The sequence below is a fragment of the Mytilus californianus genome, unplaced genomic scaffold (genome assembly GCF_021869535.1).
Source record: "Mytilus californianus isolate M0D057914Y unplaced genomic scaffold, xbMytCali1.0.p SCAF_6, whole genome shotgun sequence".
Taxonomy (NCBI): Eukaryota; Metazoa; Mollusca; class Bivalvia; order Mytilida; family Mytilidae; genus Mytilus; species Mytilus californianus.
The window spans coordinates 115,744,430-115,816,518 of record NW_026262712.1 but is presented as its reverse complement, the minus strand read 5'-3'; positions in this window follow the sequence as shown (position 1 = coordinate 115,816,518).

Below are 72,089 nucleotides of genomic sequence, written 5' to 3'. Positions count from 1 at the left end.
AAACTGACAATGCCATGTGAAAAAAGTATACCTACCAAAAGACAAACAACAGTCTACAAAACACAACAATGAAAACGACTGAGAAACAACAACCCGACTTAACACCGATGACCTCAGATGCTTTGAAAAGGTAAGCTCATTATTTATACGTGGTACCTGTCGTGTTGCTCATGTAAGTACACATTAAGTGATTAGTCTTATTGATGATGTCACAAATCAGCAGTTCCAACTCCATTAGTTAGTTTCATATTCACCATGACTTTTAAATTTAGACGTTTGATATTCTCTAGAAGGGTCAGATGTTTAAGCTCCAAGCGTAAGTGTCATGTACACTATCAGCTTGTTTTTTTTAACACACACAGGTAAACTTAATAAAAACGACTTTCTAATATCAGTAAACTGCATTTGGCCTTTCAACTTTTTTGAATCGAGGGTCACTGATGAGTCTTTTTGTCTGGATCAATGCCACTGCTGATTGAGGTCCCCTTCCACTCCATCCCCCCCCCCCTCCTCCCCCCGGGTATCGTCAGCCCAGTAGGAAAAACCTCTGTAGAGACATGAATTATCATTGATATGAAGAGCATTGAGGACCTAAAATTCCGAAACATTTTCCCAAATACATCTAAGGTACTATAAAAAGGTAATTCATAATCATGAACATATCTATGCTTCAAAGACAACTTCTGACATTGAAGATTAGTACTACAACGCAATAGTAGCCTTTCATATGTAAAATAAAACCGTTAAGTCCATGCCATAGAAAATTTATCTAGTGGTGCATGCACGCTTTTTTCAAGCTATTATAATATTGAACAATTGACAGGTAATTCATGATAAACCTATGTCTTGAACTAGTAATAAGAAAGTATTTTTGTGTTATTATAAGACACCTTCAGGGTACATTTTTTACGAAAGTAGTAACAACAAGGTACCAGTTTTAGATTGATAATTCAATATTTATAATAAAAAATTGTATTATCGATTACAAGTTTTACAAGTGAGAGGTTTAGCTAGCTACAAAACCAGGTTTAATCCACCATTTTCTACCTAAAGAAATGCCTGTACCAAATCAGGAATATGACAGTTGTTTTCCATTCGTTTGATGTGTTTCAGCTTTTGATTTTGCCATTTGATAAGGTACTTTCCGATTTGAATTTTCCTTGGAGTTCGGTATTTGTGTCATTTAATATTGAATAACTCATATCATTACATTTGGAATAAAAACTTGCAATGATTTTTTTAAACAAAATAAAAGTAACCACAAAAATCAGCGAAACAAAACATACTCTCAATTTTCAAATTAATATATTAGATAATATGTAAATCAGAAAGTAAAGTATAATTCGCCTTGAAGCCTTTATAATACATTTTCCTACTAGGTAATTGAAGGTAAATTGTCATACTGGTAGGTAAGCACGATGAACATAGCATCTAAAAATTATTTTGTCTATACTTCATTGCTCAAGGAATTAATAAGATAAATCCCTGTTTCTGTTGTCAAAATGCATTTCAGCAAAGTTTCTACATTTATAGACAAAAGTAACATTATTAAACTCATCATCAATACCAAGATTATTATTTTTTACGCAAGACGCCCAATTCGTCTACAAAAGACTCATCAGTGACGCTTGAATCAAAAAATTTTTAAAAGGCTTAAAAAAATACAAAATCGAATCACGAAAGATCTCTAAGTCAAAATCACAGATTGTATTGCCGCAGCTTGTTTTCTTCTTTTCCAGTGAACAGGTGAAATTGTCTTGTGGTAACTTGTTCTCTCCTTTTAACACTTAAAGTCCAGATTGTTTTGTGGAAGCTTGTTTTCTTCTTTTATCATGACAAGACTAGGTTGTCTTATAATAATTTGGTCCATCCTTTTCACATGAAAAGTATAGATTGTTTTGTGACAGCATTGTTTTTTTTTTTTTTTTGCTTTTCTTTTTTTGAACAGTTGAAAATGTCTTTTGGTAACTTGTGGTCTCCTGTTCAAATGCAAAGTATAAACTGTCGTGCTGTAGCTTGTTTCCTCTATATCAAGGGAACAGTATCTTGTTACAGCTTTTGTCCTCCTTTTCACATGAAAAGTCTAGATTGTCTTGTAGCAGCTTCTGTCTTCTTTTTCAGATGAAAAGTCTAGATTGTCTTGTGGTAGATTGTGTTCTTCTTTTTCACATACAAAGTCTACATTGTCTTGTGGCAGCTTGTTTCCACTATTTTAAGTTAACAATATTGATTATCTTGTCGCATCTTGCGTGAAGACTACTCATCAAAATGATGGATTACTTATAACCCGCATGTATTACCGGTCTGGTATACTACCTTAATTCATACTAGTAAAGTATTAACTAATGAGAACCTTTTTATTTTTAATAGAGTAGACCTCTTTTTTGGAATTATTTTATCAACCTTTATTTCTATGTTTACTATTGCTGCTGATAATATCATTATTGTTTGACGCAAATTTTACATTGAGGTTCTGAAAAGGAAATCACGAATTCACCAACATTTCAACTGACTCCATTTTCGGAAAATGACATCTGTAACAAACATAAACTTTTAGCTACCTCTTTACAAGCAGAACCAAATACAATGAAAGTTCCAACTATGTACTGGCTTCCAAATCTGCACTTAACACCTTACAAATTTAGATTTATTTCATCTTCAAGCCATTGTTCCACAACTTAACTGTCTATTGTACTTACTAGTGCACTTGGTACAATCAAAAACCTGGTAATACATTGTTCAAATACGGCCTTTGAAAATAGTGGAATTAATTACTTTTGGAGTGTCAAAAATTCTTTGGAAGTACTTGATAAATTGCATGCCTGTATTGGTGATTTTCTACCCTATATACCACTTTGCCTCATAATCTTATTAAGAAAAAATTCACACATTTAATTAAAAAGTAAAATCACAAAAATACCGAACTCCGAGGAAAATTCAAAAAGGAAAGTCCCTAATCAAATGGCAAAATCAAAAGTTCAAACACATCAAACGAATGGATAACAACTGTCACATTTCTAACTTGGTACAGGCATTTTCTTATGTAGAAAATGGTGGATTAAACCTGGTTTTAAAGCTAGCTAAACCTCTCACTTTTATGACAGTCGCGTCAAATTTCATTATATTGACAACGATGTGTGAACAAAACAAACAGACATAATAGGTCAACATGTCAAAAATAGGGGTACAGCAGTCAACATTGTGTTATAATCATAATCACTATTAAAACAAACAAATATGTAACAAGGAAGCACAAAATGGTATATAGACCAAGCATATTAGCAAAAATTAAAAACAAGAATACACAAATTTACCATAGTACAATAACACAATGACGAGATGTATAAGTACAGAGCCACGTCATATGTATCATTAGAAACACCAATAGGCATATAGACAAAGCACATTAGCAAAAATGAAAGACAAGAAGACGAGAGTTATGGGTATTTAAAAAGTCAGAATGCGAATATATATGTTCAAACTCTTTTAGGTCTTTTTTTAGTAACAACAAACAAAAGAACTATGTCACTTGGACCTGCTTTGATACGATAAATGCCCTTGATTTTTTATTAGATAAAATTTTGTTCGCTATGGAGATTCCGTATATCGTCAAGTTATCGGAATTCCGATGGGGACTTACTGTGCACCACTTATTGAAGACCTGTTTCTGTATTGTTATGAGTCACTATTTATGATTAAAATCAGCAAAGACCCATCGAAACAACATCTGATACATAAATTTAATATCACTTTTAGATATTTAGATGATATTTTGGCTCTCAATAATGACAACTTCAGTATGCACAGTAAAGAGATTTATCCTGCTGAACCGACTTTAAATACAGCTAATACAAACAATGAACACAGTCCTTTCCTGGATCTTGATATCTATATCATTAACGGCAAGCTTAATACAAAAATTTATGATAAAAGAGATGATTTTTCATTTGCTATTGTTAATTATCCATTTTTAGATGGTGACGTTCCCTTGTCACCATCTTATGGTGTTTATATATCTCAACTTGTTCGATTCGCTCGTGTTTGTAACAACGTATTTGATTTTAACGGAAGAAATCTCTGTTTTACTGAAAAATTATTACACCAGGGTTTTCGATATAACAAACTAGTCAAAACATTTACTAAATTTTATTATCGGTACAAGGACATCATTCGTAAACATAAATCAACATGCAGACATCTTAAACGTTCAGGTATTTCACAGCCAGTCTTATATGGTAATATTCTATACAAAGCACAAAAATGTCGACATTCACCTCAAAAGCTAACCAAATCTTTAAACAGACTCATATGGTCGTTGCATCGGAAATAACACATTTATTCTAAAACCAGTTGTTGGCATGATAAGGGTTATGTTCTGCTCATATATTGTATGATGGTATGATACTAAACCCCTAAGGGGAGGGATTGTGCTTCATTTTCATATGATGAAGACATAAGCTTTCGATCAGTTTAATTGAGGCCTGGAGCTGGCATGTCAGTAACTGCTAGTTATCCTTTGTTAATTTATGTATCATTGTAATTTTGCTTAGTTTCTTTTGTGACCTATTCTGACATCGGACTCGGACTTCTTTTGAACTGAGTTTTACTGTGCGTTTTGCTTTGTATTTGTTTATTCTACATTGGCAAGAGGTATAGGGGGTTGAGATCTCACGAAACATGTTGAACCCCGCCGCATTTTTGCGCCTGTCCCAAGTCAGGAGCCTCTGGCCTTTGTTAGTCTTGTATGTTTTTTTAAATTTTAGTTCATTTATATGTTTTGGAGTTTAGTGTGACGTCCATTTTCATTGAACTAGTACATATTTTTGTTTAGGGGCCAGCTGAAACCCGCCACCGGGTGCGGGATTTTCTCGCTGTGTTGAAGACACATTGATGGCCTTCGGCTGTTTTCTGTTCTTTGATCGGGTTGTTGTCTCTTTGATACATTCTCCATTTCCATTTTCGATTTTATTGACCGCGATATTTTTTCACTTAGGATTGTATAATTGTCTCTGGCATTTAATTACTTTTTTTCATGGACTTATTTGAAAGAAGGAATTACAGGAATGGCCGAAATAGAATAGACAAACATGGATTGTCTCTGAAAAAGATATTGATTGTCAGTGTCAGACGTCAATGTTTCCTGCGAAGTTTACAGACAGAATTTCATAAATAATGCATTTCATGTGTTGACAATTTGCTACATACCATGGCACTTTTCACAGTTAATACTCGAGGTTTTTCTTCAAAGGTGGTTCTAAATGTAATAGTTGAGTTGTGTATGTATTAGAGAATTTATAAGAAGTTGTTGGTTGGGAAACGATAATCAACGAGCGACGTTAGTCGCAAGTTGATTATCGTTTCCGAATCCACTTCTTCTCATAAATTCTCTAGCTATAGTTTGCACTTTGTGAAAACCACTCTCCTGTTGGGAGATATATAATATTCATAGATATTTTGTTTTGTCTCCTACTAGTTCCCATATATGATATCTATGTGTCATTTTATAGAGCTACAACTTAGGAATTTTACCAGTAAAAATACCCATGATAGCGACCACGTTAAATTCTGGGGGAGACCCAAGTGAATGGAAGGTTAGTTCAGAATTTTAGTATAGTTTAAACTTTAAAACGTTCGAGGCAAATAAATGTTAAAAATATGCCGTACAAGCCCCATGTTTTTACCTTTGAAAAAATAGAGGTGCATATGAACTTTCCATCCTAGGATATATTTTTTTACGAAACTTCATAATAAAAGTGTCACAGTTTTAGCCGTAAACGGAGTTCCTATTGGAAATTGATTTGTCTATATTTGCAGAAATGAACATGTAGAGTTTCATCAAATCTGGTTTATCTTCAGAGATTTTAATGAAATTAACTCAAACATAAAGATTTATAAATATTTCATGAAGATTGAGAAAATTCTGGGCCTTAAATATGATGACTCAGTATGAATTCACAGTTTACAGTATGCATAGTTTACATAAAGCCCTGTATGAAAGAAAATTCATAATTTATGCATATATGTAATTCAAATTGTTAAGAACTCTTCGCAGTTATTGAAACTAATAGATCCTTGATGAACATTGTTGTTGGGTCGTTTTTGTCTTGTCGAAAACCCATAGGTAAGCAGTAACACCTGGCTGTTCTTTCTTGTGACCTCGGCATAAAACAATACAAGCGAGAGATGCAAAAATACTTCTATAAAACCAACAATAGTGTATTCTATCAATTAAATATACTAAATATTCTATATTCACAGAAACACCAGAATAATTTAGCAAATTTAAGGCCCAAGGGGCAAAAATTGAGAAACATATCTAACCCTTTGGTCAATAAACAGATAATTTAATCTGTAAAGGCTATGATTTTATTATCATAAAGGTCTTTTGTATAGAAAACAATAACCTTGCTTTGAAGTCATGCAATAACAGATTTAAGCAGTCAGTTCATTAAAAATTTTATTGAATTTATATTTCAAGCTGGTAACTTCATACATACAATTTTACAAATATGGCTTTGGATACTTTATATAATCTTGAAGGTTTGAATGATTAACTTGGCATTTCATGTCAGAAAACATGCACATATGGTATGCTGACAATAATTAAACTCTTGTTTTCAAATTCTTTAAAAATTGAAACAATGATTGAGGGTATTGAATGTACTGTAAAAGAACAGTTCGAGTACATGCAGCGATGTCTTTTAGGCTATGATTCTGATAAATAAGTATTGTTGTTTTTTTCAGGATTTTCTATTTAAATAAATGTTAGTTTAGGTTGCAATTTGTAAATACAGGTGTTTCACAAACCACGCCTCTTTTGGGGAAATACATAATATTCATATATATGTTGTTTTGTTTGCCTACTGGTTCCAAGATATGATCTCTATATTTCATCTCATAGAGGTACAACTTTGAAATTTTACCAGTATAAATACGCATGGATAGCGGCCAAATCGAATTCTAAGAAAGACCCAAAGTGACGGTAGTGGTAATACTGAATAGTATAAGTTTAAAGTCTAAAATATACCTCCCAGTCCTATGTTTTGACCTGAGAAAAAAAGAAAGGTGCATATCAACTTTCCATTCTATGATTACGAAACTTCATAGTAAAAATGGACTGTTTTAGCCGTAAAAGAATTTCCTATGAGAAATTAGTGTTATTATTAACAGAGGTTCGACCTTAACGCATTTCTGGTAAAAACGACTGTCTGTTTTACGATTTGACAATAAATCAACTGAATTTCGTCAAGACAATTTATATTTTGTCTTTTTTATTCTTTAATAGTTGGAAATGATTATTTCCACACGGTTCACATCTATATTTAGGCATTCGACAAATTAACAAAAGTTAAATACATCTTAAAATGTTTGTCTTGTTACAGGTTGATTCTGCAATTGTTAAGAAGGTAAATTCAATCATAGCTGTTTCACATTTCGTGTTACTAAGATTAAGGCAATTATCAAAATTGAAAATGGAAACGGGGAATGTTTCAAAGAGACAACAACTAGCTATTATACATCTAAAATTAGTTATTTGAACGTGAAGGAAAAATATGCTTTAGTTTTAGTATAACTATGTTAATTTCAAATTTTTAAAAGCTACTTATGGCTGTGAACGTTAAGTCGTTGGTAACGATTGTCATAACGATGAAATTAACAGTACGAAGTTCGAACCTTGTAACCGGTATGAAATTTGTTTACCGTAATTTTTTTCTCGAGTAAAATACTGTTTTAATCTCAGAGTTATTATACATTTAATTTTTATATAATTGTGATAATTTTGTTTTTGTTTTCTACTGTCAAAGAAGGTCGTGGCTTTTATATTACACTTTATTTTGAAATAGGGTCCGTTCAATAATGAAGTGATGTTTATTTGGACCATTTATAATTGAACAAAGAAAAATTGATTGATGGCATAATACTAGTATTATCAAACCAAAACCATCAGTAGGCATTTGTATTGATGAAAAAGAAAATTGAAAGTACTTGTACGTTAAAAGTGACATGTGTAATGGATATATTGATGTTTATTTTATAGTTGATACAACTATTGTGTAGAAGCCACAGTCGTATAAGGCTCACTTCATGACAACGATGCTGAAAATCGACCAATGTTCAAACCTGACATCTTGAATAAACTCTTTCTTTTTTTTTTGTGATTAGAAAACTTTTTATTCATTTTTTTACTCTTATATCGTTGTCATTCTATATTTTGATATTGCATTATAACAGTACTATAATCTTCCTTAATTAAAAAAAAATTCTCACAAAACAAGAGGGTGTCAGATTGACAACACACCGAATTTTCCTGTATGAAAAATGATATTTGAAAATCTGGACCCCCAAAGAGCCTGTGTCGCTCACTTTGGTCTATGTGCATATTCAACAAAGGACACTCTCCAATATTATAGACGAGAATAGAATTCATGACAAAAATCTGTTTGTTGATCTTGTATTGCCGATCATTTATTCTGTTTAGGTTCTTTCTATCTTCTTTAGTTTTTGTTCAAAACACAAAAGAGGGTAAAAAAATCCTCATTTAAAGGTAATTACTCCTATATATCGGCAAAATTTTACTTGTTAGTAGATCTTGCCTTGCTGGTCATTTTAGTGATTTAAAGTGTCTATTTACCTATTATAATTTTTAATATATAAGGCAAAACGCACAAAAAATTGTAAAATTCATCATTAAAGAGTAATAACTCCAATAACGAATCGTCGTACGATTTCCTCCATCTCGTCTTAATTGTAGATCTTGTCTTGTTAATCATATTTGCTTATTTAAGTTTCTATCTATCTACTATAATTTTTATGGTAAAAATCGTCATCAAAGGGCAATAACTCTAATAAGGAGTCAACTGACGATTTCGACCGTTTGACTTATTTGTAGAACCTGTCTTGCTGATCATTTATGCAATTTAAAGTTTCTCTCTATCTATTATAGTTTTCAAGATAATAGGCAAAAATGAAAAAAAGGTAAAATTCATCATTTAAGGGCAATAACTCCTATCAGAAGTCGCCTTACAGTTTTTACGTAACGGATAATTGGTAGAGCTCAACGTTCTGAACATTTGTGCTGATGTCAGATTTTCTCTTTTTATAGCGGTTTTCAAAATAATAGACAAAACTTGCAGTACCCCTATGTTCTATTTTTAGCCATGTCGGCTATCTTGGTTTGCAGGCGGGGTCATCGGACACATTTTTTTAAACTAGATACCCCATGATGATTGTGGTTAAGTTTGGTAAAATTTGGCTTAGTAGTTTCAGAGGAGATGATTTTTGTAAAAGTAAACAGACGACGACGGACGACGACGACGGACGACGGACGACGGACGCCAAGTGATGAGAAAAGCTCACTTTGGGCCAGGTAAAATAAAAGTTACATGAATTTTTGTAGTGTTCAGAAATGGGAAGTCAATCTTGACTTTCCTATTTATCATGAGTGACATTATATTGGAATTTAAGAGAGTATATAAGTACACACACATTTGTTCAGCAGGGGTGGGTAGGCAGAAATCATGAATTCAATAGTGAGAACTATGTTTATATGATTATAACCTTATCAAATATGAAACCATAGAATATTGTGGTCACTTTAATAACTTTCCAGAAACCCACTTTCTTTAATATATGCAAGGTCGATGGAGGAATGATCGTGAAAATCAAACTTGACCTTCATTTAGTCACAGGAAATAACAAATCTTAATTTGGAATTATTTCGTCAAAGCGTTTAAAAGTTATTGCTCGGACAACGCTCTAAGTATCAATTTTTGCTACTGAAAGGTCTACAACTCAACAACGATATACGCGATGAAAGCTAAAATTGTGAAAATCAAACTTGACCTTCAATTTGTCACTGCAAACAACATATCTAAATTTAAAAAGATGTCGTCAGACCGTTTTCAAGTTATCGCACGGAAAACACTCTAAGTATCACTTTTCGCTACTTTTAAAAAGGTCTACAACTCAACAACGATAAAAGCTAAATTCGTGAAAATCGAACTTGACCTCCATTTAGTCTCGGAAAACAGCATATCTAAATTTGAAAATATTTCGTCAAAGCGTTTTCAAATTACTGCATGGACACGGTTTGGCAGACGCACGCCAGGCCGCCTGCCTGACCGCCCGACCACCGTACAACATCAAATAATAACCGATATTTTCCTTTGAAAATCCGATTAATATAACAAATCAAGTAACAATTGAAAAAAAAAGTAGGAACAAACCAAGACATAGTATATATTTCATAAATTACCGAAGCTAATTGAATGAATAAATGAATGAATGAATGAATATTTTATTTGCAAAAGCATAAATAACATGCTATGGCAATAAATAGACAAGTATATACAATTTGACAAAACGACATATAGCAGAGAACAATACATAATGTAATAAAGGTACAATTAATTCACAATACATGATCTAATTTTCCATGCATATTTCAGATAGTTACACAGTTTAATTGTAATTGATTTAGATTTTGCTTGAAGCAAATGAAAAAGTTTAAAAGTATTTGGCCAAGAACACTAATATTTCGGCAAATATTCTAGTCTCACAGTTCTGTAGGCTGGACATACAAGTACGAAGTGGTACTCATTTTCAACACAACCCATATTGCAGAATTCACATAGACGCATATGTCTAGGGATGTTTTTATATCTACCTAATTCCAAGTTCAATTTCAAAGTACCACTTCTCAATTTTGTAAGTAAATTACTATTAATAAAAAAATCTAAATAATTCTCAATTACAAAGTCTGTTTTGAGGTGTTTATAAATACACAGTTTTTCACAATCATTTAATGATGCATACCAAGTTTGTATATACTGGTCCTTTATACGAGTTTTTATAACATCTAGCTGTATATTTATACAATTCTGTGCAGTCCAAACATAGTTTATACCAAGATTAAACAATAAATCACGAACACTAGACGCCCAGTTCTTTTTACCATTGTTTGCATCTTCTAATAAAAGTTGATAAACATCATAAACAATAGGTGGCTTATTTACAATAATATGAAGCCAATATTTCAAAATAATTTGTTTTCTTGAGATATACATAGGCAAATGACCTAGTTCACCACATAAAAAACTTAAAGGAACATTTTTACCTAGTTTTAAAACAAATCTACAGAAACGGTTGTGTATTTGCTCTACATCATTTGCACGGTGAAAACCCCATATTTCAGATGCATAGTTTAATAAGGAACCAACCATACTATCAAAAAGTAGACATTGTTGACTTGCGGATAAGAACACATGTTTTAAAGAGTTCAGAAGTGATGAAAGCGCTCTCGATCCCTGTTGAGATAATCTTTATTGGGTATGTAAGAATTTTCCATTATAATGAAGTAGCATACCCAAATACACGTAAGAGTCCACTATTTGTAGTTCTTTACCGTCATACATGAAACTGAAGTTAGCTGGCTGCCATCCATTTCTAAAAACAACAATTTTGGTTTTGTCTGTATTTACCTCGATGTTCCATTTTTTACAATAGATTGATAGATTATCTAATAACTTTTGTAACAATTCGGGAGACTTACTAAACAAAACAGCGTCATCCACAAAAAGAATTAGGTATATTAGAAAACCATTTAGTTTTACAACGTCATCACTAGCATTTACGGACATATCTTCGATTATATCATTGATGAAGAACAAAAATAATAAAGGAGACAATGTGTCCCCTTGTTTAACACCAAGTAAATTGTTAATTGCGTCCGAAAGTAAACCACCAGATCTTACTCGTAGACGGACAGACGAATAAATAGATTTTATCATATTAACAAATTTGCTACTGACACCATTTTGTAGAAGTTTGTATATCAAGATCCTTCTGCTGAGTTTATCAAATGCTTTACGGAAATCTACAAAGGTACAAAATAGTTTCATTTTATGTTGTAGAATATGTGTAATAATCCCATGAATAACAAAAACTGCATCTATAGTTGAACGACCTGGTCGGAATCCAAATTGGTTATCAATTAATTTTTCCTCGTCCTCAGACCACGCCAGTAAGCGGCTTGTTAATATAGACGTAAATAGTTTAGATAAGACACTTACTAATATAATAGGTCTATAGTTGTTTGGGTCCGTTAAATCACCACTTTTCGGAACAGCAATAACTAGTCCTTCTGTCCAGAGTTCAGGAAAAATCCCATTTTCAAATACATTATTAAACAGTGTTTTAAGATCGGTGCAAAAAATAATGGACCTGCTGAGAACATTTCACCAATAATTTTGTCATTACCCGCACCTTTTCCGGATTTCAATTTTTGTATTGCTTTGATTACTTCGTCATCAGTAATTTTAGAATCTAAAAAGTCAACATGGAATTCATTCATTTGTATATTATTTAGTAAATCTAATACTTCGTTACATATATCTGGCGGGTTGTCCCCAAGAATGGTTTCAAAATGATTAAACAGTACATCATTGTCTACACTACAGTGCGATTTATTCTTAGGTTTTATAGTTGACAAAAATTTTCTGGGGTCTGTTTTGGCAGTAATACATAGTTCAATTCCTTTACGACGCTTAAACCTTGCTCTGGCTTGTCGTTTCGCTTTGTTAAATGAATTTCTGGCAGAAATATAGAATTGTCTGTTAATATCTGTCGCATGACGTAGAAAAGTGTTCCGAAACTTATGAAAGTTCTCTCGTTCTTTAGCGCACTTTTCATCAAACCATTCATTATTTTTACGAATCTTATTCTCATTTTCATTTATCAAAACAGACCTTCCGAAAACTTCAAAAGCACTGTTATAAAGTATTTGAGTTATCTCCCTTACCGAATCATTGACATCGTCTAAGGTAGAAATATTATTCACTGTCTTGTTGATTACGTAGTAATTGGATATAATCAATGTTTTTATTGTTATCCCATTTAATGTACGTGTGAAATTTTGGTATATTGTGTGACGGACGATTGTTTGTAAAATCTAGTTCAAAATAAAGTGGCGAGTGGTCTGAAAACTCGTTCAACTGTAACACTTCGAAATTACTAATTAACTCGTAATCACAAGGAGAAACAAGTAAATAATCATTAACACTTCTTCCGTTAGCTGTACAGAAAGTGAAATTATCGTGTTTGTCGTTTCCGAGTCTTCCATTGGCTGCCGTAAGACCAGTGTCATAACACATCTGTAAAAGTCTACGACCAAAAGAATTGACGAATTTGTCCATAGAACACCTATTTGAAATAAGTTAAAAAAAAATAATTGTCAATGAGACAGAAATCCAGTTTATTGGCATGTATTGATGATTAAGCGATTTGAGAGTCTACTTCAAATAATGATTAATGTCGCTCGTTGTCTAGTGTTATCATGCATAAATGTAGTTTGATCATTAAAAATTTGCGATGAAAATACGCAAGTTCGAACCCTTCATATGAAACTCGTTTTTGAGAGGATAAAAGATCAGAAGTTAAGAGTTAAAAATTATAAGTTATCATAAGTTTACACAGTGGTTTGTGGATTCTTAAAAAAAATAATCTTCAATTAGAACAACAGACTGACGTCAGTGAATTGGATTAACTAGTTTTAATATTCTCAGTGGTGAAAAGTACTTTTGCTATGCGATGTTTCAACGCTTGGTTCATTATCGAAGCGTCGGATGAACACATATATGAAAACTGTCTGCCGTTCAAAATATGTATAATAGATTTGGATTATACGTCATTAATACAACAATTTGTTAATCCATCATACACCAAGAGATCAGTATTTAGTCACCAACATTATACAGGTGTTTACTATTGCATCATAGGGTATTCTAATGAACAAATAATCAAAGTTCTTTTCTTATTTTTTTGGTAGGATTTTTTTCAGATCTTTCATAGTCGGCGTTAAATGTTTTTATGTACGGTCTTTAGATCGGGATGAGCAAGAGGCAGAAATGAACTGAATTAGAGACTTGTCTATTTTTGGCGATCGTATTATGGCACTTATATATCGTTTTATTCTCAGTTTTGTTACTCTACAATAATAAAAAAATATTGGGAGCACGAACCAGATCAAATCCCTAGAGGCGACCACAGGGCCTCTCGAACGTTAAATAGAACATACAAATGTTATTGGTTAATAAAAACGGGTTTCGAAATCGATAACTTGAGTTTAGTCGAACATGTGCAGGAAAAGAAATAATAACCATTTATCCATTTAAATATCAAGATTTTTACCTACCTTGTTCCATCAACATAAAACTGATAATCAACTGTATTATATAACCATGGGTCGTTTTATTATTGCACAGTTATAGTTAACCATTAAACTGAAATATTCTTAACATGGCTGCATGTCTTCTTTAACGATATCATATTGACATAACAACATTGTGAAAATAGTGTGTATTAACGTAGGTATGATTTTGTCTTTGATCTAATTAAACCTTATAATTTATAGTGCGTCGTTGCTAATAAATTGTACTGTAACAATACAGCAGTGTTATAGTTAAAAGAAAGAATTTCAATGTTCCTATATGCGGAATCAACTATTTAATCTATGGTTTTATCTTTAATATTCAGGAGGCTGATAATCTTATTTTACTCTATCAGCTGATAAAGATTGCAACGGCACTATTTTGAAGTTTAAATTAAGATATAATTTGTGGAATTTTGAATTTATATTAAGCAACACAGAAATCCTGTTTGATTGATAACGATCTCATCAGAAGATCTGACAATGATCAGTGTATAAGAAAATAATAATAACGCATATAAAGTAGTCTGTATGTTAATTACATATATATCAATTTGTTTGAAGTGTTTCAAATGACATGCGGTGCTCCTGGTGCGAAATATAGATTAATGCATAAATGGTTTACTGATAGGTACATCTCATATACAGGACGCCTAAAGATATGCAACACCGTACTTCTTCCATTTATTTTAAATCATATACAAGTGATGAATGATTTGATAACAATTATAAATTCTACATAGATGTCTACCAGGCTACGATACGCTTGTCCAAAGTCATGAGTCTCGTCAGTATTTTGATCAACATTTGTTCATAATAATGGTATATGAAATAAAAATAATAATAACAATATATTTTCGAATTTGTCATTGCTAAACCCAACTCCTAAATTGTGATTGTCACATTGTCTTGGTTCTCATTAAGAAAAAGAACGCTCAATCATTTTGTGGATATTAAAACACAATTATGTCTGGAATTTCCAAATCTTTTAAACATAGTTTTATTGATACAACTCACCCAGTTGTCATGACAATATCACGTATGAATGTGCAGCCATCTGTAATATCGAATTATAACCAAACTAAATTGCAAACTTCTATGCGTTTCTGCATTTTTGCCTCTTCAGTTCTGTCATTTTGAACTGCGTTTACATCGATGATCAATTCATAGCATCATACAATATTATCAGGAAAATGATATTCGTGTGATTTTCAAACTGCTGATCAACATCTCATGTCTAAATGTAAAATTGTAATCCTAGTCATCATGTGAGTACCTTTCCCAATTGAAATATCTGATCATTTTTTTTTCTGTGGTCTCTTCGTGTTTAAAGTAATAAAAATATAAATACTGTGAAACATTTATTCGTCACTCCTATACTGAATCCCAACGTAAATTCAGGAGCGATTTAGACAGAAGGTCTCTCACTTCGCTAACAATGATCTGACAACGATTTGTTTCTTTTTTCTGTTTTAAAAACATTTCAGGATCCTCCGAGATAATACTTATTAAACAAACTAAACAAACCTTCAAAATTAGAGACGGTTTAATTTGGCTGATGTAATACATGTAAATACAAACACAGAGAGAAGAATACAGTGTTGTCAGATCCTTAAGTGCCAGTCTTTGTAAGAATCAGAAATAAACCCACCAACCTTACCATCCTATTTTGAAGTTACCCTCATCCTGAGTTAGAAAAAGTGGCTCTTTCGTTTCTGCGAGAAATCTTTAGATACATTTTGGTTAGAATGATAGCAAATTACGGAGTTAGCTCCCCTTAATTTTTAATTTGAAGTGCATTTCAACCAAATTATATCTTGCATTACCAGAACAGGAAAAGGAAACGAATGTTATATTCGTGCACCATTATACATTTTGAACATAAATTAATGTCATCTTGAGTGGGTTTTTATTTGTCATGTTTTCACCACTGCCTGATTCTTAGTCAGATCCGTAACTTGTAAGCAAAGCTTGGTTACATGATTTTTATGTTAATAATATTGTTTTATAATGACTGTGTGTTTTTTAATTATATCGATCAGTATAAATGATTACTAACAGTATAATTTATATATAATAATGAAAACAGCGGAAGAGTAATAAATGCTTTCGAAATAGATATGGATAATTGCATTCCTGTGGCGATTTTCATCAGCAGTAAAATGCAAAGTACTTTTAACCAGTAAATCAAAATGTTGTGGGAGCAAATTTGAACATTCAAGTAAAACAAAAATACCTTTGATACGTATGTTACACTGCATGATGCTAATGACGATATAAAAGTACAATATTTCAATGATGATATCTATATAATAAATGGTTTATGGAAAAAAAAGAATTAATAATAGACATTATCGAAAATCACAGATAGGCTTACATTATTCAGCAAACAATACAATGTGCATGCGTTAAACATTATTAGTAAGTTATTGTCCGCTTTTCACAACCTGTAATTTACTAATGGTAAATGTGAGATATATGTAACTCAGACATTAACCCAAAGTCAAAAACATCCAAATATACCTGGATGAAAACAATCGACGGAAGTTTATACAAAATAGCAAGCTCTAAATCGTCCCGAGTCCATCAAATTTGTGAATTAAATAAACAGAAACTATTACAGATCTGCCGTCAACTTCTCGGAAGAACAAGAACATTACAACAGGAAGATATGACTTGTAATATGTGGCGGGGTTTGGTATTTTAATCCCCCCCTCTTATAAATTACAAAATAATAATAATGAAGCAGACTTACAAACGGTATATGTATATAAAGGACAATACAAGTAAAATGGGTTGAAAAATTCACTTAACTCTAAATTAACGGTAGAAGGGAATTGATAACATAAGCAAACTCAAAATATTTGTATGTAATATTAAACAATGTATCGTATCTAACAATGCTTGCATTTACTAAACGCAAACTCAAAATATTAATAAATAATATTATACTGTATCTAACCATGCTATCATTTACTGAACGCTAAACCAAAGCACTTAACTCGCTGCTATCAGATCCTACCATTCTACACTAAAACATCGATTGTTGTATTTCATGTCAGATGATAACTAGAAAAATTACAAACATTTAAATGTAATTCCCGAAACTAACTCTGAAAACTTTTAATGCAAAATCAAACACAAAAGAAACATATCAGTATTGCTTCTCTCTGCAGATAGACTAACATGTGTTTATACAAAAATAAACACGAGAATTGATTGCCCAACAATCATAAGTATAACCTTTATCAATAAGACAGTTATGCTAAAGAGAAATATATCCCCAACGGTGACTGGGGTGTGTTCATTCCTATGTCTTCTTCTATTTGGCGATCAAACCTTGCCTGAGTGGAGCATCCGTTTTTCAGAATGGAAATATTACATTCGATGCATCGAGTAGAAAGAGTGCGATACGCTCTCTGTACACTTGGAACTCTTGCCACACCTATCCAATATAAGCTCATTTCCCATTTGTAGTTCAAATGCCCCGCTTTTCATCCCGTTCGGCACCAATTAAAAGACTTACATACTGTAATTATTGTTAATTTGTTCTCGTCACTGGACACGAAGCAAACATCATGAATCAATCAACCAAAGAAAATATAAAATTGTACAATTTATAAGAAATTACGTAAAAAGTTGGATATAACATACTTTTAATAATGAACATGACAATTCCAGAATAATCAAAAATTTGTGATGAAATTTTATAAAATTAACCAAAAGAACTCATCAAAGATACCAGGTGTGCGCCAGACGCTTGTTTCGTCTACACAAGTCTCGTCAGTGACGCTCGTATTAACAATGGCTATGTTGCTGATTTCAAAGTATTTGAGCAGAGAAAATATTGCGTACTTTGAAATCCGAGACTTCATTGCAAACAAACGAATTACAAAACAGCAGACAATATGCATTCACAAAAGCCAATTGAAAATAACTCTCAAGGAAATAATGTCAATATGTATCTTTGGTTAATTAAGAATTTATGAATTTTCCCAAATCAAATTAAAACCAATTATCATGTGTATTGATGATACGGTAAACTTTGTGTAAAAATATTTTGTTTCATTTGTAAGCTGTCATTTTGAAACAATAAAATGTTGCTCCAGACACTATCTAAGAGTCGTTATTTTTCTTTAGGTAAGTGTGTGTCTATAAGATGTATAATTCGGAAGTTATGTGGCTTTTACTTTACGCATTTATTTGCATTAAAGTGAATTTTGATTACTCTCTGAACCGATCCACAAATAAAATTCAATACTTCTATATTCAACTATAAATAATTCTGTTTTTGATTTTGTATTGTCTGACTCATACTTAATGTAAGTGAACGGCTTTTCTATGAGAATAATTTGCTGGCATTAAGCATCATAACTAAAGAAGCCATTTTTGTATTGTTATATAAATTCCGTGCTTCCGAACCGCTTTTCTAGATTTAAATTCATATTCACAAAATATTGATAGCCAATGATGTATAAGCCAAATGTGGATATTTTGATGCATATTTGTAGTGTGCATCCATATTATTTGTGCGTAAATTATTTTTTACTTCGACATTGCGGATACATAATTTGTTAGTGCAACCATATATGCATACTACAATCATGCGATATGCGGACTCGAATTGTATTTTCTGTAAGCCGAAACCTCTCCTGTTTAACTATAAGACTTGATATCATCAGCCCAATAGCCAGTACTTCGGTACTGTTAAAAAAAGACGGATATCGTTTATTGAAATTTGCTGTTATAAAGGAAATAGTATCAAATTAAGAAATGTATCTCTTGCAAGCACATCACAGATTCCTTGTCCGGCTTTACTATTGCTCCTTTTTTGGTTTTATACGCTCTTCAACAATTGTATTAGGTCTTCAATTTTGAAACAAATTTGGCCATACACATCACTTTAGAGATATTAATTGTCGATATGCAAATTCGAACAGTACAAATGCATGGCACCGTTATTATTTTTATAATACAACATTGCATTTATTTATGGTGATTTGATAAGTATTTTTACATCAACTATGACTAATAAAACAATAACGATTCTATTTGTTTGTACTGAGCAATAAATTAGATAGGAATATTAAGAAAGTTCCCTTTTTTGACAATCTCTATGTCTCTAGCTTTTTTTAAATTAGATACAAGATAGATTGCAATTTATTCCACATGTGTTTTTCTCGGAGGCTTTCTAAATATATTATATGACAACTCCATAAAGTTATATAATACGTTGTTGTTGTTGCTTAATAGAATATTCAAATCCCCATAAGGTCAAATAATTCTCAATTGTTCATTTGGGATTTCTTTATTCCTATATCTTTTTGTACAGACAAAATGTAAACATTTATAATCATATAAGTGCGGATATAAGTTATGAGCTCATTTGCTATAAATAATTTTCGGAATTTTATGGCTATCTGTGAAAATAATCGCCACAAGACTTCATATATATATATATATCGCATTAAAAATAAAATCTTCAAGTTTGTATTACTAGAATACTTACAAATGTTTTATTTAACTTGAAATAGATTTAGTCTTTAACTTAAATCCCTTTTGCATTAAAACGTTTACATGTCTTGACTTTTGATAAAGGTTTATTAAGAAGATATTTGAATCTTTTAAAAGCTTTGTCTAGACATCATTACCATATGCATTATTGCTGTTGTATAATGTGGTTAACAGTGAGCAAGTGCATCTTTTCAGCTTTTGGATATAATCTATATCCTGCTGTGTGTTGATTGGTAAAACATAATGTTCTACAATATATAATTTTTGATCGATAGCTATATAATACAAAAACGGGTTTTTTTACTCTCTTTCTCTCTCTCTCTCTCTCTCTCTCTCTCTCTCTCTCTCTCTCTCTCTCTCAAATGCACACTTTGTAACAACATAAACACTGATACATTAGTTCGCAGAACAGTAAGTTTATTTAAAATTAAAATAATTACTGATACTTAATATCTAGGAAATATAGAATACTCAAAAATAAACATTTCTAGAAGTATTGCAGAACAAAAACTAAAATGTAGAGTCTGACTAAGATGTAGGGTTTTGTATTAAGATATTGTTTTTGTGTATTCATTACTAATACGACGTTACCAGCTACGATAGTATTAAGGTTAACGTTTATGATAATTAAATGTTTGAACAATAGTTACACTGATTTATTTATATCTTGTTACCACTTCCATTACCTGCATTTTCTCAATTATTTTCATTTGCAATAATTCACGTTTCTATATTGACTACAATATATTGCGATATAAAAGTAAAAAAGGGACAGAAAATACAATCTTTGTTGAAGGCCGCACAGTTGCCTATAATTGCTGTCATCCACTTCATTTGAACTTTGGTGGATAGTCGTCTCATTGGCAATCATACCACATCTCCTTATTTTTATATTAAGGACATTCAAAACTCATAAATCGAACAAAAAACTGACAATAGCAATAAACGAGACACGACGAAAAGTCGGAGAAGAATACAAAGCACTAAATAGAAAATCAAATACTTAGCAACACGAACCCCACCCAAAAAAACGGGATGACCTCAGGAGCTCTGTGATGTGAAACATTTGGAACTCGTTCTGTTGCTCAAGCAAGTAAAAAATGGACAAATCAAGTAATCATTGGTGATGTCACAATCAAGGAAAAACACGGAAAAGAGACAGGGACTATTGTAACGAAAATTGGAAATTACCCGATGTCATCCATGATACAGATATTCTATAACGGTCAACCAACTAGTGATGGCAACTTTGAGGGGAAGACGTCACCTTTATCACTCGGAACCCTTGGTTAAATAGCTTTCTTGTAAGCAGCAACCTTCTATCAAGTAAATCATGATATGAGATGTAAGCTCTGGAATATTGTATCCACTGAAAGATATATACTCCACATTCAAGAGATGCTGGAATTTAGTTGCATAGAATGGGAAGTTAACAATTGGGAAAGTAAAATCATCTCTTTTGTCATTAAGAAGGTCAGGAAATAAGGCAAAATTAAATTTATCTGTGGTATCCTTTATTTCAAGTGTGATGGAAAATAAATATAACACTTAATACATTCTTTTCTGGGTACACCTTTATCATGAACGCTTAAAGTTGAATATTCTAAAGCCAAGGATGTATGAGAACCGAATCCGGCGAAGAGCTATAGATGCGTTCAGCACAGTTATCGAACTTTGAATTATTTAGTGAGAGAACAAAATCCATAAAGCGGTACGTGAAGTTAACTGATAATGTTTATCCTAGATTCTTGTCATTCTTCATGAGAAACTCCTGTATGACGTCACATGAATGAAGGAACTTAAAAATAAAAAGAGGAGTACAATCTGTTCCACAGAAATTCCGGTGGTCTGTTGGAAATGAATCCTGCTAACGTAACAAACATGTTATCAGTGAAAAGAAAATCATCTTGATGATGTCAGTTCCAGAGAACTGTTTGTTTGTATTAAATAAAGGTATGATTTTTTTGTTTTAGTGAATGGTTGCCTTAAATTCGATCTCGTTAAATCGTATGAACCGCTAGTTGAACTATTGAACAGAAAAGTAACACAAATTGAAAAACGAATGCCACGGTTGTAGTTGCAGATTACATTATCAATTAGATAATTATCATGATAATTACTTGATAAACACTCTAACTACAATTCAGCGTGATGTACTATCTCATTCATAGGTAGGATAGAGGTAGACTTATTCTCTTTTGTTTCCGATTACACAAAAATGAAGCATACGTTTTTCTGCAAATTGACCAAAAAGTACGTCGGTATGTGATAGAAACATTATATCAATAGGGAGCGCATTAGGTCGCACTTGTTTCATATCAGACAATAAAAAACTAAGGTTCGAACTCCCATCGTTTTGTGTATCTACCTACACAAGTCTGTATACATAAATGACTTTTTTATTTGAGCGTTCCTGGTGAAGGTGAATCTCCAAAACGCGCTTCGGACGCATCAAATTTATAAAGAAGTATTTCCTTAGTAAACAGCAGAAAATAAATAAACAGGAATAGTCATTCTCTGGAATATATGTTAACTTTGATATTACATGTATCCGTATTAATTTTACATTGAAATTGTCAACATCGGAGACACAGTTTTACTTTCACATTTCTTGTATCAGTATCATAAGTCTACATTTACCTTGCCTGTATCGGGAAACTATGTTTACATTTATCTTGCCTGTATCGGGTACCTTTGTTTACATTTACCTTGCCTGTATCAGGCACCGTTGTTTACATTTACCTTGCCTGTATCAGGAACCTTTGTTTACATTTACCTTGCCTGTATCAGGAACCTTTGTTTACTTAACCTTGCCTGTATCAGGAACCTTTGTTTACATTTACATTGCCGGTATCAGGAACCTTTATTTACATTTACATTGCCTGTATCAGGAACCTTTGTTTACATTTACATTACCTGTATCAGGCACCTTTGTTTACATTTACCTTTCCTGTATCGGAAACTTATGCTCGCATTCACAGTGCCTTTATCTAAAACATATTGGTTGTTAGTACATAATTTACTGAAATAAGTACTGATATCATTGGTTTATTCATTTTTAAAGTTATGCGTCTACATATCGTAAATAAGGGAGTAATACACGTACTTAATTACCGTTTCGAGATCGTGGTTAAAGGATATTGATTTATCGTACAGTATATATTAGATCAGGTATATCTCTGATTTACAAGTTGATATCTGATTTGCAGCCAACCTTTCCGTTGTTCGTGTTTGACAATTATTGTCTAATTACTATAATTAGAAGATATTTTTACTTTTTAACAACCGTGTAAATCAATTCTGAAATCAAATATATATCTTAAAGTGTGTTCCACAGTGACAGCCATCCTCAATATCTGACCAGTACCAAAAATTTGTAGTGTCGGGTTTTTTCAATATTTGGGTTTTACTCTAATATGTTAAAGATTATCATGGAGGAGACACTTTTTGTACACTTTATTATATGGATTACCAAATGATTCTGTTAAAATATGTTCCACTACTTTGCTTTTGCATAAAAAAATAATAAAAATTAGCAGAGGAACACATAATCTGCATTTCTACATTATGTGATTTTAATATGCAATATGGTTTATAAGAACCTGTATGTATGTTCTTCTCGTATGGTTCTAATTATGTCCGTTGTGCCAGTCTGACGGTTGTGGTGGGCATTTCTTACTTGGAACACTTAGTTAAGGATCACCCCAGTATCATCAGTGAAAGATTTCGTTTACATGTTCGATATTATTCCTTAGAAGATGTCTTATAGTTAATAGTTATGATAATACATGGCATGCACATTGGGCTAGATGAGCAAGAAAGTACATGTCTGTTGTATCACACATGTATTTTAATTCTTTCTTTGAAATTGTCTTTTTCTTAGATTCTCCATGGCCTGGTTAAAGTTATATAAACATGATAAGAGACAAATTTACCAGTATGAAATAATTTTAATAACACGGTATATCCAATTTATTTGTTTGTGATTCTTAATTTCAATAATTTAAATAAATTATGACAAATAGCTATAGTGTAGACTAAAAAAAATGTAAAAAATGTTTTGCAGAATTATTCTTGTTTCAAGGCTTTTGTTGTATGCGAATGAAAATATAAATGGAACATGTAGGATGCAGTTTTGTTGTTGCCATGGTATAAAAATAAACAGTGTTGTAATCTGGCAATTAACATTTACACAAATTAAGAAATAATGAATGAATGATAAAAGTTGAACAATGACAGATAATTTTAGGAACTGATTTTAGCCTTATGAGTTTCGTCCATATGTATGAATGAATGCCCAGTTGCACGCAGGACTCTTCAGTAGACAGTACAAATGGTTAAAAAGGTGACAAAACCACCTAGCATCATATTCCAGGTAGCAATGTTTGGTATATTTCAATGTGCTTTTTTATTTGGCTATCTGGACGCAAAATGTTTGTTTTAAATGTAAATAAAATGCTTTAATCTCCCTTTAACTACTTATGTTCTGTGGATGCTGCTTCAACAATTCCTTGTGCTGACAATTTCTACGATCTCACTTTATTTGATGATATGGTTGTCTGTTTATGAATCTCTGACAATTTCACAAAGAATGCATAACAATGAACTGAGCTTAATGCAAAGCATTTTAATAATACACTTAGACAGAGAGCTCAATCTAGTGGTATACTTCTTGAACACCACCAACAAACATGCCTAACTGCATGGATCAGAGATCCTGAAAATAGACTGACATGTCCATTAATTATATTATATGTAAATAATATGTCTATGTACATGTATATAAAACTCATACAAATATCTGGTAAAAATAGTTAATAAAAAACAAGTAGGTGTTACTACATGCACAAATAAATACATCCTGATGAGTGCCTCTCTCTAGAAATAAGAACAAACTTCCACCTTATCACAGTAAACAGGTGAAAATGGTGAAAAAATACATTGAAAACTAAGAAAGTTTCCAGTGTCTATTACCATCACAACTGAATCAATTCATTTGTATTAGTACATGTATTTGCATCAGTGTAAAAATGTGCTAAAAAGTAGTAACTTTTTTATTAATGTATATTATACACTATTGTACGGCTGTTTGCAATTGTTTCGCGCCTACATCAATATTCATAGCAGTGAAAAAGTGTTCTGTTCGTGTGGATAAATATATATATATATATACATGAGGCTGGTGTGGACGAGTGGACTGCATCTAGGCATAAGGTCTATGCAGTTTTGATAAATATATACACGAGGCTGGCGTGGACGCACTTTCATCTACAAAAAAAGCCAAAAAATCTAGATACATGAAGATAGAGAGAGAGGTATTGATAATGTTATCCTGAGTTTTATGTATTTCACTTTCAATAAATTTAATTTTTTTTTTTTGGAAAAAAGACATTCCAATGAAATGGATGTTTCAGACATGTCAGATGCAGAAGCTAATCTGTTTAACTCTCCCAGTATGGAGTCAAAGTCTCATGTCAGTACTCATGTAGAAACTAAAACTATGCCTAGTAATTCATCAGATTCAACAAAAAATGCAAGTACTGTGAAATGTTTTAAAACAGCCTATTACATGTATTATTTGTATAGTAGTTGCAGACTCTCCATTCATGCAAGGTATAACAAATAATTAGATGACCATTAGTCCAGAGAAAGGCGTCACAGAAAAAAAAATAGCAAACAAATTGAAAAATAATTTGATGATTATTAGACCAAAGGAAGGCATCACAGGAAAAATTAAAATAGCCTTTCAACATGGTCAAGACGTCATAATCATTGACTATTGACTATTCATTTTCATCTGTTGCTGTATACACATGCTTATTTTATTCAGTGGATATGATATTCATTTTCAAAATAATCCTCCCCAAAAATGTTCAACTTTATACCTACATGTACTACATGTACCCAAGGATTTGTATAGATAATATACAAATCCTTGATGTACCACTGTACCTTTGTCTTCGGATCAAATCCTCTTGTACCCTGTTTTTGTTGCTCTCAAGCACATATATTAAGTTTAGCTTCTACAGACGACTCATCTGGGATCTGAGAAATTCCCTACTATAGTGAGAATTTCTCTGAGGATTTTTGTTTTGGGTCAATCTTTTGAAGCTATGGGGTAAGGGGGGTCATTATGTGGTTCATAAAGTTTGGAAGGAGGGGGGCAACAAAAATTTTGATGTGAGAAATTTGAACCGACACCCTCAAATGATAAATAATGACCGTTACCCAAGTTTAGTTTCTACAGACTCCTCATCTGTGAAATGTCCTTCTATAGTGAGAATTTCTCCTCGCGTAGCCGCAAGGTTCCAGTTCTCATTATTTAAATCCGACTAAAAACATATGAAAAAGCATTCAAAGTCACTGTTAAATCTGACAGCCAGTCAGGATATATATTCCACTGTTCCACTGAGACCCAATTTCACTGACGGCTAGACTTGTTTGCATATATATTAATTCTTACACAAAACCAGGTTCAACCCACCATTTGTTTCTTAAAAATGTCCTGTACCAAGTCAGGAAAATGGCAATTGTTATCGTATAGTTTGTTTCTGTGTGTGTTGCATTGTCGTTTGTTGTTTGTTCACTTCAGTGTTTCTGTTGTTTCGTTGTCCAAATGTATTATATTGTATTGTTTATATGCGTAATTCTCTGTCCGTAATGTTGTACGGTATTCATGTCATGTAATGGTGTCATTTTAGTGTTATATTTAACATTGCCATAAAAGTGCGAGGTTTGGCTAGCCACAAAACCAGGTTCAACCCACCATTTTTTTTCTTAAAATGTCCTGTACCAAGTCAGGAAAATTGCAATTGTTATCGTATAGTTTGTTTCTGTGTGAGTTGCATTGTCGTTTGTTGTTTGTTTATTTTAGTGTTTCTGTTGTTTCGTTGTCCAAATGTACTATATTGTATTGTTTATTTGCGTAATTCTCTGTCCGTAATGTTGTACTGTATTCATGTCATGTTATGATGTCATTTTAGTGTTATATTTAACATTGCCATAAAAGTGCGAGGTTTGGCTAGCCACAAAACCAGGTTCAACCCACCATTTTTTCTTAAAATGTCCTGTACCAAGTAAGGAAAATGGCTATTGTTATATTATAGTTCGTTTCTGTGTGTGTTGCATTTTAGTGTTGTGTTTCTGTTGTGTCGTTGTTCTCCTCTTATATTTGATGTGTTTCCCTCAGTTTTAGTTTGTAACCCAGATTTGTTTTTTCATCAATCGATTTATGAATTTCTAATAGTGGTATACTATTGTTGCCTTTATTTACCTTTTCTTTGATGCAAAATATACAAAAGAAATAATAAATTGTCCAGCTGATGATATACGATGACCTTATTTTGGGAGAAAATATAAAATAGAGAACTCTATCAAATTTCACGGAGCTGAATTTCTTGATTATATAAATCGAACGTTCTGGATTTTTTCTCAGGTGTCCCACACAAAACACCGGTGTCAAGTTAAAAATTTTGAAACAAAAACATCATTTCAGCGATACAGGCATCAATTATATGTATGTTTATGTGTTTCGTGTCAACCCTATAGCAAATTAAAAGTTTTCAAATAAAACACTTCCGCTCGCCATGATCAAGTAAATATATATTTTGTTATAAGAGTAGTTAATCATATTGTTTCCACTTAACAAAAAACATTTAAAAACCCTTGTTTTGAATTCTATAGCGACATAACCGTTTAACTCTCTATATATTTTATTAAATTGCTGACTCTAGAAGGGATATAATCGTGTTGTATGCTGTATTGGCCAGATGATTATCAATTTTTATAACAGACAAGTACCAAAAATACACTGAAAATACTGAAGAAGAGTCGTCTTTTAAATTGGAAGAAATAATACATTATAATGCTGACTCACTGTAAAGAGTCCTACAAAAAATTGAAAACAACACGTTTAATAATTTCATGCGTCCGAAGCGCTTTTCTGGATTTATCTTCATCAGGAACGCTCAAAGCCAAACATTTATAATCCGAGGATGTATAAGTACCGAAACTCTACAAAAGGCAAGTACAATTTAAACACTAAAATAAGAACAACTTATACACAATAGTCTATCCTACAAAAGACAAGTACAATTAATACACTAAATACAAGAACAACTAATATACAATAATACTATCTCATAGTTGAAGGGATATTCTAATAAAGACAAGTTTATAAATGCATTATTATAAACCGACTTCAACCAAGTGTGCTCCTCTTCTTGCCGACTTGTTTTTTATTCATATAAGGCTGACTTCATATAGGAACTTCTAAGGAAAAAAGAAAAGAAGTTAGCAGTATCCTTCAACTTCACTTTCCGCTATATAGATGTTCTCTCACTAAATAATTCAAAATTTGGGGACTATGTTCAACGCATCTATCACATTGAACTTAAAATAAAGGATACAACAAATACAGTTAAGTCTGCCTCTAGAAATTGACAATAAGGGTCGGTTCAAAACAAAAACTTTATGACAAATAAGATGATTTCAGCTTCCGAATTGGGAATTGTGAACGTTCCATTTGTATGTAGCAACATTTCAGGAGTGGCTGCATACGGAGTATGTATATCCCAATTGATACGATATTCCAGGGCTTGTATTTCCTACAAAGATTTCCTTAACAGAGAGTTGCTATTACACAAAGAATTCCAAGTGTTGAAGTTGAAATCATCCCTTCGTATATTTTACGGACGCCATCACGAGTTGGTTAACCGTTATGGAATATCTGTTTTACAGATGACGAGGGATATGTTCCAATGTCGTAACTACAATCCCGTTCAGTTTTTCCCGAAAGAGACGTTCAGAATTAGACTTATTACCGGGTTTGTACTTACATTAGCAACATGACGGGTGCCACATCTGGAACAGGATCTGTTTATCCTTCCGGAGCACCTGATATCATCCCCTGTTTTTGTTGGGGTTTGTGTTTCTCAGTCTTTAGTTTTCTATGTTATGGTTTTTGTACTGTTGTTTATGTTTTAGTTTTATTTCTTTTTGCCATGGCGTTGTCAGTTTATTTTCGTCTTATGGGTTTGAATGTCCCTTTGGTATCTTTCGCTTCTTTTTTTATAAATCTCTCTCCCTTTGAAAGGTTTATTACTAATACCTTATAATTATATCGGATATTCTACTAAAGACAAGTACAAATAATGCATTATTAATTTCACTCACTCTGGATGAATTATTGCTAATATGTTATAATACTATCTCTCTGTTAAAGGGCTATACTATTAAAAACAAGTATAAATAATGCATTATTAATTTAACTCACTCTGGATGAGTTATTGCTAATACGTTATAATACTATCTCTCCGTTGAAGGGCTATACTACTAAAGACAAGTATGAATAATGCATAACAAATTTGACTCTGAAGAGGCTATTACTAGTACAGTATTATGTTGACTCACTGTGGAAGACCAATCTTACTAAAACAATTGTACTAATAATTTATTATTATGTTGACTCACTGAAGAAGGGCTGCCTTACTTAAAAGAAGTATAAATAATACAATATTATCTTGATTCACTGTAATCTAGCTATAAAACCAGATTTAACCCACCACTTTCTACAAAAAATGCCTGTATTAAGTCAGAAATATGACAGTTGGTTTCCATTCGTTCAATTGGTTGATATAGTCGAGCGTTTGTATTTGTCAGGTTTTATGGATTTTCCCCTTATTTGTTTATATTTGTTGGTATCTTTTGGTTTTGTTTTTTTTTGTTATTTTGGTACCGACCTTTCAATCTCTTCCCAACTGATTTATAAAATTTGGCACAGAAATAGTCCGATTTTTTCGATCTAACATTGTTCACATTCAAATCTAAATGCTGCATTAAACACAAAAAAATTAGCAGGATTAAAATAACCTTTATAATAAATACATAATAGCTTTATTATATAAGATGTAATAATTGGTGATATTTATTAACTGAGAGGAGGATGATACAAGAGATAAACAGAGAACACAACAACAACATAATGCGTAAAAAAGGTTTTGATTCTATTTTTCTCTGCTTAAAAGCAGGTAGAATTATTCCCTTTCTTTTGATCGTTGTTGAAAAGAAGTTGAATTATTCTCTCTGTTGAATGCGCTTAAACAAAGGTGCAGGTATTCTCCTCCTCTGTTGTGACCGTTCCGGAATATGGATCAAACTTTTCCTCACTGTTGACTGTGCTTATGTATGTATATCAGGCGATGTTTACTCTGTCGCCGCACCCGCTTTGGCCCCTTTTTGTGTTCGTGCGATTCCTTCAGTGTGTGTTTGTTTCCTTGGTTTGAGTTCTTAATTGCTTTATGATTCCTAGGGTAAAATTAGCCAATTTGTCTGTTCTTGATAATGAATTTAAAACATAGTCCTAAAATTGATAGGAGGGTTGAAATTTATCTACAGTATGTACGCACTTTCATGCTAAAAAAAAAGCTTCAACAACATGGAAGGAATTTTTTATCCGATTTTCATTTTTCCAAAATTGTTCGTAAAACACATTAAGAGGTATACGATTTCCCATATGTATGTATCTGATTACACCAAATAGGAGCACACGATTTCCCACATATTTGTTTCCGTTTACACCAAATTGAAGCATACGTTTTTCTGCAAATTTTTATATCTGATTACCAAAAAGTATGACGGTACGTGATAGAAATATTATAACCATAGGAAGCGCATTAGGTCGCACTTGTTCCATATTAGATAATAAAAAAACTATGGTTCGAACTCCTATCGTCTTGTGTATCTACTTACACAAGTCTGTATACATCACTGACTTTTTTATTTGAGCGTTCCTGGTGAAGAGAGGCGAAAGATACCAAAGGGATATTCAAACCCATAAGACGAAAATAATCTGACAACGCCATGGCTAAAACAGAAAAAGACAAACAGACAAATAATAGCATACAAAACACAACATAGAAAACTAAAGACTGAGCAACACGAACCCCACCACAAACTGGGGGTGATCTCAGGTGCTCCAGAAGGGTAAGCAGATCCTGCTCCAGAAGTGACACCCGTCGTGTTGCTCATGTTAGTACAAACCCGTCTAATTCGGTAGGTCACATTCGGGAAAAGGGGACGTAGTTACGACATTAGGATCTACGCTATCATGTGTGAAACGGAAATTCCGTAACGGTTAACCAACTTGTGATGGCGTCCGTAAAATTCACGAAGGGATAATTTCAACTTCACCACTTGGAACTCTTGATTTAATAGCCTCCTTGTGAGCAGCAACCCTCTATCAACGAAATCAGGATCGGAAATACAAGCCCTGGAGTATCGTATCAACTAGGAGATATATATTCCGTATGCAGGCGCTGCTGGAATGTTGCTACATAAAAATGGAAAGTTCACAATTCGGAAGCTGAAATCATCTCTTTTGTCATAAAGTTTTGTTTTCAACCGACCTTCATTGTCAATTTCTAGAAGTAAGTCAAGATATGGGGCAGCCTTAACTGTATCTGTTGTATCCTTTATCTCAAGTTTGATGGGATAGATGCGTTCAACATAGTCATCAAATTTTAAATTATTTTGTGAGAGAACATCATCTATGTAGCGGAAAGTAAAGTTAAAGGATACTGCTAACTCTTTTCTTTCTTCCTAAGAAGTTCCTGTATGAAGTCAGCCTCATATGAATAAAGGAACAAGTCAACAAGAAGAGGGGCACAGTTGTTTCCCATGGGAATGCCGACTGTTTGTTGAAAAAAACGTCCTCTAAACGTAACAAATACGTTGTCAATCAAGAATTCAAGCATCTTGATCATGTCAGTTTCAGAGATTTTTTTGTTAGAATCAGAGTGTTTTTTTACAAAGTAGGATTTATCCCTCCCTGAGACAAGATACTTGTATCTACGTTAGCCATTCTTTTTTATGAAACAAAGCAGAACGTGAATCTCCAAAACGCGCTTCGGACGCATCAAATTTATAAAGTATAATTTCCCTTGTAAACGACAGAAAAAAAATAAACAGGAATAGTCATTCTCGGGAATATATGTTCACCGTGACATTGCATGTATCCGTATTATGTTTACATTGAAATTGTCAACATCGGAAACATAGTTTTACATTCACATTTCTTGTATCAGTATCATACGTTAACATTTACCTTGCCTGTATCGGGAACCTATACTTAAATTTACCTTGCCTGTATCAGGAACCTTTGTTTACATTTACATTGGCAGAATTAGGAACTTATGCTCGCATACGCACTGCCTATATCTAAAACATATTGGTTGCAAGTACATAATATACTGAAATAAGTAATACTATCATGGGTATTTCTATTTTTAAAGTTGTGTGTCTACACATCGTAAATACGGGAGTAGTACACGTACTTAATTCTATTTTCGAGATCGTGGTTAAAGGATATTGATTTATAGTACAGTATATATTAGATCAGGTATATCTCTGATTTACAAGTTGATATTTGATTTGCAGCCAACCTTTCCGTTGTTCGTGTCTGACAATAATCGTCTTATTACTATAATAAGAAGTTATTTTTACTTTTTAAAAACCGTGTAAATCAATTCTGAAATCAAATATTCATATTATATAGAAATGTATATGTTTATATTTCAAAACAACAAACAGTGGCGATCAAGTCCATAATGTCTGTTATTTGCAGTTAACCATATAGTTTCCACTGTAATAAAAAAAACTTTTAAAAAAATTGTTTTGAAATCTACTACGACATAACCGTTTAACTCTATACATATTTTATCATATTGCTGACTCTAGAAGGGATATCATCGTGTAGTCTGCTTTATTGGCCAAATGAATATCATTTTTTGTAACAGACAAGTACCAAAAATACAATGAAAATGCTGATTCACTTAAAAAGAGTTGTCTTAGAAATTAAAGAAATAATACATTGTAAAGCTGATTCACTGTAAAGAGTCTATCCTTCAAAAGACAAGTACAATTTATAAACTACAAACAAGAACAGCTAAAACACAAAAATACTATCTCACTGTTGAAGGGCTATTCTACTAAAGACAAGTTTATTAATGCATTATAAGAAATCGACTTCAACCAACTGTGCTCCTCTTCTTGCCGACTTCTTCCTTTATTCATATGAGGCTCACTTCATACAGGAATTTCTTTGGAAGAAAGAAAAGAAGTAAGTTGTATCCTTTAACTTCACTTTCCGCTATACAAATGTTCTCGCTCTAAATAATACAAAATTTAGTGACTATGCTGAACGCATCTCTCCGATAATAACGTGAAATAAAGGATACAACAAATACAGTTAAGTCTGCCTCTAGAAATTGACAATAAGGGTTGGTTGAAAACAAACCTTTTTGACAAATGAGATGCATACGGAGTATATATATCCCAGTTGATACGATATTCCAGGGCTTGTACTTCCGATAAAGATTTCCTTGATAGAGGGTTGCTGCTCACAAGGAAGCTATTACACCAAGAGTTCCAGGTGGTGAAGTTGAAATCATCCCTTCGTAATGTTTTACGAACGCCATCACGAATTGGTTGACCGTTATGGAATATTTGTTTTAGAGATAACGACAGATATGTTCCGATTGTCGTAAATACAATACCGACTCATTTTCTCCGAATGTGACCTACCGAATTAGGCTTATCACCGGGTTTTTACTTACATAAGAAACACAACGGTTGCCACATGTGGAGCTGGATCTGTTTACCCTTCCAGAGCACCTGATATCATCCCTTGTTGTATGTGGGGTTCGTGTTGCCAAGTCTTTAGTTTTCTATCTCGTGTTTTTATACTGTTGTTTGTCTACGGAAAATACCTGTACTAAGTCAGAAATGTTACAGTTGGTTTCCATTCGTTCAATTGGTTGATAAAGTCGAGCGTTTGTATTTGTTAGGTTTTATGGACATTCCCCTTTTTGATAATTTCGTTGGTATCTTTTGTATTTTTGTTATTTTTGTACCGACCTGAGGAGTCAATCCCTTTCCAACTGATGTAAAAAATTTGGCACAGAAATAGTCGTTAAAAGTCCGATTTTTTCGATCTTACTGTGTTCACATTCAAATTTAAATGCTGCATTAAACACAAAAAGAATAACAGGATTAAAATAAACTTTATAATAAACACCTGACAGCTTTATTATATATGAGATGTAATAATTGATGACAAGTCAGGATATTTGTTAACTGAGAGGTGGATAATACAAGGTATAAACAGAGAACACAACATCAAAAGAATGCGTACGATTTATATGATTCCTGTTTTGACCTAAATAATACCGAATACCGTTATTAAGTAAGACATATGTAATAAGTAAACATAATGTGTAAAACAGTTTTATTGGAAGATTTCCTTGATAATGTTTTGCTAATCTAAAATATAAAGGTTGTATATGTGGATCATGGTAATGAAATAAATATACCCGTTTAAAAACTCATCATAGTCATTTCTGAAATGCTTTATAATCGTTGTTACAAATAGAAATTACAGCACAGTCGATTGAGTTACAAATCAATGAATACCAATGAGATAAAACAATATCTAATGATTACAAATCATTAATTGTTAGGATATCATCTGTTATCATAAAGTTTGTCTCTATTTCCACCAATTTTGTTTCATAACTTTCTGTTAAGTCAATCGTCACATACAGACATTTTAATTACCATCAAATTATTTCACAACATATAATGGAATAATTAGCTTGGGTATGATGAAAATAACATAAGAATGTTTAAACTTGAAACATTATTTTATTCTTATAAAATTTGCATAATATCTGATTGCAATCAAGATAGTCCGACAGTCCGTTCACTATATTATCCTAAATTAAATTGTTATAGATTATTATCTGACAACTTCGATATAACATGCTATATCGATTCATATTATGAACTTTTAGACCGAAATAATTTTGCAAAACATTTCCTTTTCATGTAAGTAGTGAAGAAAAAACTCATCTTATATACTAGATATAAAAAGAAGATTAAAGCACCAAGCATAAATGAGTCTAAAACATATAAATAAGACGATGTGGTATGAGTGCCAATGAGACAACTCTCCATCCAAGTCACAATGTATAAAAGGTTAACAATTATAGGTCACAGTACGACCTTCAACATGGAGCCTTGGCTCACACCGAACAGCAAGCTATAAAGGGCCCCAAAATGACTAGTGTAAAACAATTCAAAAAGGAAAACCAACGGTCTAATCTATATAAAAAACGGAAAACGAGAAACACCTATGGACCACACCAACAAACAACAACCACTGAACAACATGTTAGGCTATTACCTAGAATACATCTATACTTCATACTGTTATTCACCCGGGCTTACATTTGGGCATCACATGTTAAAGGTATTTGCTTAAATAGATCTTTCTACAATCTAGTGATTTTTTAACATGACTCACATTTTCTTTGTGTCTTATACATACCATGTCGAGATTTTAGCCAAAACAGTTCATTCGACATATTACGTACTTATTTCAAACAGATTTGAGACCAATAGGGGTTTGTAAATCGTTTCTCTTTTGTTGTATGTCGTCTTAATTATTTACAATACTATTTAGCTTAATGGTTTAACAAGAAATATTGGTGTTTATCAATGGAAATTGTAAGTGCTTATAGTGTTAAAAAATTATGTATGATCAAGCTTACTGAAAAAACAATGTCATAGTCATTTCAATAATCCGGAAAATCATCGGATGATGTTAGAGCTTTTATTGCAGTAATTTCTGCCTGCATCAAATATGTGGATCAATAGATGACATTGATACGATTCATTTGAGGAATTATATCTATGCGTTATCTGCCTACAGTTATGTATTAACATATTCCAGCAACTTTCACACTGGATGGTAGATAAAACCTAAAGATTTTATGCAATTATTTTTGCGTATTTTATCATTAAACTATGTCGTAGTCATTTCAATACTAAATGTTCTTGTACGCATATACTTAAATTTACGTCATCTCTTAGACAAACATACAAAAACGCAAGCATATGAAGACGAGAGTGATGAAACTAGAAATAGATGCACTTCACGAAAGCGAACAACATTTCCATGGATAGTATTACTTTTGTATGATAGCATACCATGTTTTCTGAATATGCAAAGGCATATTTCAAAACCAGGGACAAATAACCCAAAATATTAAAACTCAGCCTGGATGTAACATTTCACAACAAATGGTGGTTTTCATTCTGACATGATTGCATAATATTTTTTTTGAAGTCCTAACTTTTAATTAGGTTTCACATTTAATCATTACATGGATATGTGTGTAGATCGGATTGTTCAATAAATTTTATCATATTAAAAAAAAACCAACAATTTATAAATTTCATGCTTCCGAGCGCTTTTAATGATTTACCTTAAACTTTGTTTCCCATTTGATTTTAAATTCAACAGTTAGTTAGTAAGATATACTTGTTATAATAACATTTTATTGCATTTCGTCTGATCTAATGACTTACTCAAAGTTCTGTTACTTTGACATGTGTGAACTGTGATCCTTTCAGTATCTCATCAAGATACCAGGCTTATAATGGAACTACCAGACGCGTCTACATAATACCAAATATCAGTGGCGCTTGAATCAAAACAGCGAAGCATAGTTGTGAAGTGTTGTCATTGACCAGGTATTGCCCTTATTTGCCTTATTATTAGACATATACCTCGATTTTGACTACAATGGACATCTCAGTACCAGAATATCTGTCAAAATTATAGATTGTCTTCACCTTCGCAGAAATACACCAACTTCACCCGTTTGCGTAAACAGTATACATTTCGCATACTCCTATACGGTGTCTGAGCCAAAAATTAATGAACCAGGGTTCTGTCAATGAACGTTTAATCCTTTTTCTCAAAACGTTCCTCGGAAAGTACGATGACCTTATGATGTATATGCAGTGTCTACTTCACAAATAATAGAAGATGGACTTCAGATATAAATTCTAGGTGCTGAAGTTTGGTATTTGTTTATTTACTCTACAGTTTTCCCTTTAATTGTTTTTGTGCTATTATGTTTTTTTTGGTCGTACGACTCTTGAAGTGACACGTTATTCATTCATCCAGCTATCGGGTTTTTGGCTTAGGAAGTTCCCGGTGCAGGTAGGTTCAGATGCGCTATTCGGACTTGCAGGTGTTTACAGTATTGTTTTCATTTTGTTTTCGCTTGTATCTATATAATTTACGAAATATGTACTGTATCAAGAAAGTGTATACTTTATTTATACTGTATGTTACTATCAACTACAAAAACCTTTTTGATGGCGTCTTTGTCAAATTTAATATCAACTACAACCATTTTTCTATTGGCGTCTTTATAAGATTTATTTGTATGATTGTTTAAAACATTTAGTCAGTTGTGTTATAAGTCTGTGATAGAATTGTGATAGAATTGAGAAAGGAAACGGGGAATGTGTCAAACAGACAACAATCCAACCAAAGAGCAGAAAACAGCCAAAGGCCACCAATAGGGCTTCAACATAGCGAGAAAATGCGGAAGGGTTAAACATGTTTTGTGAGATCTTAACCCTCCCCCTATACCTCTAGCCAATGTGGAATAAACAAACACACACCAAACGCACATGTTTACAAAGTGTCAGCTGATGAATCCCAAAATATTTTTACATTACAGTTCCGTTATATTGACAAAATTGGGTAAGCGACCCAATCAGATATAATAGGTATGACTGGGTCGATCACCTAACTTTGTCAATATAACGAAACTATGAACTCTCATACATGTGGGAGGTTTAGCTATCTATAAAACTATTTAAACACACTGTTTTCTTCATGAATATGTGACAGTTGTTTTCCGTTCGTTCCGTTTGTTTACAAACAGTAACGTTTGATTTTGACAGTTTTTATGGACTTCCCCGTCTTTGAATTTACCTTGGAGTTTGGTATTTTTGTTATACTTTTCTCATCAATATTTATTTATATTGGTGGCATAGAATTATTGAAACCAACCAATTAAACCATTTCCTTCTCCCCTATTTCTTACCTCTATTATGTGTGTAGAAATTATTGAGACCAATCAATTGAATATAACCTTAACCCCTATTTATAGAATATGCTTAGTTTGGAGTCAAAGTCTTTCATGGCATTTAAGTGCAATTTACAGTTATTTAAAGAATTAAAGTAACATCATTTTTGTATTATTGTAAACTTTTTAGACTCGCTGCTATTTAGAGTTGTAACATGTAAAGACACTTGCATATTTCAGCTGAATTCTTCGATATAAAAACAAGAAGTGTGGTATGATTGCCAATGAGACAGCTCTCAACTGAAAGACATAGATATTAACATCTGTAGGTCAACGTACGGCCTTCAGCAATGAGCAAAACCTATACAGCTATAAAAGGTCCCGAAATGACAAATGTAAAACAATTGAAACGAGAAAACTAACGGCCTGATTTATGTACAAAATAATGAATGAAAAACATATATGATATACAGCAACAAACGACATTCACTGAATTACAGGCTCCTGGCCTGGGACAGACACATACAGATTGTGGCGGGGTTTTTTAGTTTGAAAGCGCCAACAAATCCCCAACCTGGGGATACAGAGTTGTAACAGAACAACATAAAAACAAACTATAAAAACCACTTCAATAGGGCTTAACTCAACAGATTGATAAGAAGCAGAAATACATCTAACTACATGACAGGGTACTTATACATCACCGCACTAAAAAAGACACTAAGTACAGATCTGAGAGAACTCGCAGTTACCGACAGTTCAAAGGCAATAACAACAAATAAAATATTCATGCATCTAAGACTAAAATATCAATCAGTACATATCCAACTTCCAATGGATTTAGTATAAGATGTCATAAACAGTCAGAGAAAAACATGACCTTGTGCAATGCTAAGATACAGGTATCGACAGATTGTAGAGCCATAAATATGTATATGTAAATAAAAATAGTATTTAGTTTGATTTTAATGTACTGATAATAATATCAATATTAATACCAATAAAAACAATATTCAAAGATCTTATTACCGTGTTGAATTGGAAGCCTTTCAGAATAAATTAATTTAAAGGATCGATAAGTTTACCCGGATCGCATCTGAATTTCCGGGCTCGGTAAAAATTTGGATGTGCTATTCCGTTTGAAATAAGTTTTTTACAGGTACAACCAAACTTCCAAATCAGATCTTTGTATCTATGGAAGAATTTAGTAAAGGTTTTAAGTAATCTGTGATAACGAAATCCCTGACTTTAATTTACCACTAATAAATAGATTACGTTCATTGAAATCCAAAACGTCACAACAGACATGGGCATAGCGAACGAGTTGTGATAAATAAACACCGTAAGATGGTGTCAAAGGAACATCTCCGTCCAAAAGAAAAATTAACAATTGGGAACGAAAAATAGTCCCTTTTGTCTTTAATGTTAGTGTAGAGTTTCCCGTGTAAAATTGAAATTTCTTAATCTTGTAAAGGACAGCTAATGGCGTTTATATTTGATTTATTTTCAGTAAGCTCCTTTGGATAAATCTCGGCAGTATACTTAGAAAATTCTTGATTAATTAACGAAAAAAATCAATTAAATTCAATTAAGACGGGTCTTTACTGAGTTTGGTCATAGACAGTGATTCATAACAGTACAAGAACAAGTCTGCTATTAAAGGGGCGCAATTGTTGCCCAGAGGAATACCTACAACCTGTCGATTAACTTTATTGCTCAAACGTACATAAATATTATCAAGGAGAAATTTAACAGCTTCAATCATCTCGTCAGACCTCCAGTAAGTTTATCTAGCATATGTATCTTTCTCATTAGAGAGCTCGAGGAAGGTTTTGATGAATTAAGCCATTTTCAACTGATTTTTATAGTTTGTTCTTATGTTGTACTGTTACACCGCTGTCCCAGGTTAGGGGAAGGGTTGGCGCGCCTTCAAACTAGTTTAAGCCCGCCACATTCTGTATGTGGCTGTCTCAAGTCACGAGCCTGTAATTCAGTTGGTTGTCGTTTGTTGCTGTAAATTATATTTATTTTTCTTTCATTATTTTGTACATAAATCAGGCCGTTAGTTTTCTCGTTTCAATTGTTTTACATTTGTCGTTTTTGGGCCTTTTATAGCTGACTATGCTGTGTGGGTTTTACTCATTGTTGAAGGTCGTACGGTGACCTATAGCTGTTAATTTCTGTGTCATTTGGTCACATGTCGAGAATTGTCTCATTGGCAATCATACCACATCTTCTTATTTTTATATTCAAAAGAGTTGCAACAAATGTATTTGCATTCAGATTAACCAAACGACCATTTATTTAAATAGGAAAAGTTTTGTTTGACACAATTATGTAGAAGTGTAGTGTAAAGAGTTCAAAAGTTAAAACTATCAACGGAATCAAAAGGCCCATCAAAAGCACGTAATTATTTAAAACGTACAAAGAATTTTTGCACTCCAAAAATAGTTATTTCCACTATTTTCGTATGTTTTATTACAAAAGTTAATGATAAGTTCTTTGGTAGTAGTTATGGAACTAGTTAAAAGCACTGAAAGATTAGTTGTAGAACACTTACTAGAGGCCGAGATGAAACGATATCTTTTTGTTTTTTGTGTAATGTAGGTAACCAATACATAGTAGGGACCTTCAAATGTTCAGAAGAGGGTTTTAACTGTGATTTGGCTATGATATGAATGTTTACTATATGACTCTCTGTGGAGCGCACGGACTTGAATGTAGAAGAATTTAAATTTCATTCTTTGGAACTTCCGTGTAGTATTTACGGCAAACCACCTCACATTGTTGGCCTGGCGACACTTTTTCCAATCTATTTTAGATGGAGGGCGATATTTTGGTCTTTTTTTCAAAAAGATTTTAACCTCTCGGTCTTGATCGATATTGAGGTTCCCCGTAATAATATGGCCATAGGGATCATATCTAAAATTCGACAATTCAAAGACTCGAGTATTATATTCTACACTGACGTCTGGTGTTACTGACTTATAATTAGAAATTAAACTTCTGCTGGTATTTTTTGTATGTATACGAAATAATTATAGGTGGTTTTGTGTTATCCAAATAGGGAGGTATAAAGTTTTGAATGGTAGAATCATTAAATATACTTGATAAGTTGATGAAATCAATACCTTTGTTAATATATTTGATTTTCAGAAAAAAAAACGTTTATGATCTTCAGGTTTATCGATACGCGGGAACAGCCTATGGTGGCAAAATGTTGTAATTATACGCGAATATGCATAAAGTGGGCTGAAAAACGAGATTTTGTCACACTCCTTGAAACTATCATGTACTTTACTGATCGGTATTAGACCAAATTTGCATAATAATTGATGCCTACCAACGTTTTTAAATATAGATAGATCATCAAGTGTATAATTTTATAATTTATACGATGTATTATAGTTCGTTGATTTAGATTAATACGTGTCCCATGAGACCTATTATTACGTTGTCTTTTACTAACAACATTCATGATATCAATAGAAAAAGTTTTCGATATGTTCCCTTGTTGGTTTATTTTGTCATTTAGACATGGGGATATGCTGTCTGTAGTCGTTTAATCCATGACAGTTCAATACTTTTACGGAAATCCTTAAAATTGTTTATGCGATTGCTCTTGTTGTTTCTGGATTGTTTCGAGTGGTTGGAATCTTATAAATTTAATATTGTGATTGTGTTTACCTAACTTTTGACTTCTTTCTTTTACAGCAGATTGAATACTTTAGCTTTTAATATCGTCTGATTGTGTGAGAAAATAACTGTAGCTGGTCTACTTACCTTTTCCAGCACAAAAGTTGTTTTATGTCAACAAGGTAAACACTGTATTATCAATCTAAGAAATACATTTTTACTAAGTGTGAATTTGCTAGGCGGGTAATACGTATATAGATACAGACACTTATATCTACTTACTCTGTCAATGTACCCGGTCTTGCTTCCACTGGAACTGATGAGATTCCGTTAGTTCCTTTATTTGTCTTTTCTAATTTGATTAACGAGATTTGATATCAGTAAACTACTGTCGCCTTAATTTATATCTTCCTTTTATATAATCATTGTTTTCAAAATATGTTGACTATAATCGAGAAATATTCTGTTAACTGGATACCTTTCAAGTGGAGTCGATACAGTTTAATGTGAAAAAAATTATTAACGCGAAAATACACATTTAACTAGTTTGTTTATGATGACGTCGTTAAAACTAAAACTAATCTCAACAATACAAATCTAGAATTTTGTCATTTCATAGAATTCATAAGAATAAGAGACCAAATTTTTTAATTTTTTTTTTTTCGTTTTTAAATGAAAAATTCAAGTATTTGTATTTCTCAGAATATTTTATTGTTTAGCTCTGCATTTATAATTCAATCAGAGTAATCGATAAACATTTTCGAACATAGAAAAGAAATTTTCCAGACTCGAAATTTTAAGAAATACACTTTCACGAACAATTTGGAGGGTTTTTTTTACCAGTTTTCTCTAAATTTGCCTCTGAAACACATACTTTTATTTCTTTATTTTAAAATTCACAGCGAAAGATGACTTATCTAAATTATTAGAAAAAATGACAATACAAAAAATGTTGTAAAACTGGTAAAAAAGGTCGACAAATTTAATATTTTAATTTCTCGCTAATGCACATTGTTCTCTCGCAGTTTGAGATAAATCCAATATAACAAATGAACTTATCTCGATCTGCAACATATCTCTAAATCACAAAAACGACAAAACAATGTGAAACTGTATCGATTCCCCAAAGGATATAGTTTGATGTGCAACTTAAGTTTATATATAAGATTTGTTCTCTTTAACACTCGTTTCGTGAATCCTTTTTACAGTTTTAAGTGTTATTTTTATTTGCATGATATTTCATGATTACAGGAAAGGCTTTAGATGCTTCATTTAGTTCATTTATAATGGATGCAGGAGATGTTTGAAGTTCTACAAAACAAATAATGTCAGCTACTCCGGATATGAAACTTCCAAGTAGGATTCTGTTCAGAAAGGAACCGATAACTAATGACGCATATGACACATTTCATCTTTAAAACTTCGCTAAGTTCCAGAAACTAATACTTGTAATTCGCTTCAATGACACACTGTAACGGAAACACTATAACGATACACTTAACTTTTTTCCAACATAATTTATAGATATTTTCAAATTATCACCATTTGAAAAATATGATATTTGCAAGATGAGTTTGCGCACAAAAAAACGACCTAAATTATGAACTTAGATCTTTAATATAAAAAAGAAGACGTGGTATGATTGCCAATGAGACAACTCTCCACAAGAGACCAAATGACACAGAAAGTAACAACTATAGGTGAACGTACGGCCTTCAACAATGAGCAAAGCCCATACCGCACAGTCAGCTATAAAAGGCCCCGAAATGACAATGTAAAACAGTTCAAACGAGAAAACTAACGGCCTAATTTATGAATAAAAAACAAAAAACGAAAAACAAATATGTAACACATAAACAAACGACAACCACTGAATTACAGGCTCCTGACTTGGACCAGGCACATACATACAGAATGTGGCGGGGTTAAACATGTTAGCGGGATCCCACCCCTCCCCCTAACCTGGGACAGTGGTGTAACAGTACAACATAAAAACGAACTATAAAAATCAGTTGAAAGAGGTTTAACTCATCAGATGGATAACAATACAAATACTATAAAAACAAGTGGATTCGGCCGGGTACTTGTACATCCAAACAACAACAAAAAAAGTACAGATCTGAGAGTACTCGCAGTTGATAGCTAGTTCAAAGCCACTAACAACTAATAAAAATCATGCATCTAAGACTAAATTATCAATCTGTACACATCCAACATCCAATGGATTTAGTGTAAAGACGTCATAAACAGTCAGAGAAAAACATGACCTTGTGCAATGCCAAGATACAGGTTTCGACAGATTGTAGATCCATGAATGTGTATATGTATATAACAATAATATTTAGTTTGCTTTTAATTTACTGATAACAAATTCAATATTAGTACCAATAAAAACAATATTTAATGATCTAATTACAGTGTTGAATTGGTAACCTTTTAGAATAAGTTTGTTTAAAGGATCGATAAGTTTACCAGGATCGTTTCTAAATTTCCGGGCACGATAAACAATATTGCCGTAAAAATGAGGATGTGAAATCCCGTTTGAAATGAGTTTTCTACAGGTACAACCAAACTTCAAAACCAAATCTTTATATCTGTGGAAGAATTTAGTAAATGTTTTAAGTAATTTGTGGTAACGAAATCCCTGGCTTAATAATTTACCAGTAATACATAGATTACGTTCGTTAAAATCAAAAACGTCACAACAGACACGGGCATAGCGAGCGAGTTGTGAAATATAAACACCGTAAGATGGGGTCAAAGGAACATCACCATCCAAAAAGGGAAAATTAACAATAGGAAACGAAAAATCGTCCCTTTTGTCGTAAATTTTAGTGTGGAGTTTCCCGTGTAAAACCGAAATATCTAAATCTAGGAAAGCACAGTTGTTACCGTTTAAATTTGATTTATTTAAAGTAAGTTCCTTTGGGTAAATTTCGGCAGTATATCGAGAAAATTCTTGATTATTTAACGAAAAAATATCATCAAGATAACGGTAAGTGTTGTTGAATTTATCAATTAAATGCAATTTAGACGGGTCTTTACTGAGTTTGGTCATAAACTGTGATTCATAACAGTACAAAAACAAGTCTGCTATTAAAGGGGCACAATTAGTGCCCATAGGAATACCTGCAACCTGTCGATAAACTTTGCCGCTGAAACGTACATAAATATTATCAAGGAGAAAATTAACAGTTCAATCATCTCATCACACCTCCAGTTAGTATATCTAGCATATTTACCTTTCTCATTAGAGAAGAAGGCTTTAAATGAGTTGCAGCAAATATATTTGCATTCAGATTAAGTTCGTTAAGTTCGTTAAATGTCATGAATGTAAAACAGCCTCAACTAAGCCATTACCGCGATTGTCGATAAATGTAAATTATCTTCCTTGATCTTATCATTATCTACCACTAATTTGATATAACTAAACATACACAAGACAAAGGTAATTTCAAATGGCTTTCAAATACAAAGCGCTTTTCAATCTCAAAACTTTCATGTGTAATTTCTTTTAGAATTGTGGTCGATTTTACTTCAAAAGGATATTTTTTCTAATATTGGTCTTTCAGAAGGCATATAATTTTGCATTTCTGTATAGAAAATCGGTCAAAATGAACTAAGACAACAGTAGCTTGCCAATGTTCAAATCTCAAAAGCTTAGCGGGCTTTAATCAAATAAACAAAAACTCAGGGAATCGCACGAACTTCAAAAGGAGCAAGACGTAGTGAATTGACAGGGTGCTATGCATGCCTCTACCGCCATGCGAATCCACTAAATCTCAAAACCGTGAAAAGAACAAAATTGGTAAAATTACAAGATCGGACGACTTTCCTGGTCTCTAAAGATCTAAGGCCGCAAAAACTAGTCTCTAGAAAAATTTTGAAACAAGGGAAACAAATAAAATTCATTGGTACATTTCTATTTGATTCATTTTTTGTTTCATGCATTGGCGTGTTTCTTTTTGTTTACTTGTTAGGGATTTCGCTTATTATGATACAAATGTTTTGCACATTGAGAAGACCTTAAAACTTGAGTATTCAATGGGTTTTAACGTGATGTCATGTTATAATATATATAATTTTAATGTATTATTCCTGCATTGAAACAGAACACTTAATCATGTCAGAAAAGACATGTGTTACATAAATGTCCAACGTAAAATTAATTCAATCATTTCGGTGTTTACTTTTAATGTCTGACTGGTATACTACTGTCGCCTTAATTTACAAATACTACATTCATTTGGTTCAATGATGATAGGCAATGTCTTTAGTGGACTCAATTCTTTCATTTTAGTGTTTACTTGGAATTCCATTCATTGACGTGATATCCATTCTATTAGTTATGTGTGTATACAGAGTATCGGATGTGAGCTCCATTCTATCAGTTCAGTGGTGACATCGGTTGTCCTGCATGCACTCAATTCCATCATTACAGTGATTTCGGGTAATGTCTGATCCCTGTGCTGTGTTAACATTGAATGTCTTCCGTGATCTCCATTTTATCTGTAGAGTGGACTGGAATGTCTTCCGTGATCTCCGTTTTATCTGTAGAGTGGAATGGAATGTCTTTTCCAGTGTTAACATTGAATGTCTTCCGTGATCTCCATTTTATCTGTAGAGTGGACTGGAATATCTTTCGTGATCTCCATTTTATCTGTAGAGTGGACTGGAATGTCTTTCGTGATCTCCATTTTATCTGTAGAGTGGACTGGAATGTCTTTTCCAGTGTTGATATGTCTTTTTGTGAACTTGATTCTATCAATTTTAAAAGTGTTTACATTGAATGCATTACGTGCATTTAATCAATTGAGTGTTAACATGGAGCGTCCTTCGTAAACTCTATTTTAGTCCAATGTTGACATGAATCAACTTTTATGAACTTTATTTTATCAATTCAGTGTTTAAATTGAATGCCTTACGAGTGAATAATGTTTACACGGAATGTCTTTCGTAAACTCCTTTCTTTCAGTTCAGCTTTGATACTGAATCTCTGTCATGAACTCTTTTTCGGTGTAGTGTTAACATCGATTAACTTTCGTGAACTCAATTTTATCTATATGGTATACATGGTATATGAAATGTCTGCACCAGTTTAGATGTTGAATGTCTTTTGTGAAGTCGATTCTATCAATTCAATGGTTACATAAGATGTCTTACGTGGATTTCATTGTATCAGTAGAGTGTTATCATGGACTGTCTTTCATGAAATTGATTCTATCAATTCTGTGTTTTACATGAATTTTATTCTGTCAATTTTGGTTTTTACCATTTCAGAATTAACATGGAATGTGCCTAGGGTGAAATCTTTTCAAAAAGGTCGTCAGTTTCTTGTTTAATTTGTTTTCCATTTTGTCATCTTGGGACCTTTTATATCTTACTATAAGGTATTGGTTTTGCGAATTGTTGAAGGCCGAATTGTTAACTATAATTGCTGACATTAAATCGTTTTAGTCTTTGTTAAAAAAATGTCTTATTGGCAATCAGACCTAACTCCTTATTTATATATCAGTTCAGTGTTAATATTAAATTCTTAAATCAACCCCATTCTATCACTCCAGCGTTGACATGGAATGTCATCTTTGGTGAATGCCATTCAATCAATTAAATTTTGCAATTGAATACCTTACATGAACTCAGTCCGGTTTTAACATGGGACACATATCGTTTAAATACATATCAAAAGTTACCAAGGGGTCGACTTTGAATACTTTTAGCACATTACCCTATGTTTAAACGTATACTCTATGAGACAGTATGATTTCTTTATAACTTCTTATAGCAATAACAGCATGATACTTCTATACATTATTGCAATAATAGGCAGATGTACAGAGTGTCAGATGGATGTCAAATAGATATAAATATTTCAACTCCGAAATAAATTGTTTTGCTAATACATAATGATTGCCAACTCCTACATTAAGCACTGTTATTTTCTAATTAATTCCGTTAACGACGAAGCTTTAAGGACTGAACTTTGATTAAAGAATTGAATATGTGTCAGTCTTTCAAATCAACTAATGTTTTTAGTTTAAACACAATGCAATTAGCTTCCATAGATTTATCAAATATGTCAAACAATTGGGAGAATAAAACACATCAAGAAATAACAGTAAAGAAAAGTCATGATTAACAGAATAGAACAAGATATTTTTTGTTAACAAGCACTCACTAGTTAATACCCAAGAAGCTTTTGAAAGAAAGGAATCTATATATCAAACAATGTGGAAGCATACAACAGAAAGTAGATGAAGACTCAGATAAGCTAACTTATATTAGAGTTGCCTGTCCTAAGTCAGGAGCCTGTAATTCAGCGATTGTCGTTGGTTTCTGTGTGTCTTATTTGTGGTTTATTCATTGTTTTTGGCATACATCAAGCCGTTGGTGTTTCTCTTTTGTCATTCTGGGGCTTTAAACGCTTACCATACGGTATGAGTTTTGCTTATAGTTGAAGGTCGTACAGTGACTAATAAATATAATATCTGCTTCCATCAACGTCCTTTGGGTTTTGCTTGATAGCTTTCCCATTGGCAACCTTTATAAATCTCCCTTTTTTATATCAGGTGACAAGAACTTGTATATTTGTAGTTATTGACAAAAATAACGAAATAACTCTTCCAATTAATATAAGAAAGCACATGTATTCGGGAAAGAGAAAATAATTAAGCAATGTATCTTAACATGTGGGTTGAAGTTGCTGAGGCAAAGGCGAGGGAAATTTCTCGTGAATGCATCAATGAGAAAAACATACATGTGGAAAACGAAGTGAATAAGTGACGGAGAATATGAAAAAAGTCTCAATATGTAGCTTTGTATCATGTATCCAGAAGCTCTGATTTGAAGTTGTGAGAAAAATATAACCGAAACATTTTACGGAAAGATGTATCAATTTTTAGTTATTGAAATGTCTAAAATGTTTTCATAAGATAACTCTACTACATAATTGTTACAGTTAATCTTACAATTATCTGATTATAATGTCTGAATATCAAGATTACAAGAACTCAAGTCACGAGTAGTGTAGTAATAAAGAGCTGTGCCGTAAGCGCCTGATATACCCGTCACTTTTTCAACGAATAAAATTCCATAACTCCTCAATGTCAAATCAGAAATTTTTAAAAAAAACTAAAGGGAGCTTAATATTCTAATATAGATAAACAATTCTCGAAAATTTCTTGAAAATTGTTTAAAGCATATTTGAGTTATGATAGTCAGAAAACTGGAAAATCCCCCATTTTTTATGAATAAATTCCAATAACTCGGAAACATAAAAACTAAAATTTATAAAAATCGAAAGGGAACTTACGTCTATAGATATAAACAATTCACTAAAGTTTCATGAAATTTAGTTAAAGGATTTTTTAGTTATTGCCCGACATGTTGACAACGGACGAACGGACGGACAGACGCACAACGGTATACCATAATACGTCCCGTAAATGGGGGTATAAAAACTCATCAAAGACTTATAACTTGGTACGTCAGAAAGGGGTTTCATCTACATAAGGTTCATCAATGGCGCTCGAATTCATAAAGTTGACAGGCCAAATAAAATACGAACATAAAGTTGACAGGCCAAATAGAATACGAAAATAAAGTTGACAAGACAAATAAAATACGGCTATGCCTTGTGGTTGAAACTCTTAGCGTTTCGAATAGTTCAACATTATCATCATCAACAAGTATGAAGTAAGTATAGACTTAATCAAATGCAGCACGTATGTTTTGTTTAAGAAAATAAGTTTAACTTAATCCTATGGTTAGTTCAATAGAACTGGTTTTCTGAACATTTATGCATCAAAGTGCTTAAAAGATGGCATATAATAAAAAAGTTTATTTTTTTATTCTATTAAGAATCTGCGACACTTGAACTAATGACGTCATACAACAATCACCTTTTCTCTGTGGCGTCAGACATTTTCTATTGTGACGTTAAACTTTGTGATGTCCAGTAATGGCGGACAAATAGCGATAATGTGTATAGTAAACATGGTTTTTCTTATAACCAACAAACATGTAACTAAATGATGAGGACCGGCCGACGCCTTGATTTACTGCCTTACATAGAACAGATGAAAATTAGTAAAAGGAAATAAAAGGATTTAGATATTATGAATACAATTGAGAATAAGTTATTAAATTATTTTTTTATGAAGGATCGTTCAGTTGACATTTTTAAGCCTCTAATAGAGTATAAAGTCGTAGTTATTTCAAATGCAAGACTTCCCTTTTCATTATGGTTTAAATTTGTACAGATTTACTGTTGATGGGAACTAATCGGCATTCAAGGTAAAATGTGTAATTAACAGCGTATTACTGATTGTAATCTAATTTTTTTAAATTAGTTAACAGTTATTGTGTGACCTGTGCTGATTCACTCTTATATCTTTTATCAGAGAAAATGAATCCTTAATAATATCAGATTACTTTTTATTAGTACGAAGCTGACAGAATGCACAACCTTTCCAAGGGAAAACTGTAAAAGCCTCCAAAAGCATCGATGTTTCTATTCACTATATGTATGATATCTGGTCAATGACTGATTAAGTGTGAGGTTTGTATTGACTGCATGATCAATTCAAAATTACAATATACCATATATACATCATGATAGACATTGACATTGATGTATAGCTGGAGTACTGACAAAAGCAGCTACATATAGATGTATGTCGGTATGCAATCATCCAGGAGATATACATACATCAAGGTTTTCTTGAGATAGCATTGTGCAAACATACAAAAGATGTTTAGGAGTTTACTCGGTTACTAGAAAGAGCGTCAACTCAATAATTGTAGAGTTGCTACATGATATTCTTTACCTTTGACATTCGAAAAAAAAAACAGGTATAAATGTCGTCGTCATTCGTGCATCGATTTAGGTCATCAAAATAAATTCGTGTTCTTGTAATTTTGTATCAGAGGTATGAAATAAATGGAGAAAAAAGTACCATTATATGATAAAATAAAATGTTTCGCTGGGCGCAGCTTGATACGACCGCAGAGGTCGAACCCTGAACAGTTGGGGCAAGTATGGACACAACATTCAAGCTTGATACAGCTCTGAATTTGGATTGTGATTAAATATTTGACACAGCATAGGTTTCTGACACAGAAAGAATGTGGTCTAAGAACTTCAATTTGTTTAATTTACCTATTATGGTCCAATGTCCAAAATCAAAATACATGGTTAGATTCAGCATATCAAAGAACCCCATATATTCAATTTTTGTTGAAATCAAACAAAGTTTAATTTTGGACCCCAACTTGGACAAACTTGAAAACTGGTCCCATAATCAAAAATCTAAACACATGTTTAGATTCAGCATATCAAAGTACCCCAAGAATTCAATTTTTGTTAAAATCAAACTAAGTTTAATTTTGGACCCTTTGGACCTTAATGTAGACCAATTTAAAAAACGGGACCCAAAATTAAAAATCTAAAAACACGGTTAGATTTGGCATATCAAAGAACCCTAATAATTCAATTTTTGATGAAATCAAACAAAGTTTAATTTTGGACCCTTTTGACCTCAATATGAACCAATTTGATAGCGGGCCCACAAAATAAAAAATCTAAATACATGGTAAGATTCAGCATATCAAAGAACCCCATATATTCAATTTTTGTTGAAATCAAACAAAGTTTAATTTTGGACCCCAATTTGGACCAACTTGAAAACTGGGCCAAAAATCTAAATACATGTTTAGATTCAGCATATCAAAGAACCCCATATATTCAATTTTTGTTGAAATCAAACAAAGTTTAATTTTGGACCCCAACTTGAAAACTGGTCCCATAATCAAAAATCTAAACACATGTTTAGATTCAGCATATCAAAGAACCCCAAAAATTCAATTTTTGTTAAAATCAAACTAAGTTTAATTTTAGACCCTTTGGACCTTAATGTAGACAAATTTAAAAAACGGGACCCAAAATTAAAAATCTAAATACACGGTTAGATTTGGCATATCAAAGAACCCCAATAATTCAATTTTTGATGAAATCAAACAAAGTTTAATTTTGGATCCTTTTGACCTCAATATGAACCAATTTGATAGCGGGCCCACAAATAAAAAATCTAAATACATGGTAAGATTCAGCATATCAAAGAACCCCATATATTCAATTTTTGTTGAAATCAAACAAAGTTTAATTTTGGACCCCAATTTGGACCAACTTGAAAACTGGGCCAAAAATCTAAATACATGTTTAGATTCAGCATATCAAAGAACCCCATATATTCAATTTTTGTTGAAATCAAACAAAGTTTAATTTTGGACCCCAACTTGAAAACTGGTCCCATAATCAAAAATCTAAACACATGTTTAGATTCAGCATATCAAAGAACCCCAAGAATTCAATTTTTGTTAAAATCAAACTAAGTTTAATTTTGGACCCTTTGGACCTTAATGTAGACCAATTTAAAAACAGGACCCAAAATTAAAAATCTAAATACACGGTTAGATTTGGCATATCAAAGAACCCCAATAATTCAATTTTTGATGAAATCAAACAAAGTTTAATTTTGGACCCTTTTGACCTCAATATGAACCAATTTGATAGCGGGCCCACAAATAAAAAATCTAAATACATGGTAAGATTCAGCATATCAAAGAACCCCATATATTCAATTTTTGTTGAAATCAAACAAAGTTTAATTTTGGACCCCCAATTTGGACCAACTTGAAAACTGGGCCAAAAATCTAAAATCTAAATACATGTTTAGATTCAGCATATCAAAGAACCCCATATATTCAATTTTTGTTGAAATCAAACAAAGTTTAATTTTGGACCCCAACTTGGACCAACTTGAAAACTGGTCCCATAATCAAAAATCTAAACACATGTTTAGATTCAGCATATCAAAGAACCCCAAGAATTCAATTTTTGTTAAAATCAAACTAAGTTTAATTTTGGACCCTTTGGACCTTAATGTAGACCAATTTAAAAACAGGACCCAAAATTAAAAATCTAAATACACGGTTAGATTTGGCATATCAAAGAACCCCAATAATTCAATTTTTGATGAAATCAAACAAAGTTTAATTTTGGACCCTTTTGACCTCAATATGAACCAATTTGATAGCGGGTCCACAAATAAAAAATCTAAATACATGGTTAGATTCAGCATATCAAAGAACCCCAAGAATCCAATTTTTGATGAAATCAAACAAAGTTTAATTTTGGACCCTTTTTACCTCAATGTGGACAAAGTTGATAACGGGGCCCAAAAATCAAAAATCTAAATACATGGTTAGATTCAGCATATCAAAGAACCCAATATATTCAATTTTTGTTGAAATCAAACAAAGTTTAATTTTGGACCCCGATTTGGACCAACTTGAAAACTGGGCCCATAATCAAAAATCTAAATACATGTTTAGATTCAGCGTATCAAAGAACCCTAAAAATTCAATTTTTGTTAAAATCAAACTAAGTTTAATTTTGGACCCTTTTGACCTTAATGTAGACCAATTTGAAAACGGAACCAAAAATTAAGAATCTAAATACACGGTTAGATTCGGCATATCAAAGAACCCCAATAATTCAATTTTTGATGAAATCAAACAAAGTTTAATTTTGGACCCTTTTGACCTCAATATGAACCAATTTGATAGCGGGCCCACAAATAAAAAATCTAAATACATGGTAAGATTCAGCATATCAAAGAACCCCATATATTCAATTTTTGTTGAAATCAAACAAAGTTTAATTTTGGACCCCAATTTGGACCAACTTGAAAACTGGGCCAAAAATCTAAATACATGTTTAGATTCAGCATATCAAAGAACCCCATATATTCAATTTTTGTTGAAATCAAACAAAGTTTAATTTTGGACCCCAACTTGAAAACTGGTCCCATAATCAAAAATCTAAACACATGTTTAGATTCAGCATATCAAAGAACCCCAAAAATTCAATTTTTGTTAAAATCAAACTAAGTTTAATTTTGGACCCTTTGGACCTTAATGTAGACCAATTTAAAAAACAGGACCCAAAATTAAAAATCTAAATACACGGTTAGATTTGGCATATCAAAAAACCCCAATAATTCAATTTTTGATGAAATCAAACAAAGTTTAATTTTGGACCCTTTTGACCTCAATATGAACCAATTTGATAGCGGGCCCACAAATAAAAAATCTAAATACATGGTAAGATTCAGCATATCAAAGAACCCCATATATTCAATTTTTGTTGAAATCAAACAAAGTTTAATTTTGGACCCCAATTTGGACCAACTTGAAAACTGGGCCAAAAATCTAAAATCTAAATACATGTTTAGATTCAGCATATCAAAGAACCCCATATATTCAATATTTGTTGAAATCAAACAAAGTTTAATTTTGGACCCCAATTTGGACCAACTTGAAAACTGGTCCCATAATCAAAAATCTAAACACATGTTTAGATTCAGCATATCAAAGAACCCCAAGAATTCAATTTTTGTTAAAATCAAACTAAGTTTAATTTTGGACCCTTTGGACCTTAATGTAGACCAATTTAAAAACAGGACCCAAAATTAAAAATCTAAATACACGGTTAGATTTGGCATATCAAAGAACCCCAATAATTCAATTTTTTTTGATGAAATCAAACAAAGTTTAATTTTGGACCCTTTTGACCTCAATATGAACCAATTTGATAGCGGGTCCACAAATAAAAAATCTAAATACATGGTTAGATTCAGCATATCAAAGAACCCCAAGAATCCAATTTTTGATGAAATCAAACAAAGTTTAATTTTGGACCCTTTTTACCTCAATGTGGACAAAGTTGATAACGGGGCCCAAAAATCAAAAATCTAAATACATGGTTAGATTCAGCATATCAAAGAACCCCATATATTCAATTTTTGTTGAAATCAAACAAAGTTTAATTTTGGACCCCGATTTGGACAAACTTGAAAACTGGGCCCATAATCAAAAATCTAAATACATGTTTAGATTCAGCGTATCAAAGAACCCTAAAAATTTCATGGAGATCCATTCACTTAAACTAAAGTTAGAGTGCGAAAACCAATGTGTCTTCGGACGACGCCGGACGACGCCAGACGACGACGACGACGACGACGACGACGACGACGACGCCAACGTCATACCAATATACGACCAAAAAATTTTCAATTTTTGCGGTCGTATAAAAAATCAGTTCCCCTTTAAATCAAAAGTATATAATGTGTACGCTTCGACCATAGCTTACAAAATGATTAGCAAATCTTAAATAATTTAGTAATGTAAATGTCAGGCGATGATTCCTGTATTTATCACATCTAAATAATCTCGTCTGCTACGTTATCTTTTGAGACCAATAAATCAATTTAAGCTTTCCGGTGAGCATTATTCTGAATTTGTGATTTCTTACACATGTTGTAAAGGTTCACTAAGAATGTCCTCCATGCAAATAGTACAATCTACGTCAATGTCACGCATAAATGAATAAAAAAAAGTTGCGTTGCCCCTGAAAGTTTATTGCAACGTTGTTTTGTAAAGTAAGTAGATAGATATAAGAAGATGTGGTATGAGTGCCAATGAGACAACTCTCTATCCAAGTCAAAATTTAAAAAAAGTAAACCATTATAGGTCAAAGTACGGTCTTCAACACGGAGCCTAGTGTAAAACCATTCAAACTGTTTTTTATCTTGACTTATATATAGAAATTAATATTGAAGATTTTAAAGAAGGTTTAACTTAACTTTATTACAAAAGAGATGACTTCGATTATCTTTTTTTAAACTTTACTTTTGTATTTCGCAACGATTAATTGATTGATTGATTGAATGATTGGAGTTTTACGCCACTTTCAGCACTAATGGCTAGTTCGTGGCTGTCAGTTTTTATTGGAGGAGGAAGCCGAAGTGCGCAGAGAGAACCACATACCTTCGGCAGGAAAACTGACTATCCTAGTCAATTAAGATTGGAGTCAATCGCATCTACCACGAGCGGGGTTCGAAATCAGGCTAGTGATACAGTAGTTTGACTACCTAGACCACTCGGCAACCGAGGCCCCTCGTAACATTCGTGTATATATATGTGAGGAGGTTGTAATTGGTTGAGAAGAATTTATTTCTATCTATCTTAGGTTATGTGCCGGATAAAAAGAAGTTATTTGTATTTACGTAGGAGATTGTACTTGTAAAGAAGAAGCTATGTGTGTTTACATATATAGCGTACTATCAGAATTTATACAATTCTTGTCTCTGGTTTGACTTGACTTGAGCAATTCTTCATTTAAATTGGATGATGACCAAAAAAAAAAGGCAATAAGAAGAAAGACAAATAGTGAAACTATATAAGACTAATAAAAACAGTACCATATATGGTCATTATTATGATTACAAAACACAAACCCACCATATTCCTTCAAGCGAATCAGGTCCAAACAATTAGCTAGGAAATATTTTAATCAAGGAAAATGATATACAGGTTTTTTTTTTTACTTTGTCAATTGTCAACCTCACATTTTTTAGTAGTAACATACCCTTTACTCCATCGTATGGCGTTTACATATCTGAGTTAATTCGTTACAGTCGTACATGGTAACACTATACGAACTCCAGTAACGGAAGTGTGATCCCTACACCAAAAACTGTTGTAACAGAGTTATGAGGAAGAACGACTGAAATCGACACTACTTGGGGTTTACGGTCACCATCACGAATAGGTTGACCGAAGGTATATCTTTAGATACCAGTAATTGGTCTCTGATTTGTATTTTAAACGATTGTGCCATTTTGACTGAGTGTGAATTCGCATGGCTTTGACTAAGTGTTAATTTGCATGTCGGGTGAAGGATGCATAGCACGTGTATCCTGTCGATGCACCCGGGCAGCTTCTTTTGCGATTCCCTCAGTTTCTGTTTGTTATCTTGAGTTGTGTCTTCTTAATCTATTTACGCCATTTGAACATCGGTAAACTACCGTCGCAAAATTTGCTATTGATTAATACTCCGTTATATCGAGTACACCAAACTTTGTTTTACCTACACGCTGATTGTTGCAAAATCCAAATTGGAAACAAAGGAAACTAAAGATAGAGCTTTATATTAATCCTATCTGACAGTCATCCTTCAAATCTTATAGAATATAATAGCGGTCTTAAAATTAAGTCAGGGACGGAAATGTCTCTTTAACTCTTGTGTTTATAATCTTTGTTGCTTTAAGCTGAGCAATGAAATCGTTTAATGCTACATTCGATTTCAAAACGTAGATCAAAATGGTCAGTTTCTGAGTTGCGAGCGTCCGAAGCGATATTGTAGATTTACTTTCGTTAGAAACACTCCAACCCAAACATTAGAATATAAGGGATGTATAGATACGAATCATTAGAATGTTAGGGATGTATAGATACGAATCATTAGAATGTTAGGGATGTATAGATACGAATCATTAGAATGTTAGGGATGTATAGATACGAATCATTAGAATGTTAGGGATGTATAGATACGAATCATTAGAATGTAAGGGATGTTTAGATACGAATCATTAGAATGTTAGGGATGTATAGATACGAATCACTAGAATGTTAGAGATATATAGATACGAATCATTAGAATGTTAGGGATGTATTGAGCCGAATCATTAGAATGTTAGGGATGTATAGATACGAATCATTAGAATGTTAAGGATGTATAGATACGAATCATTAGAATGTTAGGGATGTATAGATACGAATCATTAGAATGTTAAGGATGTATAGATACGAATCATTCGAATGTTAGGGATGTATAGATACGAATCCCAACCCGAACATTAGAATGTTAGGGATGTATTGATCCGAATCATTAGCTATAGGAACTATATGACCAGAAGCGAAGCAAAATTCATCTGATGTAACTTTTTGCCTGATGGAGAGTTGTGACCTTAGTTTCTCGGTCATTTCTTTATTTATCAACGGGAAATTTTAGAATAAATATGTTATAAATCATGTCAGTACCAAAGAACTGACTACTGAGCTGATGTTACCCTCGGGGACCAACCGTTCACAACCAGTGTCATCGAAACAGTGCAGCTAGAAATAAAAATAGTTTACAGATTTCGAGTGTCTGAATTTTTTTTATCGCATTAACCTTCATCTAGAATGGCAAAATGAAATTAATGATAGATAAATATAAATATAAGTTAGTCATATATTCATAAATAAATTTACGAAAGTTAAAACAAATTCAAATGATTTCATCCACGAGGAAAGTGAAATTATTTAAATTCTAACGTCGTCCTTTAATTGCCCTTCGGAATTAAGGAGCATAGCAAAGACTGGTTGGCTCGGAGTAGGAATACTAGTAGGAGTCTGGGTGATATGTCTGCTCGTGGACTGTTATCTTGTGAGTTAGTACGTTAGCAATTCGTCTCGGTCTAGTACAAAACAGAATGAATAATCATATTATATTAACATGTTTTCGTCCTGAATATGCATTTAATTTGCTGGTTGACGTTAAACAATTATCCATTATAATCAATTGCCCTTTTATATAATTATGTTGAGTTAGAGAAAAGTTAACATATAAGATTGTTATACTTGCTTTGTTACAACATCAATACAAGCAAAGTTACCCTTAGTTTATTTGTATAGTCCGTGTTCTCTGATGTAAATCTTTACTCAAGATCATATCCCGATTTGTTATGCATATCCAAATTTACAACGTATTATGAGAATCAGGAAATGTGGTATGTTTGCAACTATCAGAACCAAAAACCATCAGATTGTTAAGATATGTCACAATGAATGCATGTATACTTTCTTTCAAAATGAATGCGTTAAATAACAAAGAATAATCTCTAGGAGAAGCCGCCCTACGACAAATTTTGCCACAGAACTAATACCAATACCTCAATATGGCTACCGGTATCAGAGTTAAGTATGATTGATTTTATTGTCTCGACCAAATTTCCATCGAAGATATTAGCCATATCGATAGTTATTGTGTCGAATGGTTGTTATGGTATTGAAATGTCCCCCACATGAGAACGGTTCTGTATTTTGTTATTGTATCGTTTGGTTATTATGGTATTGACATGTCCCCCACATGAGAACGGTTCTGTATTTTGTTATTGTGTCGAATGGTTGTTATGGTATTGAAATGTCCCCCACATGAGAACGGTTCTGTATTTTGTTATTGTATCGTTTGGTTATTATGGTATTGACATGTCCCCCACATGAGAACGGTACTATATTTAGTTATTGTGTTGTTTAATTGTTAAGGTATTGACGTGTCCCCTACATCAGAACGGTACTGTATTTAGTTATCGTATGGTTTGGTTGTTAAAGTATTGACTTGTCCCCTACATCAGAACAGTACTGTGTTTAGTTATTGTGTCGTTTGGTTGGTATGGTATTGATTTTATTCCCCCACATTATTGCCTTTTATTCATGGTGTGTTCTATCGACTAGACATTTGAAGTTTCAATTATTAAGACTATCATACCTTTAACATTATGTCATGAATTCCATATTGAATTTTATATCAATTAGATAAGCGCATCCCTATCTAATAATTGTATAAATGTTCAAATCAGTAGAACATGTAGCCTGCCATGAAAAATGATTACAAACTAAACATAGTAATAAATCGTTGGAAATGCAAGTATTCAATTTAATTTGGCAGAAGAATTCTAAAATTTTATTTTATGATCATTTATTTATTTGAACCCATTAAACCCAGTATTACTAAGTATTAAAGACATTTTTGCATCATTTTACCATCATGGACTGCAGAAGTTTGATGTTTTAGATAATACAATAGTCCAGAAATTTATCAATCCGTGATTGAGGGTTTCTACCTACAAAGACGCTAAAGCAGAACAAATGTTTCCTAAAGGTAATGTATAAGTGATCTGTTCGAATAAATAAATATGCAGAAGCAATAACGACTTTGATAATCTATATTCGTAACTACGTTTCCTTCTGTTTTGACGTAATCAACGGAAGATTTGCTACTTCTTAAATTCAGTTATTACGTAGACGATGTCTGATTAAGATATACATGAGAAACATAGTTATACATCATTGGAAGAGAACGTCAGTATTGACATTCATGTCCTCTAAAGAAACAAAGACCTCGCTGGTATTTTTAACAAAAATTCACGTTTCAAATGTATAAAAGCACCGGGATCCTCGTGTTTGAAATGTATATATGTTGTGATGTTACACTATTGTTTCAGAAAAAGGGTGAAGGTTTGGTACCATTAAAACGTTTAAACCCGATGCTCCGTGTTGGTGACCGTACTTTGACCTATAAAGGTTTACTTTTATAAATTTTGACTTGAATGGAGAGTTGTCTCATTGGCACTCATACCACATCTTCTTATATCTATTCTTGTGTGAAGGAATATTCGTTTCAACTTAACAATGAAAAAGACATCCAAAGCTGTACATCTCTTTTGTAATATCAATGTTTAAATGGGAAACCAAAAAAAATTATTCGTTTTACTTAACATCTGAGACATGGTGGTGGCTTCTATAATTTTGATGTGAATCGAATAGTCCCTAAAGGAGTCGTTGCTCAGACATGATAGACAAAAATGACACGATTGTTTGCATTTACTTCTTTTAAATTATCTCATTTGCTACTTTCTGGTCTTTTGAGACTAATAAGTCAAATGTAGCCAAGAAAACGAAGAATTTTTTCATCGTATTATTCTCAAGTCAATAAACACAAAACCTTCGCTTCATTATATCTGATGCCTTATCCGTGACGTCTTATGTTATCGATAGCTGTTTCTTTATAAAGAATAATTCCGCTTGTAAGTGGGCCAATTACCATGTCCGACACATATTTAAAGGACGATGATATGAAAATAAGAAGATGTGGTATGATTGCCAATGAAAAAGTGACCAAATGACGTAGAAGGTTAGCAACAATCGGTCACTGTACACATTCAACAATGAGCAAAATACATACCGCATAGTAAGCTATAAAAGGCCCCGAAATGACAACTGTAAAACAATTCAAAGGAGGAAACTCCAGATTTAGCGATTATATGTTTCAATCATGGGACGATTTAACGATTATATGTTTTAATCATGGAACGATTTAGCGATTATATGTTTTAATCATGGGACGATTTAAAGATTATATGTTTTAATCATGGAACGATTTAGCGATTATATGTTTTAATCATGGGATGATTTAAAGATTATATGTTTCTAATCATGGGACGATTTAGCGATTATATGTTTTAATCATGGAACGATTTAGAGATTATATGATTTTAAACATGGAACAATTTAGAGATTATATGTTTTATTGCTGTATCGTCTCACATCTCCTTTTTTATTCATAAACAGTAATCAAAATAATAAACCAAAACACAAAACGATTGAGCAACAAGTACCAAAATAAAAGTGTGGAGATTCACGTGTTCCGTATAGTTAAAGAAGGAAAGAAGTTAAAATGGTATACAAAACTGTATTATGACGTTCTTTCCCTTGAATAATGTGCTAAATAATTTCTAAACTAATAAATTGTCAATTACAATGCACCACTTAAACGATAAAAAAAAGTCGTAAGTAAAAAAATAATATATAAGAGAACCAGTTGTCTCTGCTTATGTTAAATGTTTATTTTTGCGTTGGTATCATATCATTTGTCGTCTGTTGAAAACTCGAGAACTTGAGATTTCATTACAGTATTTACCCATGTCCAGTTTGTACACATGAGATAACCTAAGTAAAAATTTCTATTTGTTATAAACTTATATTGTCTTATTGAAGAACATTTCATCTCTTTTAATTCAGATAAATCCATGCTGTGGTCGTATCTCAGAGTTAATGCATCTTCTAGACAGTGACAGATGAATTTAAGACAAATAACCTTAAATAGAAAATGCCACATTTATTCTTAAGATTTAATTAAAATGCAAAGCAATATAGCCATGTCATTAGTCTATGACAAGCGTTCAATTGACATGCAAATATGTTGATAATAGAAACACAGTACAAACATGGACTTTATCATCGGAATACAAACAATGTTTTAAATAATTTGGTCATTGTTTTTATTCAAATAATGAATTCATTGTCGTTTTAGTAAAATTTTATTAAAGTATTGCATATGAATGCCATAGGGAAAGTATGTACATTCCCACTCCCCCAGAGGAGACCAGACAGTAACACAACGACACAAAAAGTCATCTTAAGGTACTGTTCAACAGATTTTTGTAGTTTGTTTCATGTCGTACTGTTACACCACTATCCCAGGTTAAGGCAAGGGTTTGGCGCCAGCTAATATGTTTAACCCCGCCACATTATATATGTGCCTGTCCCAAGTCACGAGCATGTAATTGAGTGGTTGTCGTTTATTGCTGTTTATCATATTTGTTTTTCGTTTATTGTTTTGTACATAAATCAAGCCGTTAGTTTTTTCGTTTCAATTGTTTTAAAGTTGTCATTTCGTTTTTTTTTTTTTTTACTTTACTATGATATATGGGTTTTGCTCATTGTTGAAGGCCGTATGGTAATCTATAGTTGTTAACATTTACGTCTTTGGTCTTTGGTGGAGAGTTGTCTCATCGGCAATCAAACTACATCTTCTTATTTTTATATAAACATACTGGCTTCGACTAAAATGAAGACATCAATTGCAGAACGAGGAAGTCCGCTTTGATGCGTCTATTAGGGTACGCTATGCAAGCGTTATCCTCCATTCAAATGCAGACTTATTCAAAAAGACACAATAGATATTAAAAATAAATACAAAATAATTGGTAAATTACAGATAGAACGAGTAAGATATAAGCCCGCAAGACATGTCCCTCGTGAGTCAAGACACAGGTACTCGTATATCGATAAATCACTTGCTTATGATGATGACTCTAAGACGTGTAGTGTTGATTTCAGTCGTTCGTTCTTCCTTGCAGCCATCAAGAGGATTTTCACGTTGAACGCATATCCCTGAGAATTGAGTCCGTATTATGTGAACATGCCGTGCATATGGTATACGTAACGTATCCACTGAGATATGTTAAATTCTTACGATGGGTATTGAGTGTGTTTCTACTGAGATCTGATCTTGACATTAGAAAACCTGAAATCGTCAAGTGTGACATACATTCTATTTGGAGATCGTCTATCTATGTCAAGTTAAAATGAATGAACCACGTGTGATATATACTTTCTTAGCTTGTGTCGATAGTATGTCAAGATTTTCTTGGACAATGTGATGTAAAGACTCGCTGAAATGTGTGACAGGACGTCATCAATATCTGAAAGTGAAATTGAAGAAATTTACATAATGCTATATGTCTTTGTCTTTGCTGTATGAATTCTGCTTTATAAAAACAAGAAGACCAAATAAAAATGTTCCTATATAATATGTATAAATTATGCCAAAATAAAAATGTTCCTATACAATATGTATAAATTATGCCAAATAAAAATGTTTCTATATAATATGTATAAATTATGCCAAATAAAAATGTTCCTATACAATATGTATAAAATTATGCCAAATAAAAATGTTCCTTTACAATATGTATAAATTATGTCAAATAAAAATGTTCCTATACAATATGTATAAATTATGTCAAATAAAAATGTTCCTATACAATATGTATATGTCAAATAAAAAAGTTCTACGTATTGTTTTAAAATGTCATGGATAGCATCGTGTAGTCAAAGATATTGCATTTTATTGAGAATGAAATATAACTTTTGGAATGCCTCGACCAATCAAAATTACGGATTCATGTGCAAAGTCTGTGTGATGTAATTGTATCCTGCAATCGTTCTTTCTACTATACAAATACAGGTGTACAAATAACACGAAGCGATAAACGTAAGGTATATGTATCTAGTCTCCTAGTATCCTGATTCTGTTGCAAGCGAACAGTTATAATCAAATATCCGTTGACGTTACAGCTCAACTTTGAGTCATTATCGTGGTCTGCGTATGTGACTATCCATCCCAAAGTCAAGAGCCTGTATTTCAGTATATGTGACGTCCCAAAGTCAAGAGCCTGTATTTCAGTATATGTGACGTCCAAAAGTCAAGAGTCTGTATTTCAGTATATGTGACTTCCCAAAGTCAAGAGTCTGTATTTCAGTAAATGTGACTTCCAAAAGACAAGAGCCTGTATTTCAGTATATGTGACGTCCCAAAGTCAAGAGCCTGTATTTCAGTATATGTGACGTCCCAAAGTCAAGAGTCTGTATTTCAGTAAATGTGACTTCCAAAAGACAAGAGCCTGTATTTCAGTATATGTGACGTCCCAAAGTCAAGAGCCTGTATTTCAGTATATGTGACGTCCCAAATTCAAGAGCCTGTATTTCAGTGGTTGTGACTTCCCAAAGTCAGGAGCCTGTATTTCAGTATATGTGACGTCCCAAAGTCAAGAGCCTGTATTTCAGTATATGTGACTTCCCAAATTCAAGAGCCTGTATTTTAGTATATATGACTTCCCAAAGTCAAGAGCCTGTATTTCAGTGATTGCTGTTGGTTGCTGTCTAACATTTGAAGATTTTCTTATTGTTTAAAACTAATGCAAAGGAACAGCGGTTTTAAATTTACCTTGCATAATGCATGCTTTCTACCGATTCGTTGAATTTGTATATACCGGGTAGTAAGCAACTATGATCAATTCAAAAATCATAAAATTATAATTCAAATGTGTGAATACAAAAATAAACGGTACTGCTAACCGGAAAACTTTATTAGTAAACCCATTGTTCACGTTTGTTCACGTGTTATTGAGATACGTTATATTGCATGTCTTAGGAAAGAAACAGCTTTATCGATTATTGTTCGTTGTGTTCGGGTTTTCATAGCAACTATTGTTGTAGCTGTGATCGTTCTTCTACATGCTAATTATTACATCTTTAATACATAGTTCAGTCAAAGACTCAAATTCAATATCTGAAAATGACAATAGAATAAAGACCGTTGACCATTGATATTTAAATTACGCAATCAACCATTAAAACAGGTTAACATTCCGGAAATTAATAAAGATTGATTTGTATCTCACTAACTTTCTCCTAGTTTCATAGTTCTGGGAAATAAAACATCTTTTGTAAAGTGTGATAAATATTGGGTTTATCTTTTGAATTAAAAAAAAAAATTGTCAGATCCATGTGAGCGATAGAAAACTAATTAAAAAAGACATGCACGATATAATGTACGAATTATCTTCACAATAATATATCAACGCTTCAAAGTTTTTTTTTTATCGTCGCTATTACCAATTCTACTCACAGTAATCTATCATCGCTACAAAAATTTGACCGTCGACATGTTTTGATCATTATCAGCTGAGTGTGTAGCAAATGGAAAGCAACACCTAAAACACAATACATGGAACTCCTTCCTCGTTTATGAAGTCATCTAAAGTGAAATATCACTGGACTATGACTGCCATATGCAACACGACAGGTTCCCTTAGTATAGCAGCAACTGTTAAGCTATTCTGAACACTTGAGTTCACCCTGGTTTCCTGCGGGGTTCGTGGTGCTCAATTCTAGATTTTCTTTGTTGAGTTAAGTGAACTGATACTCGCCTGTTCATCTGTTTCCTTTTGTTCATGCTGTCTGTATTTATTGATTGTTTTTGATAGTGCTTATCATGTTCTTACCCATTCGTAACTATTTTAATAGGAAAATCATCGCCTCTGTTTCCATTATGAAATAAAAGACATTTCATAACAATGTGATTGAATATTCTTTGAGATCTCAGGTAAAAAGGCCAAAATTCAATATCGTTCTCATCTGAGACTTGAGTCTAAGAAGTAGTATTATAAATATCATTATTGGTATCTTTTCTGTGATACTAGCTGAAATTGGACTTGAGAAAATCATACAGAATCAATATTTTCAGGTTATCCATTTTTTTTATATATTTTTTTTTAACATTTTCCTTTAACTGTAACAATCAAAATGAAAGTTATATGTTTGCTTTTATTTTGTAAAAGTTGTGACCGCAACGATCTTAAACTATTTAAACTTGCCAAGATTCGTAAACAAAAAAGGTTGATTAATAACTTTAAATTCTACTTTATCTTGGTTAGCCTTCAGGATGTCTTTTCTCTCGTCTCAACAGACAGATTTAAAATCGATTATGCCGATAAGACAGCGAAATCTAAATTCACTGATAGTCAGAAAATATTAATTGAAGCTAAACTAAAGAATTAAAAGATTTATGTGTATACTAATATAAAGAAGGGAGAGTGGAAAGCGTTGGTTCGTTTAAATATAACATGAGCCTAAAGAGCGAATGGTATCTTTTTACGAACCAATGCTTGTTCATTGTGTCTTTTAATGTAATTTTAAAACCCCTTTCAAACTTACATTTCTTCTCAATAATTAGCGTTATTGAATAACCATTTATCTTCAATGGTAAGCTGGGAAGCAACACTTATTTGAAGGATTTTAAATTAGATGCTGACCACGATTACCCGCATAAAGTAACAATAAGAAACATTTATTATCACTTCCGAGACTAAATGCCGAAATGTATAACCAGACAGGAACCAGATTTCATTTGAAAATTGCAGGTATCAATAATATCATTTATCATTGTTACATATGTACCTGCAGTTACAGTTACCTGCGAATAATATTCAGACTTTTGCTCCACGAGAACATTAATCTCAATCGGATCAAACAGTATTTTTCCAATGAGTCGTAGTAAATGCTAAAAACAAGATATCGCTGACGACGGAAATAGATTAATGGAACTGTCCAGTGTTTGGTATAGTCATGTATTTATCTGGATCTGTAGTTTCGACGGGTGTCTGGAATGGTACTACCGGAAATGTGATGGCCTCAAAATCCCACATATGTTCTAACTGTATGTGCAGAAATAGCCACCAAACCAAAAGCTAAACGAATTCCTAATACATATTTATAAATGTGATCTCAATTTATCATTGTTATTTTCAATAATTAATTTTCTATTGATATAAATTTGTTCAAATATGTAAAACAACGAATAATGTTTTAAGCAAATGTCACACACATGTAAGTTACGGAACGTCTTGGCGAAACTACGTTTTTTTTAAATTACACTCATAGTAATTTGCGAAATCCATTTATAATAATATGTATTTAAACAAATCGATTTAATAGTTTCATTCTGAAACACACAAAAAGCGAAATAGGTTAAAGTGACTATTAATAACTTCAAGAATTCGAAGTGACTTAAAATAAATCAATAAAAAAAACATAAAAAAGAAAACAAAGAAAATGAATAAAATATCACCTTAACATTTAGCTAAATATACACGTATGCAAACTCACATAGCTGAATCCGCGTTTGGTAAGTAAACCTCTATACAAGCAGAAAGCAAAATTTACTTTAAAATGCATAAATGGCTGCTTATATCTTCCTTTTTTGTTGTCTTGAACATGCATGAAGTATGTGCCACTGGACCTTTAATAACCAAAAATCTTTTCATTCTTATTTTTATCTTGTTTTTACTTAAACTTTTCTCTTATTTGAATATGTCAAAAATAACTCACGTAACGCGGTTGTATTTGTAGATCTGCTGATATGACCTCTCTAGACTAATGCATTGCATGATTTACATTCATACTCGTTATTAGGAAACATATACTCTCAATTTATACTGAGTATTGTACACGCATAGATGCCGATGTCAATTGGAGATTTTATGTCGTAAATGTAGTCATTTATGTAAACTAAGCAAAAAACTAAGCAAAAAATGTTGGTAATTTGATATAAGATATCATAGGCAATGTAAAATTCAGTTTCACTTTCTGTCTTGTTTCAATACTGCAGAGAAGTTGAGGCTACATTGATACCTTAATAAAGAATTTAATGTTCTCTGTTTTCAATATGCTTTCAAGGAATTCATTATATCGTTACACCATGGGAAACTACAACTATCTACTTGACCTTTCCGTCTAATATATACAGACTATATATTTTATAATCAAGCGTCGGTAATGTAGTCGAGTACTCTATTTAAGTTTTCTTCTTAAGCCACATGAAGTTTAATCAACAATTCTCTTACTGTCTGATTTCTGTACTTTAAGGTCTTTTTAATGGAACTGATGTTTTTCAAATATTAATTTTTATTTTATTTGACAGTTTCCGTCTTACTTAAGTTCTTATTACCTTCCTTGATATCGTTGAACTTGTAGTATGCTTGTTTGATTTTAAAACTTGTTTCATTTGAATTATTTTCTTAAGACATCCTTACAGTAAAAACATGAAATGACTCATTATTAAGAAAATAAAAGACAAGTGAAGTAAAACAATGCATTATTTGACACCAACGATATAACAACCAGAACATGACGTTATTTTCATTTTGGGATATGAATAATGAAAAATTCCCTACAGTCCTATATTTTCTGGAACAACGAATTGCAAAAAAAACCAAAAGACAAACAGATCAGTGTATGTTCAATAAATCATTAAACTCTACACATGGATAAATATTGTTCCTTGTTTTATTTTGATTATGACGATTGTAATATTGTACATATATATTAAGTAATCATTTGATAAATTTTACAACAATTTCACATTTCTTCGATGGTAATTCTTCGTGATAAATATAAATTCCCGTTTGATGTAACCCAGATATAAGAACGACAGATGTTTCCGCACCACTACGTCTACAATATGCTAGAAGTGTCTTACAGAACACCTCTTCTCTTCAATTAATACGAAAATGTAATTTATTGGTTTGATTAACTTTGAAATGAATTGATATCAAGTCGTCTCTATGTAAATTTGATCACATGATACTATGAACATATAAACACACTTCTCTTGATATAAAAACGGAGATGTAGAAGAATGAAGGAGGCCACTATTTGCATCAAGTATCAAATTCAAAGTTCAAATAGAAACTGAAACCCACTAATACCGGGAGGTGAAAGAAAGGGCCAAATGAGGAAGATGTAAGCAAATACAGTACTGTCTTCAACAATGAGTTGCACCGTAAAACTCATGGTCCGAGGACACAGTTATCGACCTTTGATTTTACAAATATAGTCCCTAGTATGGATAGTGTATAACTCGCAAATTTTTTTCATACACTTTCCAAATTTATTTCTTTACATTTTATGTATGAAATATTAAGAAAGGGAATGAAATTACATGTTAAAAAAAATTGGGTGATGAATTTTTATGTAAAGTATAGTGATTTGGTCCAGTTAAAAAAGGTAAAAAATTAGTACGTCTGAAGATGTCAAACTGGATTATAGACCCCCTTAACATGAATTGTCCATATTTTGAGTTAGAGCTGGTAGACTTTTCTATAATTTTGATATTATTTGTCCCAAAAGTAGTACACTACACTGTAAAAATCTTTTTGAGGTAGAGCAGGTGCGATTTTTTTTAATTTGAATTTATTGTCTAAAAGAAATGCACTACGAAATAACTGTGTTCTCGGGCTTCATAAGGCATAGTAAACCTCTTTTATAAAACCCCAAAACTGGGACAGTGGTGTAACATAATCGTAAACACAAACTGTAAAAATTAGTTGAAAAGGGCTTGATACTGAAAGCTAGCTGCAAGCCTATTATATACAAACAAACAATTAATAAATCGTGTTTTCCCAGACTAACATATAAATCAGTACGCATCCGATGGAGTTGGTTAGAAACTTCATAACAGTCTGAGGAAAGCATTGCCTTATGCAATGTCAAAATATAATTATCAGCAGGACGTTATCAACAGGACGTAGGACAATGAGTGTTCATTACTTTATATTCATACATTTAGTTATGTTTTAATTCATTGATAACAAAAGTGATGTCAGTATATACCGATAAAGACAGGTTTATCCAAAGAATTGGTAGTTTTTTTTTACTGTGCATCTATTGATTTGTGTCACGGATGGATATCCCATATCCTTTCTTTTCTGTTACATGGATTAAGTTTCTGCGACTCTTTTCACAAAAATTCTTACGATTAAAATTGATCGTAAGTTATACTGAAATGTTCATGATTTTTTGTGAAAAGAGCCCCTGAATATTAAGTCCACACGTACGAAAAAACTACATGTAGCATATTGAGGTCGTGTCAAGTACTGTATGTACACAACACTTTCATATCGAGGTCATGCCAAGAACACATGTATACAAAACTTGCCTATTGAGGTCATGCCAAATACAAGTCTACACAAGATCATGCAACGTAGACATGTACACAAAACTTGCCTATTTAGGTAAAGCCAATTGCAATTACACATGTACACAAACCTTGCATATTGGCATATTGAGGTCATTCCAGATGAAGGTGTATAACAAAGTATTTTGCAGTGAATCGATGCTATGCATAAAATTTCTCTTGTTACAAGAATGAAATTATATTATTTTTGTTTTTGTAGAATATTGTGTAAAAGTACTCTCTTGATATTAGCCCAATCTCGTGTAGTGATCAGTCATTTTATAAAATATTATGTAATATTGCTGAACGGATATTAAGAAATAGTCAGAGTGATCCGTCATCTGATGAAATATAATGTAATGTTATTAAATGAATATAAATGAGCAACAGTTACTGATCAAGTGATCAGATGAAAGTGAACTATTTATCATGTGGTTTGTTTATGTTTAAACTATACCTCAACTATGGCTCAAACATAATATGAAGTCATAGAACTGACTTCTTCGTCGACATCAGAATATCTCAGATGTAGTTTTCGATTGATGAAGTTAGAGCAAGGGTTATTTCCCTTTGCCGCCATTTTGGCGGTCAACATGCACTTATTCCTCCATAATTCAACAAAATTCAACTTGTCATACTGATCGTTAGACTTTTAAAAATATGTTTTCTGTATAATCTTTGTTATCTTAAAAGCCTTGAATAATTCAGCTCTACGATCTACGTTATAGGAATGTCCTCTTTTCAGACCTGTTTGAACCATATGTGTTAATTTGGCAGGCCAAATAGGAAAATCAACCAGTTTGCCGTCTAACATGGCGGCCTGAGGAAAATTCTTTATCTTTTAAAAAGTTTACATTAACGCAGATTATGTAATGATTTTAGTTTAGAATAGATATATCTTTACTATAACGAAAACTTGGTAATGATTTGTGGTTTCGAATTAGTTTTATATTTTAAATTAATTTAACGAAGATTGGTTAACATATTTTGGATTAGAATTTAATTTTGATTCCATATTTTACTTCCTTGTCTCTGTCGATTTTTCACACCTTTTAAGGAACATTAAATGAAAGTGACAGATTGATGCATTTCAAATATTTTCATTTTATGAATTATGATTCATTCGTCATTCCGTCGTATTCTTTTTTAAATGAAAATTATAATGTAGCTGTAAAACACGAGAAACATAATAGAAATTAGATATGGCAGGAAATAGAAAATGAAATGAACAAAAATAATTAAATCTGACAACTGACAAAATGAAATATTACTTCAATTACAACTTTTTTATTTCAAATTAAATTTACAAATAGCAAGCGGAAAATTACGCTACACAACCTTTATTGTATTATATAATACATTTGATTTTACTTGTTGGTTATTTGACTGTTGTTTATTAGTTGGTTTTGTTTTCTTATGGGAACGGGCGGTGGGGGGTTCTTTAATTTTTTGTAACGAATGGTGATGTTTCAATAGATATTATGCAAATTCCCCGTAGATACAAACAGTGTTCGGATAATATGATGTTAACTACAGTTTTCGCGACAGAGAGATTCTTATTTTGATCAAGGTTAGATTCATATAGCGCCATACAACTTCATGGAATTATATTGTAGCAAATCTAAGAAAGATAGGACTTGCTATAGTTGTGTATCAACAACTGTCTTTCTATTATCTCAACGTGTGTCTCTTCTTAATTTCTGTTCTAATATCAACATTGTACAGTAGTGTAGACAAATTAGCCAGTTTACTTTGGGGTTTTCTCTCTTTAGCTGTCTTTTTTATACCCATGCAAGATAGCGAAATATTTAAAAGAGTTGGCTAAATTATAAAAACGATTGCTGTTTAAGTTTGTGATTATGTTTAATAAAGACGAGCACGTGATATCAAACTAACACACTCATTTGACACTGTGCTGGTTTGAATACTACTGTAGAGATTGCGTACAATTCGTGACTTTGTACATACACATAGTATGACACTTTTTTGTTTTTATTTTTGACTAATTTATGTACAATCACATTAACATTATCAGCATTGAGAACATATATTACAGTCAGAATAGACAGATAAAGCCTCACAGCACTATAGACAGTCATAATGCTGTAGAGCTTTATTAGACGTGTTAATTTTAAAGGGTTGATTATTATTGTCTCATTTGCAATTATTAAAATACTCCTTAAAAAGTATAAGATGCCAAAAGGGCAATCGAAAACCACAATTCGAAAAAAAAATCGAACATCATGGCCAAAATAAAATATTATTATAACACCAAAACTCCAGAAAACATTTCAGATTAAGCAACGGAAACCCCACCAACAAATAAACTAAACATCGCAGATATACAGTTATGATATAGTTAGAAACAATAAGACACCATCACAAAGAGTAAAATATGTAGTTAAAGTGATGGAGTCAGATGACAGATAACTTTTTATTTTTATCGTGTCTCCTTAACGAAAGAAAATAGCTGATTATAACTTGTTTATATAATAAGACATGTGTCAGTCACCAATGTTGACTATGTTATCTAGTTAATTATGTAGAAACTAACAAAGTTAGATAAACAAATATAAAACTGGGGTTATAACCCATCACTAGAAAAGAAGCTAAATACATGAAGGTCAATTTAAGGTAAATGTCAGTGTGCAGCATGGTATAAACAAGCTATAAAATTGTCCTAAAATTGAGCTAATTC